This window comes from Phoenix dactylifera, chromosome 3, assembly GCF_051530095.1.
Source record: "Phoenix dactylifera cultivar Ajwa chromosome 3, Ajwa_hap1_PhDact_Kaust_v1.1, whole genome shotgun sequence".
Lineage (NCBI taxonomy): Eukaryota > Viridiplantae > Streptophyta > Magnoliopsida > Arecales > Arecaceae > Phoenix > Phoenix dactylifera.
The window spans coordinates 44,713,619-44,785,707 of NC_143192.1; the positions used below are offsets into that span (position 1 = coordinate 44,713,619).

At 42.2% G+C, this 72,089-nt stretch overlaps 2 protein-coding genes across 5 annotated transcripts; both read right to left on the minus strand.

Moving 5' to 3' along the window:
* Positions 1–6,555: 6,555 nt before the first annotated feature.
* Positions 6,556–38,465, minus strand: AFH14 (Formin Homology 14). Of its 4 annotated transcripts, XM_039121408.3 has the most exons (21): positions 38,163–38,430; positions 31,328–31,567; positions 30,553–31,253; positions 30,244–30,465; positions 29,712–30,141; positions 28,275–29,631; positions 27,672–27,801; positions 25,260–25,331; positions 22,882–22,980; positions 18,608–18,649; positions 18,454–18,534; positions 18,310–18,360; positions 18,148–18,229; positions 17,966–18,060; positions 14,322–14,393; positions 14,106–14,222; positions 12,855–12,923; positions 12,709–12,775; positions 7,920–8,326; positions 7,641–7,842; positions 6,556–7,167 (listed from the first exon to the last, which is right to left on the minus strand). In XM_039121408.3, the coding sequence occupies exons 2-19, from the start codon at positions 31,398–31,400 to the stop codon at positions 8,187–8,189; spliced, it is 3,900 nt and encodes a 1,299-aa protein (XP_038977336.3). In that variant the 5' UTR covers positions 31,401–31,567; positions 38,163–38,430; the 3' UTR covers positions 6,556–7,167; positions 7,641–7,842; positions 7,920–8,186. The 4 variants fall into 4 exon arrangements, with proteins under 4 accessions (XP_038977336.3, XP_038977340.3, XP_026660989.4 ...); XM_039121412.3 differs by lacking the exon at positions 7,641–7,842 and having other exon boundaries at positions 12,855–12,895; positions 38,163–38,465; XM_026805188.4 differs by lacking the exon at positions 7,641–7,842 and having other exon boundaries at positions 38,163–38,429.
* Positions 38,466–60,036: 21,571 nt separating this feature from the next.
* On the minus strand, positions 60,037–65,270 carry LOC103708480 (COBRA-like protein 7). The gene is made up of 6 exons (XM_088719386.2): positions 65,036–65,270; positions 64,560–64,639; positions 62,113–62,563; positions 61,589–61,745; positions 61,223–61,500; positions 60,037–60,717 (listed from the first exon to the last, which is right to left on the minus strand). The coding sequence occupies exons 1-6, from the start codon at positions 65,094–65,096 to the stop codon at positions 60,422–60,424; spliced, it is 1,323 nt and encodes a 440-aa protein (XP_088575512.2). The 5' UTR covers positions 65,097–65,270; the 3' UTR covers positions 60,037–60,421.
* Positions 65,271–72,089: the final 6,819 nt, after the last annotated feature.

A 72,089-nucleotide genomic window follows, 5' to 3' on the forward strand; every position in this document is an offset into this window, starting at 1 on the left:
CAATTATTAGCACTAAACTAAAGTTGTGAAGTATAAATTTACACGATGGCATATTTCATAAATGATAAATAATAGAAATAGAATTAATGATATATCATATTATATTACTAAAACAGTTACATAGTTAATTTCTCTTTTGCATAAACGTCCAGCATCAACAGCCAAGATTTTATTAATATTGCATATAACACCTCTCTTTATGCCTAGACAAATATATTTTTATTTGCAAATCGGCATTTGTGTTAATGTTCCTGTGGTAACTCTGGTCCGAGTCCGAGGTTAACCAAGATAAGGAAGTGACCGAGCAGTCTCAACTGGAGGTCCACGCCACCGGACATGCTCTCTCCTTTTTTTTTTTTTTTGGTAAATGCGGCAATTTATATAGCTCTAACTTGAGTACATCCTGCCAAATCACGAGAAAGCAAAGAGTACAAAGGAGAAGGAATATCTCCTATAGATGTCCATAGAAAATCTCCGGAGTGCCGGACGACGAAAGAGGCGACCCAGTCTGCTGCTCTGTTCGCCTCCCGAAACACATGTGCTGCCTGCAGACCACCCATCTCCTGAACCAGCCTGCGAGAGTCTCTGATGAGAGGATGGCCATCACCATACCTGTCCACGCCTCGGATCCAGTCAATCACCACCGCAGAGTCCCCCTCGAGATACACCCTCTCAACTCCGAGGGACCTCCTCGCATATAACAACCCCTCCCATGCAGCCCGAAGCTCTGCTCCTACAACAGTAATCCCCGGCGTGCGCCGACCCCCGGCTGCTACCAGCCTACCAGAAGAATCTCTGATCACGAATCCAACACCACCAGATGCACCATCCATCGACATACTACCATCGAAGTTCACTTTGAGATGACCAAGGGGTGGGGGTGCCCAAGAAACATAGGCGAACCTGGGCGCTACAACAGCGGAGAGAGTGCCCCAGATGTCCCTGGCCATCTCAATAGAGATCAACGTGGTAACTGCAGTAGCCTCCCTAGCCTGCGCTACAGCTCTATCCGCCACCATCCTCGGCGACAACCTCCTACCCTCAAATATGCCGGCATTCCTGTCCAACCAAATATGATAGGTCAGGTATGCCCTGAGGATCCCCTCCTCCCAAAATCTGGGGCTCTGCATAGAAACTCTCAGCAGATGGATCAAATCCTGTGTCGACTCCATCACCTGGGGTAAGGGTGCAGGTGAACTACTCCAAATCTCCCTCGCCCTAGGACACTGCAGAAGGGCATGATCGATGGTCTCCTCAATCTCCATGCACACCTGACAAAACTGGGTAACCCGTACTCCTCGCCGAGCTAGCACGCTTCTGGTCGGTAGGCACCCCCATGCCACCTTCCAGATGAAAAGCGCCACTCGTAGGTGAACCCGCATCCTCTAGATCCATCCTCCCTCAATCAGTCGGGCTGGCTCCCTATTGCACAAAGAATGAAGATCCCTAGCTCGTACCCGCGTCCGGCCTGATGGCATCCATACTAGCCTGTCAGGCTCCTCCCGAGCTGGTACCGGAAGAGCCAAAACCAACTCTGCCAACTGCTCCCCAAGAACCTCCCGAATCAGCCCAGCCCTCCACTGACCCCCAACAGGGTCCAGCAAGTCACAAACTCTGTATCCACTCAACCTCGCCGAATCCACCATAGTCGGCAAACAACTGATCGGCAACTCAGTCACCCAGCAGTCCTCCAAAACATCAATAGATCGCCCGTCCCCAATGGCCCATCTAATCTCCGGAAGCACCAACATGGCTCTGGCACACATCTCCCTCCAAACCGGTGAATGGTGACTGCCAGCTCGTGTCCCGGGCAGCAATAGACCATACTTGGCCCTCATCAGCGAGGACCACATACTATCGGGCTCTAGCATGAATCTGGCTACGTGACGTGCCGCTAGAGCCTCCCGTCTCACCACCAAAGACTGCAACCCCAAACCCCCCAATCTAGTCGGCTGACGCACAACCTTCCATGCTAATAAGTGAATACCGCCTCTGCCACGACTCCTCCCCCAGATGAAGTTCCTAAAGAGCTGCTCAAGAGTCCTCAGGACCGCCACTGGAATGAAAGAGTTGGAGAGAAAGTAAGTGGGAATCAAAGAGAGAACTGACCGAACCAAGGTGATCCTCCCCATCATCGATAATGTGTGCATCTGCCATCCCTCCAGTCTATGTCTGATACTAAGCTCTAGAGAGGAACAATCCCTGCTACGTAGCCGCCGACCTGAGAGTGGAATCCCCAAGTATCTCAATGTGCCCTCCTGCTCACCCACCCCCAAAATTTCCAGAATAGAATTCTTCACTGCCAAAGTAGTCTTCGGGTTGAAACATATAGCTGACTTAGAGAAATTAATACATTGACCCGACACAGCACAATAGTCCCGGAGAATCCTACTGATGACACCTGCGGCCTGCCGATTCGACCGAGCTAGCAATAAACAATCATCTGCGAAGAGCATGTGAGAAATCGGTGTAGCCCCCTCCACTGGCCTGTAAACCTCTAACTCATGCAGGGATACAGCCTGTCTGAGAGCTCTCAAGAGCGCATCGGCGCAGATGATGAAGAGCAGGGGGGAGAGGGGGCATCCCTGGCGCAGCCCTCTGGAAGACTCAAAGAAACGGGATGGCGTACCATTTACCAAAATGGCAAAAGAGGAGCCCCGAACACAGCCCATAACCCAGCTGATCCACCTCTCGGGAAACCCAAACCCCTGCAAAGACTGCTGTACAAAATCCCATCTCATCCTGTCGTAGGCCCTCTCCATATCAAGCTTGATCCCCATCAAGCTCCTCCTCCTCGAGGCCCTACGAAGGTCAAACATAAACTCCTGAGCAATAAGCACGTTGTCTGTGATACTCCGCCCTCCCACAAACGCCCCCTGCTCTGGACTAATTAACCTCGGGAGAATATTCCTCAACCTAACGGCAAGTATCTTCGTTGTGGCCTTGTACAAAGTCGTGCACAGGCTAATCGGGCGGAAGTGGCTCGGCTCAGTAGCATCCTGCCGCTTCGGTATCAGTGTGATGAACGTCCTCTGCCAATCAGTAGACAATGTAGCTGTACTGAAGAACTGCTGTATGGCTGCTATCACATCCTGTCCCACAATCGTCCAATACCTCCGAAAGAACAACGGAGGAAAACCGTCCGGCCCTGGAGCCTTGTCCCCCTCAAGGGACCAGACTGTCTCCCTAATCTCCCTCTCCGAAACCGGCCTGATCAGTGCTGCAGTCTCCTCCTCCGTCACCCCTACACTAGGCAACCGAATATCCACCGGGCTCACACCCCCTGCCTCCTCAGTCCACCTGGCCCTGAAAAATCTCTCCAAAATCCTCAGAATCATATCCGGATCCTCCGATAACTGTCCATCCTCGCCTCTGATGACTCTAATCCTGTTCTGATATCTCCTGATCAATGTCGCCTGATGGAAGAATCTAGTATTTCGGTCTCCCTCCACAATCCACTATACCCTGGACTTCTCTCTCCTTTCAATGTCAAAGGCGAAACCCACCACCAAGGGTCCATCGTCGAAGATTTGCCTCCCGTGAGAACGAACAGACCAGTGACATCGCAGCCTTTGCCGTCGTCGCCCACCAAGAACCTATGCACCCTGTGATGCTGGTGCCGCTCCTCTCCGCCCACACGTACCGTTGTGTCCTTTTGAGAAAGCTCATGGTTACCATCATCGGCGGGGTTGGGTTGCTTGAGGTCAGGTTAGCGAGCGGAGCTGGCAGTTCCTCTAAAAAGAAGCCAGCAAAAATTGTGGACCCGACGGTAGTTCACGTCAGGCGTGTAAGTAAAGAAGGATTCACCTTCCTTCGTCTCGCGAAGCCACCGCTGGATCATCTACTGTTCGCTTTAAGCCCTGTGCAGATTGATGAATGACGGAGCTCGGATCGCGGTGGGTAATCCAACGGTGGATTCGCGCGAAGGAAGGCGAATCTCTCTGTTGGTCGTTGGGGAAGTTTATAGATGCTTCAGCTCAGGATAGCCTTTACGTGGGACACAATCTCTCTGTTCGTAATATACAAACCCGATCCTGGTGGTTCTTGGGAAAGTTTATGGATGCTTCAGCTCAGGATAGCCTTTACCTGGGGCAATCTCTCTGTTCGTAATATACAAACCCAATCCTGGTGGTTCTTGGGAAAGTTTATGGATGCTTCAGCTCAGGATAGCCTTTACCTGGGGCAATCTCTCTGTTCATTTTCATGGACCAGTTCCCATTCGAAATACCTTCCTCCTTTGCCATTACCCAGCCATCCATATTCCATTCCATTGGCTTCAAAAGAATCCAAGGCGTTTTGGCAGATCACCAATCTTTATAGTGGCACATGGCTGGTTAACTGTTGGACTCTCTGCTGCCTAGATGAGCTGAAGGTTTTCTAAGGCAGTATTAATCTCGGTTGAAATCAGATAGATGGAGGGGCATCTTCTATTGTCGGTGTGCATCATCGATCTTTGGCTTTAGTTTTAAAAGAATATATCTACTGGACGGTGAGATATTATTGCGTACACTGCATGCACCACGTGACTATGCACCCAACCAATAGCAGCCGTCGGTTCCTGTGGGCCTTATTTATCAAACAAGCTTTTTAGTACACTGCCACAAAAACCAGCAGCTGTGATTGGCTGCATGCACGGCCATGCTAGTGCTTGTAGTGTGGAAAATAATTTTTCCCCTATGGTAACTCCTTTGCTCCTTTCTTTTATCCTATAGAGCGAAATAAATTGATTCACGTTCTTCACGTAGGTTCCAACACCCAGCTGTGCAACTGTGTTGGGCCGAGAGTATATCTTAATGCAGTAAAAAGGTGAGTTTCAAGATGAGCGTCCAAATGCATTGAGGCCCTAATCTCAATGCATTTGGACGCCTCAAATGCTATGTATCTTATAGCTATAAATGTATTGAGACCTCTAAATGCATTTATATTGGAAAATATATTTTACCTAAAGAAATTTATTATTTTTTTTTATTTATGTATTAAGCCTTCAAATTTATTTATGCATGGGCCTTTAAGTTCGCCTTAGACCTCCAAAAGCATTGAGATTTATGTTGGGATCTTTGAATTTGCCTTAAGCCTCCAAATGTATTGAGCCGCTCCTGCAGACAAGAGTAATTTCGGAGGCGTTTGGTATGGGGTGATCATCCCAGGATCAAGGATGATATGGGTGGATGTGATGATATCACCGCATTTGATTGCACCACGGTGATCCTATATGGCGGTGATCCTAAATCACCTCTACTGCTCCCATCACCGCCCCAACTCGGTGATGGAATACCCGTCTTTGAGGTCGGGAATCTAAGATCACCCCAAGACAGTGATCTTGGATTAAAAATTAAAGACAAAAATACCTCTCAATATACCGTCAATATATTATGTCAATGTTATATATATATTAGTAATATATTATATTATATTATAATATATTACTAATCATATTATTATCATATTATTATTGAAGGATAATTTTAAATTATAGTAGAAATATATTATTATATTTTATATTTATATAATCAAAATATTTAATATATTATTCCTATTTACCTTTTTTTAATCAAAATAATTATTAGTATTAAAAAATCTATTATAAGTATAAATAAAAATATTAATTCCATAATGATAAATAACATATTTTTATAAGATTAATAATTTATAGGAGTAATAAATATATTTTTATAGAATATATTAATAATTAATATATTGATAAATATATTAATATTTTATTATAATATATTTTATATGTTTAATAAATATATGATAAGAATTACTAAAAGTAGAATATGTGATAAAATTATAACGCTATTATAAAAATTAGCATATTGACTTACATTTTTTATTCATGAGAATTAAAAACATATAATAAAAATCCATCTAAAATATATTACGGATATTTGTAGTATCATGTGATCGGCGATCTTGGATCCCCATACCATACAAAACAAGTTACTCATGGATACCCAGAAATTTTTAATCACTAAACCATTACCTACAAAATACATTGATCTTAAATCACTGAGGATCAAATCACCCCAGCATTCGGATCACCGAGGATCTTATATCACCATGGTGATCCTGTTGGGTTACCAAGCGCCCCCTTTGTGTCTTAATTTACAAAATCCCACCAGATGATCCAGGTTCCACCCACATGCTCATTTAGGGTCAACCCAAACCAAGATCCATTTTGCAAATAAAAATAGGTTCATCTAGCCCGATTTGTAAATAGGCTTCAGGAGAGATATCATGCCCCATACTGATAAAATATTTGGCATGTAATACAAAAAACATAAAATACATCTTACAATATACCTAATGAGATTGGTCCTTATTTTATTATGATTGTTTGTATCTAACCTATCAATATTACAATATTACATTATTCATATAATATTATAAGTCCTCCTGAGATAATCTTATTTCTTTGTATGGAAATTCGATATTTATGGAATCTATATTCTCAAAGTCTGAAAATGAAAACTGAAATATGGTCTAAAACTGATATGAGAAGACATCAGGATGCGCAGATACGAAAAACTGTAATTCCCATTCCGACAAACCAAATACGGCCTAAAAGGCAAACTTCTGCCACATATATTAATATATTATTTTACACTGTTATGCACAACTTGATTTAGACCAACCGCTCCATAAGCTTCATTTTACCATACCACTGGAGTAAGAGGAAGATGACAGGAAAGCATTGCTGCATCATTAGTTCTAGTCTCATATGGACCGCCACTCAATTTAAGATCTGAAAAGAGAACCGGTAATCCACATCACCTGATCCATGTCTATAGACTAGGATTGTCTGGAGCATATACGATTGGCTCTTGTTCTGACTTCAACAGAAGATACCACTTCATACATAGAATAGGGTGACTCATTGAAGCTTAGAACACAGAAAGGGGAGCGGAAATTTTATGGAAGAGTCTGAAGACTGATGACCTGTGAACACGTAAAAATGGCCAGCATCATTGCTGACTACAAGCTGTATGTTGACCTACACAGCGTATGTGCATGCAAACCAACTATTCACATTAAAGATTTTGTCCACATGTAAACGGTTGTTGCAAGAGAGATGCTCCACATGGATCAGCAATGGAGCAGTTTGATGCCACCTATGTGAGATCTACGAAGTATTCCCATGTTCTCTTATATTACAATTGATTCAGTCTGCATGACAAAAAAGGAAGTCATATCAAAGGGAAGCAGATGGCAGTAAAGAGCGTAGAGACTAGGAAGATAAAATGTCTCATTTTGGTGCAGCCTCAAAGATGAATGTCTGTTGTCCATGCAAACTATCATAGTAACAAGTACGATTCTTTAACCTTCAGATAATCATACTACATGAACAACAAAGGCATCTTTAATGCAGATTAGCCTGTGTTTCAAATAATGAGGCATTAGAAAACTGGACACCACCTTTGGAGATCCCTCCCATAATGACTTCACTGGAATGTGCATGAAATGAAATCAAAAGGGATGTAGGTATGTATGTGGCACGTGGGATGTTGATGTGACATGACAAAGTTTTAAGGCTGACCTGTGTGAAGATGTCCGCCTCTTTAACTACTAGCATTATACTATAAAATTACCCATATCACAAAGTAAAAGTAATACACTGCAATTTGTCACAGAGAACATACCAAGTGTGTGCGTGCATGTGGAGGAGTTGGTTTTCTTCACGTTCGGTTTTTTTTCCACTTTTTTTTTTTGTGGGGTGGGGGGTTCATGTGACATGACGAAGTATGAAGTTCAAGGCAAACATGTGCAAAGATGCCTGCCTCCGAATTGCTAGCATGATATGATAGAATTAATCATATGGGCAAAGATGCCCGCTCCTCCTAACTGCAAGCATCATATGATAAAATTAACCATATCACACACAGAAAGTAACACACCGGGACTTGACAGAAAGAACATACCCATTGGGACCTTGAAGCGTTGTGTTCTTGTGGGGCTTTTAACAGGAATGTTAAAGGCCAAAACCTTGCATCTTCTACCAGACAGCTCGACATACCATAGCAACTCCATGGTGAATCTCCTGTCCAGATCCAACAGAATGAGAAGGAATTCAAGCCTCTGTCAATCTGCCACCATTGACATTATGGCCTTTATGCACTGATCAAATGGCCGTGGATCATGTATTGTTTCCACCTTGGGAAATTAAATCTTGGGTTACAGGCATCGGCTCAATTCTTTTTAGCAGACGCATTCACTTTTTCTTTCATGGCCTCCTTTTCCATTTTCTTCTTTTCAGCTTCGACAATCCGAGCATTCTCTTCACGCGCTTTGTTGAACAAATTTACAAAGACAACTAAAATTGATGTCACTGCAAGATGAAAATAAGTACTTCTCAGATACCACATAACAAGAATTGCTAAGATAAGACAAACATCTTTGATGAGGAAAAGAAGAAATTCCTTTTTATTAGTACTTGATTGTAAAAGAGGAAGAGATCACTTTTTTAGCCAGGCATCGAACTAGTATGATGTTAGTGATTTCAGAAAAATCTCTGACAGATCTCTTCCTCACCTTTACGTGACACAAAAGGGTGGAGAAGCAAGCAAAACAAAATTTGCAAGAATCCCACTCAGTGCATATTTGCCTCAAAGTAGAAGTGTCAACCGATAAATTCAATAATCATATAAGCTAATCTATGTCAGTGATCAATGGCATATAAATATACATTGAGAACTAAATGCACTTAATGCTAAAATCTAACATACAAATTCCCACGTCTGCATTCAAAATTGTAATTTGTAAAAAATTTCACAGAATTTCTAGTAATATCGAGAAATAAATTTAGCTGAAATCACATGATTAGGAATGGTAACTAGATGATATAGGTTTAACAGAGCAGTATTATTGGAACAATATTTGAGCAGTTTCCATGCAGAATAACTGGGGGACATCCTCCCATTTCCCCCACTTATTCTGTCAAACCACCAAAATGCACCATGGAATAGAGTTATACCACCGGGTGGGATATAAAGGTTATGTCACAGCATAAATCTATTACAGCCTTGGGCTCAGATAAATTTATGCCACGGAATTGGGTGAAAATCTATTCTCCCCAGTAACTGTTTTGCCCTCAATGCCATGAATGGTCTACACAGAAGGTCAGAAAATGTCTTCACCTTTCCCTTTCTCCTCACTACCTTCCACTCCTCCCATCACTCTTCCCTCTCCTCCTCTCTCTCCCAACATCCATGCCTTGGAGCATCACAAGGCTCACGAGCCACTAAAGGTAGAGATCCTTCATTAGCTACTTGCTTTGAGCTCTTCTGCAGACATCCTCCACCCCTTCACCTCTCGTCTAACCGGCCTCATCTTCCTGCAGAGGAGCGGCACCTCTCGGGCATCCATTGCTTCGGCTCCTCCACCTCACCGGCATCCTATGCTTCCTATCTCATAACAACATCCTTGTGCCCTTTCCAAGCACCTCCCTCATCAACGTCGTCATCTCTTTGCTCTTCTCCAGTATGCATCATCTTCCCCTATTTTTGAGGTGCTGTGATCTCAAGTTTCAATTTTTATCAAGAAATTTTGATTCAATTTCAAGTTTTTAGACATAACGACATGTTCTCAGAAATTAGCAAGATCTCTTATAAGATCTGATTATGGAGGCCCGAATCTGATGAAAGATCTATTGGCTTCTAAGCTGGAGTTGGGACAGTTTTCTGAGCAGAAATCTATGTTTTTTTATTGGTAAACACCTCTTATACTAATATAGTTAATTGTTTCTAATAGAATGCTATCCAATAAAGCTTAATTTGGTATTTGTGATTTATTGTGAAAAAAATGGAACATCTATAATTTTGAGTTTTATTATGTGTTCTGATTCATTTGCAGGAGGATCTGATTTGGTGCATGATAGTTCTAAATCACGGACTAGTGCAGAATCACTCTAGAATTTGGATATTGTTCATGTACATATACATGAAAGATATGCTAAAAAAAAATTGTTGCACATGTGCATATGCTTGGTGAACTATTGCAGGTCTGACATTGAAAAATCTCACAGCATAAATTGGACTAATCTCTGGTACTTGTAATTATGTTCGCATGAGAGTGACCTTTAAGATTCTTACTATTAAGTCAAGAATTATCATTCACTCAGATGTCAAATTTCCAACAAGCACCAAGAAAGGTGGGCGTGCAGGTATGGTTTTAATTCCTCGGGGCTACATGAGGACAGCACCTAATTTAGCTCTCTTCCCCACACACTCCCAATAAAAGAAATTCAGCAACAATAACCAAGAACACCCGAGCTATTTGTGCTGAATTGTATTAAAACTTCTCCCGAATCATCTGACTGACCTAAAATGCATGTCAGACTCTTCTATTATAAACTATAGTTTGATAACATCATCAAGAAGAATAGTATTGTACTAGGTTTAACACAAGCCCCTGCTACCCCTGTTCCTAATGTCGGGTCCTGGGGCAACTTTTGCTGTTGAAGTTAGGATTGAGCTTTCTCTACTTCTGCCCCTTGCGTGATTGGATGATCCACTAGCATTGAAGCTGCCACTGATAACTCAATGATCTATTATCAAAACAACTTATGCTATCACATACTTCCAGACTTCCAGCAGTATTATATGCGTCAAGTCCATACAATTATTCCTTTCTAACTACCAAGTCACTACTAACAAAACAAGAAACAGAGCATTAAGCATGGTTTATATGTTAGGTGAGACTGAATTAATTTCTTGAAGAAATTTCTGGGAAAGAAACTTAAAACTCATAATAACTGAAGTATATAGTATAACTTTTGTCATAATCAAGCATATCTTTGTCCAAAATATCTGCTTATACAAAACCTCCTGACATCATATAAACCTTTTGAAGATTTATAGCCCATTACTTGCACATAAAATATCAATTATGCATGACCCATTACCATTGATTGATGCAACTGTATAGAATGTCTGTTAATTCACAAAGTTTGTTTTGATTGATGCGATTGCATATGAAGACATGGCAGTATGGGACATCTAAATGCACTATCAAGTACCTAGGTGCATGATCAAAATTTTTTATTACTTTAAAACTTTATTTCTTGAAGTAACTGTTTGTAAACTCGAAATATCATAAGGGAAGAGAGGTTTTATACTGGGTCCACTATGGCAGTGACAGAGGGGGACTTGTTCTGTGATAAAAAAATGAAAACAAAAAAGAATCAATGTGTCGATTCCAGTTCTATTTCTTTTTTTTTCTTGTTTGTGAACATTTTAAATCATCGTGACCTGCCAGTTGTCCCTCTGGTAGCCATCGAATTCTGTGGCAATAGGCTTGTTCCTCATCTACGTCACAGTAGTGTGGAGATGTCCAAAAAGCCCCGAAAGAGAAGGCAGCCTATAATAAAAGGTAGTTCGAGTAGGGAAGTCTACGGAAGGAGAGGAATCTTCACTGATGGACGGTTCCTCATTGAGTCTACAGAAGGGTGGTGGTCGAGCACTTATCTATCACCCTGTCCATCTTGTGGCCTGCATCCTCCTGCTTGGGCTTGGTTCTTCACCTTTTCCATGTTCTTGCATGATATTTTGCTTTAAGTATTACCGAACATATCCTATATAAAGTTAGTACTTGTAAAATGTACTACGTCTGCTAGGTCCACACTGCAGATTTTAAAATGGATTGACTCTTGTTTACTTTCTTTTATATGTTAGCTGGTACTCTAGGCTACTTGTACTGTTAACTACTATTTGCCTTGTGCATAGGATGTTGCCATCGGATCATATTACCATGCACGTGCTAACGATCATATCATTGTATGCACCAGTGAAGAACTAATTTGTACAAGGGCGAAGCATGGGAGAGGGTGTGGAGGAGGGGATCTCCATATTTGCTCCACAACATGACATAATGTCTTCATATTTGCTAGTTTACAATACATAAAGAAGGGCAACTTTGGGGCTTAAAAAAATTACATATCACTAATCGAGTCTATGGATGGGGTATGGGAGGGGTAGAGGGGTCAAGCGGTGTGAGAGTTGTGAATCAGGATATGTCGACATTGAATGAGAAAGTCCATCCATACTTAGCCATGTTTCCTTAAACAAGGAATGGTAATACTGTCCTTAGAAAGAAAAGCATCGCTTCAGGCCTGGGGATAGGGCATGGGGGTCCCTAAATTGGGGAGGGAGGTAGGTACGGTGGTTCTTCAAATTTCCACAACAAAAACCTCCGTACTTGGTCATTTTCCAATAACTGATAGAGGGGCAATTTTGTCAAGAAATATCAAATCCCACTTATCCCATCAACTTATTTCTCCAACCAAACACAATCATGATAGGATGTGCCTCCCATTTATTCTTCCAACCAAATGCCACAAATTCCTTATCCCGTTGAACAAGCCATACACTCTACAGTACCTGGATAAGTATTCCTTATCCAGCAAAATTTATTCTGCAACCAAACATTACCTTAATAGCTTTCTGTAGTTCTTTTAATACCCTAAAACCAGCATATGAGAACAGGACATTAGAAAGAAATAAAATACTTTAAAAATTCCCTCATCTTTATAATAATTTAGACAAGACCACTGAACAAATCTATTCGAAAATTGTACGATATGATAAAAATACAAAATTTAACAGACTACAGCACAACCACAACAAGCCACCAATATTTTTCCCAATAAAATATGAAAGGGAAATAATTAACTGAAAACACGAGGTAAAGATATATAGTGAAAATACACCTAACCTTGTTCAAATGGACAGCGAGCGGGATCTTCACCAAAATACTGAGCTAAAGAATCAGCATTTCTTCCCTGCAAAAAGATATATCTAAAGTTGAATTTAAAGAACTTGGAAATGGTGAAGAAACAATTGTGACTGGAGGGAACTCACAACTTCGGAATATAATGATATAAGGGACCTCACATCAGCCTCTGCAGTATCAAGAAAACTTTTCAAGGCCTGGAAGAGGGGCAAAAAGTTTCATGTTCAAATTATTCTTTTCAAAGACAATCATGTTTAGTATGCACTTCAAAGGGGGAAAAAAACAAAAGCAAAGATTAGTTGTATCTTATATTCTTAATATTAAATAAAGTAACAGATGCAAACAAATGTCAAAAGCCAGAGGAAAGTAAACTTTTTGTCCATAAAAAACCAACCATATTCACTAACAAAATGGTTAAATTGAGTGTTATTCGTGCAATAGTTGGTGTCCAACATTCATCGATGTTTACATCATGGAAGACCACATTCAGTGCCTTGAACAAATGAGATGAACTTCAAGTATTACAGATAAGAATGAGAAAATAAAGGTACCATCCTTAAACATCCAATAGTCCAAAGTAATAAAAAAAAGGAAAATTCATTCTCAATAAAACATAGAAGATTATGCAACTTCAAGAACCATCAGGAAAACTAAGGAAAATATAAATCTCAGGAATGACTTACAATAGCAAAGTAAACCAACTAACGATCAGATGTTAATTACTCTATGTACAGGTAAGTTGAAGAGAAGCAATGCAGCATTTGTATCATTAGCAATTGCTTGCAAAAGTTTACTTCTGAACCAAGCAGAATATTCAATGAAATGGCTTAGACCACTCTCTGCAAAGTTTCAAGCATCAAATGTGAAACCGTATTCATCAACCAGCATATGCTCTCCTTATTTTGCTTTTCTTTTTTGATGTTTTTTTCCTGTTATCGGGGGCAGGAAGTGGAGGAGGATGCTCATACATATGGACCTTCTGTAACTTGAAGATGCATGGTATTTACCATAATCAGGAATATATAATTAATATCATTGACAAATGGTACTTTTATCTAGTTAATAAAGTTATAGATTCTTATATAAAAATCATGCAAATCAGACTTGGCTAGCTGGACAGTTAGGCCAAAATGCGGCAATTTGGTAGAATGAGGAATAAATTTTTGCATTTATGACCATATAGTCTAATAACAAAAATCGCAATACATAATGTTAGTAAAATTTATTTAAAAAATATGCTTGATTCAAATATATTCAAGCTTGAAAGCCTCCAATTCAATAGTAACAGATCATTTTATGCAAGAATGACCAGGAATTTGTAACTTCTACTTTAAAATTTATTTTTATTGTGCAGAAGATGTGAAAGTCATGAGAATGACCTTCCGAAAGCCCATGGAAATATCACCATCATTTTCGGAAACTGTAAGTTCTTGCTCAACCTTTTCAAGACCCTTGCTAACTGCTTGCATTTCTTCAGCTACCAACTTTAATTGGATCTAGGAATTTTCAACAAACCAGTTGTTGTAAATGATCAAAGAAATAATAGAGCACAATTCAGTTAGAAAAAAATTTAACACAGGAAAATGTGAAATTACCTTAGAGGCTGCTTCCAAATGAACCAAATCTTTATCAAAATCAAGCAACTCAGGCATTTTCTCAGCAAGAAGCTGTCAAAAGGGGGAAAATGAAAGGAGTAAAAAAAGAAGAAGAATAATTTTATCAACAGTTTCATGTCACTAACTTTGTATAAACCTAAGCAAAAGATTGACATGAGCAAATCCTGTCAAATAGGGTCCTGTACAATTTGCTGCTAATATTGATAACCAAAGCAAACAAGAGAACCAAAATAAATATATCCTCTTTCAGTTGACGACAATATTCCAAGTATGCAGGGCACACACTATTTGAAGAAAATCTAGATAATCAAAACAAAACAAGGCAACCAAAATAAACATAAGTATCCAGTTAAAGTCAATACTTCGAGATTTCACACAGGCAGGTGCACATGCTGATGTTTATGGGCCAGATAAATGGGCTTGTCAACAAAATTTAATCTTCTGTTAGCTCATACTGAAGCATCATTTAGAATATTAACTTTGCCCAATTTTTAACCAGAAAGAGTATAAACCATGAAAAGAATCACATTCTCTTATGAGAATTTTGTCATGTCAGTAAGCAAATTCTCACGGTTCTGAATCCAGATCAATTTCATATTGCCATCAGTCCATCAATGGCCAAACTACTAAACCATATGACAACAAAAAGTCCTCATCATAGCACACCAGTTTCCCAGGAAATGAAATTCCACAGCATGGAAAAGGATAATTATATATTTGTTAGTAATTATCAGGTCAACATTAACATATAAACACCTAACCATGCTCAAATTGGAGTTATATATACTACATGGAGGATCCGACTTTAACTCTTCGACTCATTGAAGTCCCAATTTACCACTTCCAAATTTTGGATCCAAACCCCATAATTAGATAATAATAGTGATGAAGGCCAACCATGGCCAAAAGAACCCAGAAATGATCTGATAGCACTCTTTGCCATTAGAAGGCATCTGATGGTAGGTAGTCTGCCATCAGAAGAAAGCTTACCGTCAGAGCGATCTAACAACAAAGAAAGGCCTTCTAAAAGTCCAAGAGCAAAACCAAGAGCCAGACACAACCACATTTAATGGCACCAAGATCACCATCCAAAGCCATCGAACAAGCAGTTCACCATCCGAAGACTCAGGAACTGACTCCGAGCAGGATACAAGGACAGCAAGATCTGACGGCACCCTGTTCACTGGCAAATCCCATCCGACAGCAAACTAACTTATCCAGACATGTCCGAACACTATGTCCATCATCAAATCCATTTTGCTTCTAGCTCGGCCCATGACAAGATTGCTTAGTTTGGTTGTCTTAGTACTTTGTTTTCTTTATTTTTTCCTCAATCTCTAAGGGTGCCCACACGTCCCTATCACTGTAAGGAGCCCAAAAGTCTATGACTCCCCTAATGTACTCCAGTTTTTTGCAGTTGAATGTAGTTGCTTTCTCTTAACTACACGCTCGCTCATGATTGCTATTAAATTTTCTTTACATGGTGGATCCTGCACAAGCATTGTAGATTGTAGGGGGAGCAGCAACTTGATCAGTTGGTGGAGCCCTTGGCCATGGAGCATTTTGAAGACATCAATTCGTGGGGTCCTTGGTGGGCAACTAGACCCTTCAGTACTAAGGCAGTAAAGAAACTAGTTATCCCTTAGTATTTAGTTTCCCTTAGCCTTTAGATTTTAAAATTATATTTGCTTTCATACTTCTAGAATTAGCTTAATTTTCTGCTTAGTTTTAGACTTTCACTACATAGCTCTAACGCTAGTGCTAGGCCTCATAGCCTGTGTCAGAATGTCAGATTATATAGTTCAATTTACTCGCATGCTAATGATAAACATTCGCCAAGGTCCATTTTCATGGGAAGTGCATGTAGCTGTGAGCAAAGCCATGGAGAGTAAAGGGGGATCTTGTCCCCCTTGAAAATTCTGAAAATTTTAAATTTTTCTTTATGTCACTGTGATTTATAGGATGACCAAATCCAATGAAACTCATCCATTGCCAAGAAAAAGCCGACACCCTTATAGAATTCTTCTTAAGAATGACTTCCCTGAAAGTCCGCAAGTTTTCTCTAAATTGTATCCAAATAAGCATCACCAGACATGCACAGGCTGCATCCACTACAAACACAAACTCATATGAAGAATAAACATGCTATATGTTCTATAAATTCTAGAAGTACACTATCCATCTCTAACATTAAAGATGAAAAAGAGAAAGACACTAGGTTGAAAAACAAAGCATGAAAAATGACAGAGAAACAATGAAATCCAAGAGAAAGAACAAGATGACTAGGGCATAAATTTGTCACACTCGGTCATGCTGCTCATGCACAAGGTCCGCTATACCAACCATACCGACGTATCGATGAATCCGGGGGTCAAGCTAGCAACTAGGTCCATTGGATCAATCGTGAGAGATTAAGGTCTTGCTACGCTATGGTCCGGTGGGTCAGGATCATGTTGGGAGGTCACTCCTCTCGCAGGATTAGGAGGGCAAGTAAAGGGGGTTCGAATATATATTGGTTGTGCCCGAAAGGTTATGAATCGATTGACAAGTCCAATCCCGATATCTTGATTTTGAGCGGCAATGCATCGTAGACCCATATATATATTGTCTGCTAATACACGCCTCCCTGCTCGGAGAAAGATTTCATCCCTTGGTCGTTAAGGTGGGGTGAAAACTGCAACTAATGCTCTTTCTCCGTCGTCGAATACGGGATAGGTACCGGTACCATACCGAATTAAACCGGTACTGTACCGATTCGGCTGGTTCAGGCCAAAAGCCAAAAAACGTTTGAGGTCGGTACGGGCCCAAAAAACGTTTGAGGTCGGTACGGGCCCATACGGGCCGGTACCGACCGGTACGGGCCCATACGGGCCGGTACCGACCGGTACGGATTGCGAATAGTCAGAACAAAAAAATATAGCTATATCGTACCGATTCCGTCTGGTACCGGTACGTACCGGCCCGTACCGACCCGTACCGATCGGAACGGCATACCATGGTCATGCACATGGTCTAGCACATTGTATCTATATTTCCTGTGCACAGGACCTACACACAGGGTCGACTAATGATCACAAGTCGACAGAAGAGGTAGCCCATTTCGACATGCTGACACATTTATTTTGTGTGCGATGTGAATGAAGAGATTCATACGAAGAAGCTAAGAAATAAGTAGTACCAAATATATTTACAAAGGAAGAAACCTGGCTCTAAAAAGTGGCCCTACTCTTGCATAACTAATTTCAAAAGCACATATGTCAGTCTTAGGGCTCAACCACTATATTGTTAGAACTAAAAATGAAGTTCTCTACAGAATGTTGTAGAAAAGTGAGCCACATAGATATAATCATGACAATAATAATCAAATGCCTACTTTTAGCTCAATTCACGCAACATCAAGTCCATCCATAAAATGACTCATAATTTGGAGAGAACCATACATTTTAGCAAAATTTCCAAATTCCAAAAAGCTTTCTAACCATAAGGCTGCCACAATAAGAGCATGACTTCCACTTGGCTTGTTAGATCTAGTTCTCGAACGTTTTTTTTTTATTTACTATAATAGAAAGCTGCATATCAAGTTTTTTGTTAAAAGAAAATGGAACTTCTGCAACCTAATATACCTTGCATAAATAATGCATTAATGTCATTTTGTTATTTCTTGCACGTGTATCTGATAGTTTAAGAAGGCTGTCCAGTCTGAATCCCACAGCAGAACCTGCAAATTAAATAGAAACATAAATTTCATTAACCATTCCTTACATCATAACTTTATGATGATTTTCCATATCCCATGTATCAATACCTCGTGCAGTGCCTTGGTTTATTGCGTTTCCTAATGTAAGAATTGTCTGCATTATTTGTCGCAACTTCAAAGACTCTTTTACCTAATTGAAAAATGAAACATTATAGTCAACTCAATTCAAAAGGCAACATTTTATTTTAATTTTTTGCAGTCCGAAAATACCTCTCTAGATGCATCATTGATTGTATTCAAGTTGGCCCGTAACTCCTTCACCTGTTTAAATTTGAATATTTTGTTGCAATATAAAAATTAAGGCATAATAAGATATATGCCAACAACTTTTTTCCAGCTCATAGAGCAATGTACCTGAGTGGAGAAGGTGATCCTAAAAGAGAAGACCCTCAACTTGGATTCTACTCGAGGAACCTTCATGAGCTCCATGAAAAACTGGCAAAATAATTGACATCAACAATAATAGCAAACAATAATAAATATATGCACTCAGGGATCCCAAAAAGACCTGCTCACATCTCCCAAGCATTTCTTTGTTGCTGGTGTAGTTCTGAGACATTGTAAAGCATAAAAAACAGTCAGAAAAATAACAAATTCGGTAGATCAACCAAGAAATACATAAAACAAAACGCACCACCGAACTGGAATTAATAAACTGAATTCTAAGCCCTCATTATTACAGTACCCAGATAAAGGCCAGGTTTAGAGGATATCATTTTCAAAATCATGTTTTCCTTAATTAGAAAATTGGAATTTTGCATTGAAACCTTTTATATTCCATGTCATTGATTGATTGCAAGTTAGTAGTAGTTAGAAAAAAAGTATTAATGGAAGATGCAGGAGAGAAAAGTCAAAACTGACAATATTATCCTAAGTGCAAGTTTTCTAATTACATGACCTTAGGGATGTTTAGACTTTTCTCAAACCCTTGCAAGTATTCAGAGGATATTTGTAAAGATAACTGCAACTTGTTTTTTTCCAAAAACCATGCAACATCACAAATTTTGGTGATTTTCCGGTACATCCAAATCCAAACAAAATCTTAAAGCATCAGATTTGGAAGTCATATTATCGTTCAACCAGCAAGTTGATTATATGGATGCTGTGATTGTTACAGCAAGTCTGCTCCCACTTTTTCCTCTCTTCTTTTGTGGTGACCAAATTACACAGGCACATACATAATTTTCTTTTATCTAGGATATCGGCATATTATTAGGGATGAAATCTTTGATATGCAAACTTAGTGTCGTAGCATGGGAGAAAGATATGTAAATAATGCGAGATGATCCAAGCAAAAGTGCATGGACATGAATCCGACACATGCAAAGAAGTCTGATACTCAACCCAAAAAAAAATGTTTTTTTTTTCTTCATTATCATCTCCTGTCTTAATGTTCAAATGAATTGAAATCTGTCAAGCATCTGAAATATAGAATATATGACTTTGAACTAAGTACAAGACTAATAATCCACTGCCTCATCATCCTTCAAATACTTAATATTTTATAGCTTCCATTTTTGAACAGGTTAAAGTCAAGTTGCTCTTTTATTCAGCTCAGGGAACCATATTAATGGTTAACATTTGATAGTTTGGGCTACCATTAATCAATATAGATGCAGATTCTGCTGTCCAGAGGGTAGTTATATCTAAAATATAGAAACTTTACACATTAGAAGTTTGGTATATATGTAGAACTACTAATTAAAACAAAATAAGATCAATGCATTCTATCTTTTATGCAATAATAGTATTATATCTTGAATAAAGTAAACTTCGCCTGGATCTTTAACACCTAACTTATCAGAGGATGAGGTAAATATTTGTCTCACAACTTGGATTAGGTATTTTGGTGCTGAGGGTATCCTATATCGACTTAAATGCTTTCTGTTGATGATTTTGGGCCTGAAGACAGGTGCATTCATCTTTAAAGGCTGCAAGATCGGCAGTGATACATGCACAGAGGTCAAACGAAAAAGGAATCAAGGTTCAATATATAAGTTTCGGTTTCAGTCATGCCCATCAAGTTGTAGTAGTTTTGGCAAGTTCCCTCCAAGTTTTGGAGTTTCAATAAAAATAGCTTAAATTAAGAAAAATAAAAAAAGAAAAATAGCACAAGCCACGATATCATATATTGCACGGTTAATCAGTATTTTGAATCACTCAGGAACGTTGTATGTATGATTTTAGTGTACCCAGACTGAAAGTATGGAACTTAAAGAAATCAAAGACCAATGATAATGTTCAATCATCATATCAGACATCAACTTAAACAGCAATATATTGTTTAAATGTTTGATAAAAATCTAATATCTAATACATAATTAAAAATAGTTAAAAAGGCTACGATTTGTATACATTAAACCATATAAGGATTAAAAAAATCATAAAACATTTACCATCATGTCAAGGACCAACTAGCTATTATCACCATATAAATTGTAATGTATAAAATTCACAAAGAGGACAACAATTAGATGAAGTTCATCTGACTGCCTATAAGACATTTTATTCATTCTTATCTTTCTATCTTCTCAACTTTCTCTTCTCCCAGAATTGAACTCCCAATTACTTGCAATTTTTTTTAAAAATTGAAAACGATAATATTAATCTTAAAAGAATGCTTACTAGAAGCTAGATTAACCACCAACAAGCAGGCATAATAGCACCCTCTAGATGATTAATACAGAAAAAACAGGAATTACTATGCAAATATAGAAGACTTCAGGGAATAACTTACAGAAAACTCTTTATTCAAAGACACCTAAAAATGACTGGTGAATAACTGGTTAAACTTGGAAAGTCAGAAAAAATTACTTGAACAATTAATTTACATAAACAGAATGTTACCAGATAAGTTAGAATTCCTTATTAAACTAAAAAGAAAGCCGCAGAATTGACAAAATCTACCTACCTATACTTAGAGAAATGTAGTAGTCCAGAATGACACAATGGAGTTACACATGTAGCATCCATGATCATTTTTTGTTTGTTTTGGCTGGAAGTGGCAGACACCATCAAATTGATCAGTTGTGGCTGACTTGGATTAGCTAAAGACAAGATCAGATGACTGTTGCATCCCCTTTGGACACAATAGAATCTGACTATCTAAAGTTAGAAAAAAAGAAAATTTCCTGTGCAACACTGATGAAATATTACAATGGTTGTCAATCATTGTTTATCGTCTCCTCTAAGTAGAGACGAGTCAACCTGTATACTTAAGGCAATCAAGACTTGTTGCACATGCAAGGATGAGCCCATATAATACTAATAGAGCTAGGTATTTAGCCTCCAGAGCACAAGCAATGAAGGAGTTGTTTGGGTAGGGAAAAAAGCTCATTTGTATTCCAGACAAAAGAGGTCCAACAGTAGATATTTAAGGAGAGCTCCATGTCAGTCTTTGTTTATGGTCTCCACTAAGCGGAGAACATACTGAGTCAGCCTGTATACATAAGCAATCAAGAGTTGTTACACATGCAAGGATGAGCCCATGTAACAGAGTTAGGTCTTTAGCTTCCGAAGCATTATGTGTATTGAGAGGAATTGCTCATGCAAGGAAAAACAAACCCAACTGAATTCCTGATCCAAGGGAGACAACAATCGAAATTCAGAGTAATACAAGCAATAAGCAACCAAGTGACTTGAAGGGGAGGTGAAGAAGTCAATCAAGTAAATCAAAGATGCTGAATTCCTAAGGAGTGAAAAACTTTTATAAACATTTTTGATAAAGAATAACCATTATAATGCTTGAAGAATGAAGAAATTGACAAGTCACGGAAAACCCTAAATTTATAAAGAGTGGAAGGTTTAAATTACTATTGAAGAATGTTTTGGTATCATTGTTATATACTGCTTGGACCTGCATGACTTAAATATGGATATATTTAACTCTCTAAAAAACAGCTACCTCCAATTTAACTATCTAGGTTGGATGTACATTGTGAACAATGACTACAAGAATCATGTAATTTGAATGTAAACAGCAGAACATTGCATTGTCAGGAGACGACTCCCAAGGGAAGTAGATGTAATGGCTGCAAGTTACCATAATGAGGTTTTAAATAATAACAGCTTCTTTAAGATAACTCTTGTGTAAGAAAATTATGATATAAGTTTGGTAAGTTAGGGTATACATACTAAAATTAACAGTTAAAAAAATGCCATATTCCTCAATCTATTATTCTAAGTATATTATGGTTGGAAAAGAGTCAAATCTCTTAAGTTTGATAAAATCTGAATATTTAAAAAACTCTAATGAGATGAGGATCCTGCATTAGTCATGTAGAAATATTACTGCACGCATCACTTCAGACTTCAAAGTTCAAACTGCCTAGAAATTTTTGTAAGCAATAACTAGTTTCCTTTCTTCATTAATAAGCATATGTAAACAAGCATTTCAATGCTACAAGCCTACAATATTAATTTAAACATCTTAAAAACAAAGTTCGCAGCAGAACATCTTCACTCTTAAACTAGAAAATGCATATGGATATGGGTGGAGAGTCGTTAAAATCAGAGCGTCCAATTAAAAGGCTCTTTTCAAATTGCATTTGTTTCAATCATCTATTTCATAAGATTACCACACTTTCGAAGCCAATGAAACCTTCAACCAGAAAATAGCAATAATGTGTTAAAAGAAACAACATGGAAACACATCACAACAATTATTAACAATTCATATTCAGTTCTCATGCATGTAACTCCCCTCCCACCCCCCACCCCCCCACAAAAAAAAAAAGAACAAATATTCACATATACGCACAAATTGTAAAAGCAACAATTTACCTTCAGCATCTCCATTTCTTCTTTTGTTGGGCAAAATTTGATCAGATTTTCCACTTGGTCAATATCCAAAACTGAAGCATCCAGAGCTAAGATTGCATTCTGAGGATCGAGCATAATAAAAGCAAATCATGTGATGACTTTGACAAAATAAATATGTCATTCCATCTTTAAACAAATAGGAAATTATAAACAAAGTGTATATGAAAGGAAATAAGACACAATGTTGTCATGGTTAATAATGATGATGGACTCACTTATACTGCTCCTTGCTTACATGAGCTTAAACTCCGGCCAATAAGGTAGATCTTCAAACCTGCCAACTGGCCAAATAGATCTCATGGCAAGCAGCTCTATTGCCTCAATGAGGCTAGACAAGAACTTGGCACTAATTCTAGAGGGTTATTTTATCACCGAGCCACAACAAGTCAAATCAGCTCAATCCTTCCATTCCCAACTTTTGAGTTGTACACTATAGTTGACCCCATATTTGATAAAAGCCTTGAATGATGACAATGATGGTCTCCATTACATTGATAAGTAATGATAGCCATATGGCAAATAGCATATTCCAACTAGTCATGAAAAAAAACACCTAACCACGTCATGAGAGACAGAAGTGAAGAGAAAATATGGGTGAGGGTGGATTTGAAGGTGAGAATAGGGAACCGCCATCAGAAACAAATAAAGGGAGCTTATGCTACAATAAACATGTACATATGTTTGTCGGACCCAGATCCCTTAAGATTAAAAAACGCATTTATTAACTCTTAAAGATATTTTTAGAACTTGAACTCATAAGGAGCAGGAAAAATAAGAAAAGGAGAGGACAGAGACTTCAGTGGACGAGCAGGTGCCTATAGCACTAAGGAAATATTTAAAATGGTGCAAGTTTGTGGCTGGTTGAACTACACAACTATTACATTTTGAGCAGCAGGGTTTATAGGGAAAATTAATGCAATGAGTGTACCAATCACACCAAAAGGCATGACTTGGTGTTATTTTGTCTTCCAAAGGTAAGCTTCAAGTTGATCTATCGATAACAGACATTAGAAATTGCTCACTTAAACATGTACAATGTACATGTACATTGTACATTCAACACCCTTAAAAGAAACCTTCAACTTGATTTCATAATAAACAACACATGTTACTTCCAAATGCCATGTGTTTATCAAACATGAGTGATATGTTACAATTTAAACAGATGCATACAATCTTACTAGTTCATAGAGATTGTTATAATCTTTTAATCTATTCAAAACCAAAAAACTATAAGCAAAAAGATCTCGGCAAATACATTGTACTCCACAAAATGATGTCTTGCATATATGTTTTCTTGGGGCATATATTTTCTTAAATTTTTCTCATTTTTCTTATATGTATTCTATGTTCCTCCTTTATTTTTCTTCGGCTTTGAACTGAAACTACCAAAAGCAAAAACTTGAACTGAATCATAACCAGGTTACTTCGTTATAGGCTATTGATTGAAAATACTAAACCATACACCCAAACTTCTTTGCTATTAGAGTTGAGAGTGCACTCTCTCTCAAATGTCCTTCTAGATGGATCATAAATGTATATGCAGATAACCATGGTTGGTCCTTTGTACTGCAAAATTCATGGTACATGATCAACCAGAGGCTTTTTGGCTTGTTAGGGGGCACAAAGTTAACAGGATGTTGTTTGTGCATATTACAACTCACATATGTTTAATGTGTTCTCCACATGATTATATAAATTCTTCCAATCTTATGATATCATGTTAGACAAGGATTGTATGCATAGTATATAAATGATTAAATATATGCACACCTTACTTTCTTATAATGGTGTTTGTCTCAAAGACGTAACTTTTGCTAGTTGCATGCAAATAGCTTACAGCTCTAGTAAATTCCAATATCCTGGCTCCTCATGTTTCAAGATCAAGAGAAGGGAAGGACCATGAATGCTGACAGGCTTAGCAGCTAAAAGATCAAGAGATGAATGTCTTCCTAGAATCAATCATTAGTATGACAGAGAGGAATCTTAGAATATACTCTTACAAGAAAAATGGGCTCACGAGACAGGATTGGGAAGACTTCGAAGGGTACCTTCCTAAAGTTAAACAGGTGCTTGATCATTATAATATCGCAATAGAGTTGAATCGATAATTGTGCAAATCAATGGTACGCACATACAAAAGCATGTCACATGACAGGAAAATATCCTTGTCACTGCACTTTTAAGGCAGGACAAAGAGACACATGCTAAAGAAAAAGGAGATTATAGTATAAAAATTAACATAATAAGACAGGAGATCTCATATACCCTGGCAAAGATGAATTGTTGCTCTTCATTCAAAGCATTCTGCTCAAGAAGCAAGGAAAGAGGAAACTTACAATCATGTCTGGAAGAGGCATTTTAATTTTTGTAAGCATGATTTCGCAATTATTTGCTCTGCGCAAGTCAACCTGAGAAAAGTGGATAGGAGAATCATATAAATAATCTGTAACATAGAACAGCCAAAGAAATTCTTTAGAAAGGTCTGAAAGCACAATTTCACAAGCACCCATGAGTTAAAGGTGTCTGGTAACAGAAAGATGTCACAAATAGAAAAAATACTTTAAAAAAATGTGTATTACCGCACACATGCACCCACACATGCATAAAAGAGTTCTCAAACAATAACAGATCAATAAAAAATCATCATGCAGGCACATTCTATCCCACTATACAAGAGAAAGAGATGATGAAAGATGAATGGGGAAAAAAATTGGGAGACACCTTCTGAAAGGTTGGGACCATCAAAGATGATGAATACAGGATATCTAAAGCAGTAAAGTCACCTTCCACAACCAGCAAAACAAAAGCAGTTCACAAAGAAAAAAAGAGGAGAAAAGAAAAGGCCAGTCAAGCTCTGCATGCTTGGACATATTTAAATTCAGATTAAAAAGTCGAGCCTTCCAAGAACTGTTAACCATATGTTTACAGAAAACAACATAATGCGATTTATAAAATGATGGAATCCTGTTGCAGAACCAGGACAAAAATTTAGGTTATTTTTCTCAAAACCTGAAGTAGGCAATAATTTTCAATTTATCACAACACATAACTCAAGGTATTTGATAACATCTATGATTATTCAATTGGAATATATTTTGTGATAATCTTATGAAAAATAAAAAGCAATGCTAGTAATAAGTGATTATTACAAAATGCATAGGTCTAGGCCTTAAGATTGTAACTTGATATAATCATCAGAAGCTTTTGAGCTAGGGACTTGAACCGCGACCATCCCTTTGAAAGGAATAATTAACTTAAATAAATCCTAAAAACCAGTAATACTACTAAATACATAGTCCAAAATTCGCCATACTAGTGCGTACCAGTCTATACTGGGCGTACCGTACCATGCCGATACCGAACCAAGACTCAGTACATGAGACATACCAAGGCCCAATATGGGGGACGTACCGAGTCTTGGTACGCCAATCCAACCCCCATACCAGGTCTATTGACATTGTGCCAACATTGTACCGATACGGAGTCCATTATCGAAACGACGAACCTTGATATAGTCTATGAACCACAGTGATAACGATTGTTTATATTCAAACTTCTGAATGATGCTAAGAAATTAAGTGATCAAAAATGACAAAATTGATTGGTGAACATGTAACATATTCATGCATATTAATATGCATTTCTTGCACACAAGGGTGTGAATGTTGTTATAATTTGAGCCCAAAAACTATTACCATAAGTAAATATCATCGATCAAGCTATGGAGTCAAAATGCACAAGTCATCAAAATTAAGAATCTACATTGTTAATCATGATCTACAAATCTTCAAACTAAAGGTTCAAATCTTGTGTTTATTGGATCTATACAACCTGCTATTTAACATACAGGAAATAAGCCAATGAAATCGGGACCGGTGTGCACCAACAGTGAGCAAATCAGACCCATATCATACCATATCACCTATATCAAGGCATATCAACCTTATATCGCTCGATGCACATTTCTTTTTTCAGATTGTTTTGCTTATTTTGTATCACAACATATCAAGTCATACCACATCCACACTGCCTCCACATCGAGGAATAGATTATGGCCCTCCATCCACATGGTACCAAGTTAGCAACCCTTGAGATTTGAATCCTTGGTTAGGACCCATATCAATTAAAACGTTGTTGAAGTGGATACTTCCAAAGCATCAATCAAAATATCAAATCGTACTGATATATATATTAACTTTCAGATTGTTCCTTTCCAGACCAAATAAATTGTAGGCAGAAAACATCAAATATAATTGGTTTTTGGTTTTTAACCAGATATCACCTAAGTCTTAAGTTATGCAAGCAAAGCTGCCCAAAGACTGAACCTAGGTGAATTGAAACAAAAAATACTACAATAAATATGCATATCAACATGTTTCAGTATGCCTGTCCATGCAGAAAGCACATGAACATGTAGGTATTAGTCTGCATGGGTTGCAATAACACGAACATTCACAGAATTTTGACCAACAAGGTAAATCATAAGATTTGAATGTGGCTTGTATTCAGGGGGGAGAAAAAAACTGCTAATTTCGATTATTTTCAATTATGTTTAAAAAATTATTCAGAAACCTTAAGCAGGATATCAAAACATATAACACGAACAAGAGTATGTCAGCAAAACATGACCTGCTACTGCTCAGCACCTGTAAGATCTAATCCATACCTCACCAAAACATACTAGACAGAATATTCAACTTCAAGTTCAAAATTCTAGAAAAGATCTAAAAGAATATTATATTAAATACCAGCTGAACTATCTCTGGCTTGCTGATGCTAGAACCACGTCGAGTTCCACCCTTATCTTTCCCGCTTCCACCAGTTGCAACATTAGCGGAGAATAAACTTTCCAGCTCAGAAAGATCAATCTCAGGGGCCCTATCCAACACATTTTACTGATGAGAATTTAAATTTAAACAAAAATCATTGGCATGTAAAACCAATACATGTAGAAGGCACTGGCAAGTGATTGTTCAGATATTTAAAAAAGTGGTCTAAAATAACAAACCTATCTGACTTCAATATGGGAATTTTAGGTTTGGAGAATTTGGTGTTAGCTCAGTTTCATCATTCTAGATCATTCAGTTAAGATGTCACTGAAACTACATGCCATTCTTCAAATCTATTGCACATTGGGAGGACCATAGCATATACTGTTACTTTGCATTGTTTCTGGATGGAGAGATTAAAGACAGAAGGTTACAACTGCAGGGCCATGGTCTCCAACGACCAAACAAGACTACAAGACCATTCAGTTCTACTAGACTCCCATAGTATCCTCCCGATAAAGCAAGCCTACAAGCTTATCAGTAAAATATTTGGAAATTTCAAGGTTATAAAAGTGCAGTTACCTTGACTGATTCTCTTGTTTCTGATTATCAGCCCATAGACTTCCTTGCATTGCACGAGTAACTTTCACCCAATGTAATGGCTTTAATGAAGCTTTTTTTGGTGCATTAGCAGGTTGTGTAGATCCACAACCTCTTCCTAAACTTGATATACTAATTTTTCCCCTACCTAAAGTTGGAGGGGATGGTGCTGGTGCATTTGAAACCTTGGATCCAGGAGGCTGTGGTGGACCTGGTATTCCACGACTTCCTCCATGTAAGGGTGGTGGAGGAGGCACAACTCCAGGAGGTTTTGCTGCTTGAGGAGGTGGCAGAGGCATGGTGCCTCTCTTGCTAGGTACCAAGGGAGGAGGAGGTGGGGCTGGAGGGCTTGCTCGTACAGAATTCAAAGGAGGTGGGGGAGGGGGAGGGGGAGGTGGAGGTGGAGCCCCACAAGCAGTACCAAGGACAACCCGACTTGAACTTGGAGGAGGAGGTGGTGGAGGAGGAGGACCCTTTTTAGACACAGCAAGGAGAGGAGGGAGAGGGGGGGGAGGAGGAATCTTATGAGGCATAGTAGGTGGAGGTGGTGGTGGTGGTGGTGGTCGTGGTGGTGGTGGTGGTCGTGGTGGAGTCCCATGACCAGTACCAAGGTCAACGCGAGTTGAACTTAGAGGAGGAGGTGGTGGGGGTGGAGGACCCTTTTTAGACATGGAAGGGGGAGGAGGACCAGGGAGGGGAGGAGGAGGAGGAATCTTATTAGACGTAGTAGGGGGAGGTGGTGGTGGTGGTGGTGGGCTCCTATTTGATATAATAGGAAAAGGAGGTGGAGGTGGAGGCAAAGGGTTAGAACTGGTTTTAGTAGGAAGACTAGGAGGTGGTGGAGGCAGAGGACAACTGGTAGATACATTGACAATAGGCGGTGATGGAGGTGGTAGAGGACCTTTATTAAATGTGTCAGGGAGAGGCGGAGGACGAGGTGGAGGCTCTGTAGCTCTTGTGGTTGAACATGGTGGTGGCGGTGGCGGTGGCGGCGGTGGCCGCAGTGATGATGACAGTGGTATGGATCCACTAAATGAAGTCAACAACGACGACGATGATTGGACTTCTTTAATTGCGAGCCAGGATGGTTCAGAGGGTAGAGATGATGGACACAAAGGCGAAGAAGGGGAAGGATTAGACAAATCATGAGGTAGAGAAGGAGGGGGAGGGGGAGGGGGGTGGGGAGGGTGAGGAGCTTGGGGCAGAGCAGTAAGTGTTTCTGATGGTTCAGATGTAAGACCAACTGCAGAGGAAGGAAATGAAGTTATTGAAGGTGGTGGCAATGAAGGAATACTGTTGTCGCGCATAACAACCATAGAGGAAGTTGACTGTGCAAATCCTGTTGTAAAAAAATATATTATCAGGCATAACTTTTCAATTCCCAAGAAAAAGCACTAGTATATGGAAATGTAACCTCACCTGTCAAATTAGAATCTTGATTTGTATGATCATTAGGTGTGTTTTCTAATTCTGTAGTGATACTTGTACCATGTTGAACCCTTTCATGGTCCACCGAAGAAACAGAATCTGAAGTTACAGAATCTTTTTCTTCATCAGAGTCTAAAGGCGAGAACAGTGGCATCCGTAAACCAACTTTACTTTGCAGCCTTGAAAATTCTTTCCCATCACCTAAAAACAGCTTCTCGATTTTTTCTTGGAGGTCATTTGCCGAGATTTGTTTGAGCAAGCAAAAAGCAGCAGCATCATTGCTTTCAACCCATTCAACACCATTAAAAAGTTCTTGCACCCTTGAAAAGGCTTCTATAGGCAATCCACCTTTTACCTCACCATTTAAAGTTGCAGTTGGAGCTCTGGGAGGAGAGATGTTCTCAATGTCGCCAAAAAGCACCTGAATTCCGAATTTATCACAGGAAACACAGAAGAAGATAGATCAACATTTCTAAATTCATATTGGCATGAAAGACTACCCAGAACACCAAGCTATGCTTACCTCTGCTCTAAAACCTTTTGGATACAGATCCTTTGAATCCCAAAGTATGTCCACATCATCGCAGTTCAGCATCAATATATTCGACCGAATGAAAGCAGTATTGAACATGATGCGGAACATCATAACCTCCCTTTCTGGATCAAAGTCAAGATGAACACATTCCAAGACAACATCACCTTGAACTAAGCATTGGATATCAATTTTAATCACATCACAGTCTTCCTGTATGGACAAATCATCTTCCGCTGCTTCAGATACAGGAACTGGAACAAACTGCAGCATGTTAAGAAGAATAAGAAAACGAAATACCTGTCTGTAGTGTCGCAAGGATTTCTTCTTGGGCATTGAAAAAATCATGTTGGTTGACAGGCCATCTTTGCTATGGAGATTATGGCCAAAAATACGGACTAACGGTCTGCATCCATTCTCAGAATCAAAGCCTGGAAAGGCACGAAGAATGAGGCAATCCAAAGAAAGAGCTCGTTCCATAGGAGGCCACTCTGCAGAAATATTCCTTCTAGCAACATAATGCAAGTAACGGAGCTGGGATGGGAATGGATTCAGTGGTGATAAAAGTTGTAAAAATCCTTTAGGAGCCTCACGATGGATAATTTCTAGAGTTTTCCGTTCTCCACTGTGCAATTTTCTAAAAATCAAAAAACAAGCTAGAAGAAATGCTAAAAGTGGCCAACCCCCTCTCTCACAATGAAGCAATATAATGTTTTGATTATTCCTGAGAGACAGCCAACTTTCACTGACACGAAGGAAGTGCTGAATAAGAGACAAAGGGAGAAGAGGGCAGCCTTCATACTGTCGTGGATAATCGATGACCGTGATATCATATTCGCAAAGAACTTCTGCAAATTGGCTTCTCTTTTCTCCCTCTCTGAAGTTAAATGCAAGAAAGGAAGAATCGGCATATTCTTCATGGAGCTCAGTTACAATTTCACGCAAGTAGATATGGTATATTCCATCAGATAAAACCTCAGTAGAGAAGCATGAATCAAAAACTGCATAAGAAAAAAGAATATCTTATACAGGGAAATATCCAGATGTACCCAATTTAAATAGTTTAAAGACTTACCATAAACTCTATCAAAGAATTCCAGCAAACCATCAGGAGGTCTCCTATAAAAGAACCTGCTAAAGAGAGACATTTACAACAATGTGCAGATTTCCCGCCGAATCAGAAAATAAGTCCTGAACTGCAGGTTCTAGATAAAGTTGGTATGCCAAGCAATGTGAAATTTTGGACACCATGGTAAATGACTCCCAACATCAACATCAGAAGGATGCCTTGATGTAAACATCACCTATATGATCCCTGAAGACAATGAACATAAATAAGAAAACGTAAATTCATGAAATATTGAATTATAAAAGAAATACAATCTCATGTACCTTTGTAGATTTTTTACAGAAAAGTCAAAAAAAAAACTTTAGGTTGACAAATTGATAACAAAATGTTTAGAAAGTAACGCCAAAATTAGAAAAGTAGAGCATCTGAGCACAAATGAGCCTTGAAAGTAGGTGAAGCTTGTAGGGATGGTTTTGAAGAGGTGCAATATGAGAAGTTGGTCTTTTTTTTCCTTTTTATCCCATTAAGTGTTCAGATGACCCACGGGCAGCTCCCCCCCCCCTCCAAATGGAAGTTTGTTACTATAACACAAATACTAAGACATACAAAACTCTACATGAGTAAGACATCGTCGGGCACCCAAATGTCTGCACTAGAGAAAGGAAAACTAAATCCTCAAATCTCAAAGAGCTGAAAGCCCCTCCCAAGAGATTGGAGTAGATTACTCGCTTAGGCCAGACAACACACAAATTCGATAAAATAACTAGAATATCTTTACTGATAAGTTCATATTCATGCAAAATTGCAAATCATGATCTTCATCTAATTAATTTTTAAGAGGAATGTCTCAAGCTATGTCATTTAATTGTTTGTGTGGATTAGCCATGTCTAATCACCCTTAAGAGAACCTAAAAGAGGATCATCCTCTTTCAAAAGTTTCTTTTAAGTTATGATCTTTAATCAACCTAATACTCAAGTGCCCTTAATGTGCAATCCTCCCATTTTATTGTTCCCTTGATCTTCAAGAGAGTTCACCAAATCTTTTAGTGTTTCAGGTGGTAACCAAACAAAAACTGGCTACAGTACATTGAAGCAGGGCCCCACAAGCAGGGTTATGTTTCCAGTATATAATTGTAAAAAGGGCACATAGCAAGCATTTGAGAAGGCAAACAAACAGTTCATCTAACATAAATCAACTTTGAACAACACATTACCAAATATAATGGATCTTGAAATGGCAGAAACCGATTTCAGTACTAGAGACCTGAATATGAATGAACATGGGATGCTCATGAGAGCACTTACTGAGTCAATTTGAGCAAACATAAGTCATTTGCACAGGTATCTTTCCAGGCAAGAGACAAATTTTGGAAGTTTCTCTCGGAAGTTTCATTTATGATATTCAAAGCACGGTTGAAATCTAAATGGAAACAAAAAACCAATATGGCAAATCCTTCCTATTTTGTAGGGGTGGCAAATTTTGAGTGGACCAGCCAACCCAATCTGAGTTACCCAAGTCCAACACGAAATAAATGAGGTTGAGTTTGGGTTTGGGTTTGCGCCCCAGACCTGACAAGTCAACTTGGGCTGGAGAAGCACTTAAAATGTAGCCCTAAAGTCCTAAATTGTGATAGTGTGGTGAGACATGAACTAACTTGGTGCAGGTGATTAGGTAAGTTGTGAGATTAATGGTTAAAACGAACAAAATTTATTGAAGATAAGTAGAGTGGAAAGCATGTACAGAGCATGTACATGATTTCTTCTAGATCATTACATTAATTTCTTCTGACAAGTCTCCTTACTCTATTTTGACACATAACACTGCATCCTCTCTTCTTTGCCCCATCTTCTTTCAATTTTTCTAAAGTATATAATTGAAAAATGAAGCCATGATTGTGTTGGAAGATTGGGTGGACACATATAAAAATTAAAAAGGATCGGGTATGGATACATTATTGTCGGCACAATTATGAATAATTCGGTTGTGTATCGAGGATTTTGATCCAACCTGAACACGATCCAACCCAACCTATTGCCACTCCTACTTGGGTAGAATATCAAATACTTGATACAATAGGATTTCCACTGCAATATACTCTACAAACTGAGGGGCCTAGTAAAGCAAAAGAATAGTTGGCAAATAATGGTAAAAAAAATTGAACTTAAAATGTTTTTCACCACTTTCATGATTTGCGGTTAACTTACAAACTATCATTGGACAATGATCCATGTATGCTTCATAATTGATAAATAGAATTCCTACAAACCTAATTCTAACCCCCACCCAAAAAGAAGAAGAAGAAGAGCATCTGAAATCACACATGTACATGATTGTCAAATACATGGTGCGAAGAGATCATTTAATGAAATACACTTTGGATATTAGGGCCTATCAAGTACTAATATGTCTCAAGTTATTTTAGCCTTGACAAGTCATCTCAAAGGATCTTCAGATAAATCACCCGATATCCACAGTAGTCATGTATCAAGTAGATCTTAAAAAAGGTCAAGTACTTCGCATAATCAGGCTGATAACAACTATTTCTCTACTCGATTTGTGACCATAGTTTGATTCTATCCATTTAAAGCAAGAAGAGGATGTGCCTCCTTTCCTCATGTATCTCATATACCTATGCCTCATGCAAGCTAGACCTTCATTAATGTAATCAAAAATATGTTTGCACGTGTAAGATAAGAACATAAAACCATCAATACCAAATTCATCAAGAAATTATCAACTTGAGGGAAAGAGAGGAGAGGGAGGCCAAAACGTGGAATCACCTTCTTGATCTTGATGCCATATCAAATAAAAGAAAGCTTTTCCATTTCGATGTTTTCGCAAACAACCAAAATACATGAGGAGTCGGCTGCTAGTGGCTTTCAGGGAGCAGGAGATAGATCAGAGACTAGCAACCCCTTTTTCTTAGTAAGTCAAATTGGAATAAGTTTCCTATTTGACATGCATCTAGGCTCTCGCTCTTAATAACACCCCATATGACTACAACTAATAATGCCCAATCTATAACCAAGGGTTCTCAACTTAAACAAACCTTGTGATACTTGCTTACAACTTAGCATTGCCCCCGCTCAGGAGGCAGGTGTTGTATCATAAAAAATTAAAATTAAATTAAAAAAGAAAATCTATGGTTTTTTCCTCCAAAAAATATCTGTTTGAACTCTAACATAATAAATTCACGAGATGGAATAAGATATCTATGGAAATTGAAGCTTTTCAGTGCAGAAAAGGAAAGAATTGAAATGAAAAGGGTGTTATTTGTTAATGCAGAAGTTCAGACAACTGGTTCATTTTTCAAAAGCACGCCTCAACAACACACAACCAAACACACATTTCAGACATGCAAGACTGACTGTATAGAAAGCTTTAAGCTCCAGAACTTTGTTTTGTTGGTCTTATTTAGTTTAAATGTTATGATCCTCAAATATGAGTCATTCTGCTGAAGTCAGGGGGTGATCTGATAAAACCAAAAAATATGCCATAGTTCAACTCCAGAATAAACTGTAACTTATGAAGCTCTGGGCCACTGCTTGCAGACATCAGCAATCGGCCAATAAGATCATCCTTTTAACCAAATCTAGTATTAATTTCAAGAGAAATTATGACTAGATCTTTTTAGCCAGATTAATATCATATATTGTTGTTTTACCTCTTTCTTTATTTGTAAAAGTTCATTTAAGTTTCAGGATTTGCTTTATTAGACCTTTGAGTTCCTTATGACTCTTCTTCAAAAGTTCAGCTAAATAGAGGAAAAACAATCTTGTACAAGAAGTAAGGCCACAATTCACATTTCATAGCGTTGGACATGATGGCCTGGAAATAATTGAGCTAATGGGGATTTTTTCTCTTCTCCTCCCCCACCCCCTATTTCATATATGTCTTTTATATCTTTCTGCTTGTTTTCTCCTATTCTTTACCCTTTTTTATTTCTTCAGAGTTATGATTCGCTGCCTACATACAGTGAAAACAAAGGATAAATCTCAGTTTTAAACCTGATCTAAGAGCCATTTTTTTACCACCAGATTGCTTCAATGTGAAGGCTATTACACTGCTATCCAAAAGACATGTTCTCTGAACCAGCAAAATTGTATATCTGTTTTTAAACTTTGGCTGATCACCATCAACAAGAAGCCCATTGCATCCAAAGACACGTCATCTTTTGAGGAAGCTAACTGTGTAGAATTTTGACTATTAGGATAGATTTTCTTCTTGATGGTACCATGGTAGGCTATACTGGTCAGTACACGTACATACTAAACATACCATACCATATCGGTAGTGAGCCAGTATACGATACATAAAGCCATACAAGTGTTGGTACACCAAACCAACCTCCATACCAGGCATACCAACACTATACCAAGATGGTACTAATATGGAATCCAGTACCAAGACAGTGAACCTTGGTTGGTACCTTATTGGTTGGTGAAATGAATAGTAAACAATTTAGTGGCTTCATAAGGGAAAAGAACAATTATTACAGAACTTTTGAAAATATTACCCGTTTTATAACCTTTCTTTTCTACCTTAATTATTGTGGATTTACTATCTTCAGAATGGAATTGTCCTCTTTTGAGGCTTGATCATAACATGGACTCACCAAGGTCGATATATCACCTTCGTTACTTTAAAACTTAATCAGAGATAAAAAGTAAAGAGACAAGGACAGATCTAATCTAATAACAAGTCGCGATAACAAATGTTCACTTTACTAATTAATTAAGGTTCAACTTATCAGATCATGTAAGTTCGTTGTATAGATATACTGGTCTGGAAAGAGTCAAGTTACATTCCAAATAAATTGCAGCCTACAAGCAGCAGCCTAAGAACAAAGATCCTCTCTCAAACAAATGCTTATTTCATTGAAATATGCATCAACATTTTATATTTCTGCAAGACAAGAGGACAAAGAATAATGTATTCCTACATGAATTAAGTAGGTCAATAATTTCAGCAACAGAATAGGCAAAGCCTTGACAAGTGGAGGATGGGCCATTAGATTGGTCGATGACTGCTTAACCTGTGCTTCTATGACAAGACAAAATAGTGTTGCAGACCAGATTAGCTATGACCAGCATTTAGAATGCCCCTTGTAGGAAGAGGGATTCATTGTCAAGAATGTCAATACAAAAGTACACATTTTGTTACCTTTGAGATAGATGAATGGAGCAAGCATCTATCTGAGTAACAAAACAAAATGATTGACAAGTACTTGATATTCTTTACCTACGGTGAAGAATGGTATAAGAAGAGAACATTTTTCATACCTAGCGAGTATATTTATTTAGGAAGTTTTGAAAGTTTACCAAAGATCAAAATCTATTAATAGGCATCATCCTTAAAAGATATCATGGTTCACTGCACCGGTATGTACCACTCCATACCAAGTGTACCATACTATATTGGTACTGAACCAAAACTCGATATAGGATGGTGTATCGAGTCTTGGTACGCCAAACCTACCCCCGTACCAGGCCATCCGAGATTGTACTAGCATGGTACCAATACTTAATCTGGTATCAAAACGGCGAACTTTACTTAGAACCATAGATAGATTTTCTATATGAAATCACATATGATGTTTTTTTCTAGTCATTACCATGCACTATCAACCATTGGATTAATGAGTAGCAATACAAAGTTGGTATATTAAATTAAATTTAACTTCAACTGGGGAAACTATCGATAGTTTCATATTGAAATATTTATAAATACTTCCCAAATGACATTTAATGTTGGTTCCAACACAGACAATTCCCAAACTATGGTTATCAACAATCTTGAAAGGGAAAAAAGAACACATTGATGAAATGTTTGTAGATAAATGATAAAGATAACATGCTAAGAGTTGCTTCAAAGATCTACCAGCTACACTCAATTCTACAAAACCAATTTTAGGGTCCTAGTTTCAGGCGAAAATATGTCTTGGTAAGTTTGTATGTGCAGATTGTAAGGTCTACAAAATTTGGCAATACAAGTTACAAGCACATTTACAACCCATTATAACAGTAACACAGAAAGGACAACATTCTTTAAAAGAAAGAGCAGACTAGCACTCTAGAAGAAATCAAGAAACAAGAGGATATGGAAGACAAGTGAATATATCTATGGCATATAAATCGAGTAAGATGCCGTGTTTATACAAGCAAAATCTTCCATCACCTCTAAAGTTATTTCATAGACCAGTGAATACGGACGACGTGAAAGAGGCAAATACATTTGCAATTTATCCCTTAAGTTGGAACATAACTCTGGTGCTCCCACATGCACTCTTCACCCACCTTGAATTAACGGAAAAGGTTCAGAGCAAACAGAAACATGTAACGCATACTCGTCAAATTGTTTCTCAAACCTAAGCGAGCCCGCCAGTCAAATGAAGGCAACCAACTTGCATCGCTAATCCTCTATTTTGCTGCAAAGCCTAGGAATTTGCAAGAGCCCTTTCCCCTCTAATTGCAAAACCAGTGTACAGTTAATTTCTTTACCCAAATGAGTAGCTTACGTAACGGAACTTATCCTAGTAGGCTGCTTACGGGATTGAACTATTAACAAAGAAAATGCAGCCAAGAACCACTTTCTGCTCGTCGTATCCGACGCTCTTAATAAAAGACCTCGGCGGCTCGGATCTGCAAAATTAGGGCACAAATTTCTCCCTAAACCACCAAGAAAACATAATTTCCGCTACCCATGGCCATGGTAGCTTTTACGCGAGACAAGAACCCTCTCCAGGAACCAAATCAAGATCCTTTGATATCAAACCCTAGAAGATAACCAGAACCGAGTGCTATACCGCTCTCCAAAGCAGATAAAAACAGAGTTTATTACCTCGGCAAGTGAAAAATCCAGTCCGCGGCCGCGAGGGTTTCCGGATGGTGAAAAGAGACCACCGGTTGAGGGATCGAAACAGCGTTCTGGTTTGAGAAGTAGAGCTGCGACTGAGAGCGAAATTTAGAACCTCAACAGAAAATTTTCTGAACGCCCAAATTCACTGGGAGAGAAAGGAAAAGGAAACGGCACTCTTCTCTTCCCGTTTTCTCCCTCTTCTTTATCGGGACTGAGGAGGGGCTGATGCCGTGGACGGAAGCCGTATATGGCGGAGGGTCGGAGGGGAAGGGATTCGAAATTAACGATCTAGCGAATCTTGATTGTTCGGATTTATGCGGATCCGAATCCGCGTCTTGATAAACTCCGAACGTTGGTTTTGGATGTGAATGGGAAGTTTGACCCGTGCCCGACCCGTCAGTAGGTTGAAAGCCGGCACTGCCCGACTTGTGCGTTGTGAGTTGTGACTTGTGACCCACGATGAAGATATTATATGAATTAAAAAAATATTATTTGAAATTATATAATCTTAAATTTATCACACCCCGAACGTCTCAAATCCATTGCCTGGGGACTTTCCTTTCTCTTTCATTTCTGCGGTGACAGTATAATCCGTATATAAACTCTTAAAAAAAATTATTTGTGCGTACATATTTTCTTAAATATTAAAATTTATATAAATATTTTTTAAAATTAATATGTATATGCATACTTTTATAAAATATTAGTTTTACATGTAAAACTTTTAATTTTTTATTACATATATGTCTATACCATCAAAAATATTATCAGTTTAAAATTAAAAATAATTGAAATATCTTTAATAGGTAGATATGCAAAAAAAAATATTTATAAAGATATATATGCAAATAATATGTTGTGAAAATATTCATGCAATTTTACATATTAAGAAAGGTTTACATGCAAAAAATGTAATTTTATTTTTTTTCTATTCAGCCTATTTTAACACTCGGATTTATTCAGTGCTTGCTCCTCAATGTTTTCTATAAAAATATTGCTTAAAAAAAAAGATTGACTCGACAATTAAATAAAAAAAGAGTTATGAAAGTTTTTTCGCTAATTATGAGATTATTCTACTTTATTCCTCTTCATTTATAACAACCTCTATATCTTATTTCATCAAAATATAACTTATAATATTTATTATTATAGATGTATATATATATATATATGAGAAAATGCATTAGAATATAGAAAAGAATTAGAATCTCACGATGGATTGCAATGATCCAGCTTTCTTCCAATTGTTATGCTCGTGGTCATGGATAGAAGAACAACATCAATCATCCTCCAATAAAATTATTGAAGGACTTTGAACTCTTCAGACTTATTAACAACCTCTATGGTCATGTCGACTCGTAGAACTGTCACTCTAGACAAATCCGAGTGTTAAAATAGACTGAAATAGAAAAAATTAAAACTAAAATTTTTTGCATGTAAACCCTCCTCAATATATGAAATTGCACGAATATACTCGCAACATATTATTTGCATATCTATCTATTAGGAATATTTCAGTTATTTTTAATTTTAAATCGCTAATTTTTTTACGGCGTTAGATGATGTGGGCACATATGCAAGAATATATATATATATATATATATATATATATATATATATATATATATATATATATATATATATATATATATATATATATATATATATATATATATATATACACACACACACAAATTAAGATCAGCAGCACACGCCGACAATACTCACTTCGTAAATCGCTATTCTTGCACATATATGCTGAAGATTATAAGTTACGTGTCAGGCATCCCTTTCTTCAGTGTATTGAGAACACCGATGTGAATTGTATCAATCTTAAACAAAACTATAGAAATCATCCTGTGATTCCAATATCAAATTTGACGAAGATGCCATGACAAAACCATGTTCCAGTAATTGGCTTCATCCAACTTGCAGCTGCTGGTGATTTTTACCAAGCCTATTTGCAAGCGTCTTCATTGTATCTGAATGATTTGAAATTTTGTACTGAAGGTCAGACTGCAAACAAACAAAAGAGCGCATTCGGAATGGAAAATGTTAGGGGGAAAAAACATCGCCGTAGTTCGGTGAGCAGACCCCCCGAGCGGGGGCCGACCGAGCAGACCCCCTTTAGCTTAAAGTTAACTCCTCTCCAGACGATCAAAGGGTTACGTCTTGCGTTTGCCATCAATTAATGCGTATGGGCTGCGCAGACACCTGATTCACTCAACAATTAAAGTGTATGGCCTCCATCACCTACGGACACCGAGCCTCTTACGGCAGATACGCATGCCTTCAAATGATGGCATGACTCTTCGATGGCTTAAGGCTCCGGCCTGATTTCGTACAATAATAGCATTGACTTACATGACCGAGCATTAATGGCCAATTGAGCAAACGTACGACCTGCTCTGTCACAGTCACAGGTAATCCGGCCCTCCCTATAAAAGGAAGACTTCTCCACTCACAGGAACAAGGCTCTCTCCCTCTGGCTCTAATCTCTCTCTCGCTCCCCCCTCCTTCCTCATATAGACTTCTTGCTGACTTAAGCATCGGAGGGCCGGTGCCGGACTGCCCGGCCACCGGCTTCTTGCAGGCCTCTGGGAAGACGCAGCTCGCCGACAAGCCGCCGTTCGCCACTCAGGCAGCGGAGCCTCCCCCTTCCAGCCGACGGTCGCCCTCGGGTCCAATTTCCAGCAACAGTTGGCGCTAGAAGAAGGGACCGAGTCGCGACCATGAAACTGAGAAGCAAGGGAGCTTCCAATGCCTCCCGACGTCCTCCACCAAGCCCTGGACACTCTGTCCAGAACTCGCCGCCTCCGGAAGACCCGGCTCCCCAAGTTCGGCCGGAGCAGTTCGATGCCCTGGTGCAGCAGGTTCAGACTTTGGCCGCCGCTATCCAGGGCCTGCAACCCAGGGGCGTCCCGATGGTGCCGCCCCCTCCGGCCCCAGTTCAACCGGCGCTCCCCGCGAGTGGACCGCCTCTCCCAAGCCAAGATCACCGTGTTCCGGCCTCCCCCTGGGGGGAACACCCGGTGAGGGGTCCTGGAGACTGGCCACAGCCGTCAGAAGCCGAGTCAGTCCCAGGACAACTTGCGCCGGGGCGGACCGCCGTGGCGGTCCCTCCAAGTGGTGAGCTTGACAAGAAAGTCGAGAACCTGGAGCGTCAGATTGAGGCGCTCCGTGGCAGGAAGATGGGACGCGATGGTGACTTTGAGTTCACCACGAGATCCCCCTTCTCCCAGCAAATCGAAGATGAGCCGGTCCCGCCAAGGTTCAAGATGCCCCAAGTGGAGCCCTACAGCGGCAGGACCGACCCTCTCGACCACCTGGAAAGCTATCGGGCCTTAATGGCCCTGCAGGGAGCCTCGGAGGCCCTGCTCTATAAAGCCTTTCCAGCGACACTCCGAGGAGCGGCCCGGCTCTGGTTCACTGGGCTAAGGCCTAGCACCGTCTCCTCCTTCAAACAGCTCGGCATGCAGTTTGCCAGCACCTTTGTTGCCAGCCGACCCCAGCGGCGGACCTCCGACTCCCTCCTCGACATAAAGCAAAAGGAGGGAGAATCTCTCAGGGACTACCTGGACCGTTTCACTGCTGCAACATGGGAGGTCCGGGAACTCGACCAGTCAATCGCCATGTCGGCACTAAAGACTGGGGCCCGATCTTATAGATTCCTCTTCTCCATCGAGAAGAATTTCCCCGCTGACTTCACGGAGATGTTGGTTCGGGCGCGAAAGTACGCAAAAGCCGAGGAAGCGGTGGCTTTTAGGCAGAGCGGGGTCGAGCAGACTTCTAAGAAACAGAAAAGGCGTCGCGAGGACCGCGGCCGCCCCAGAAGCCCGTCCCCACACCGAGCCGAGCGCCCGCCTCGCCTACCCCGGCTGCAAGGACCGCCTCGGCAGAGATCCCCTTCTCGCCCGAGGCCACCACAACGGCCCCGCACACCCAATGGGAGGTACGAAAATTATACTCCCCTCACTGCTCTCCGGACCGAGATCCTCATGGAGATCGAGGGCCGGGACTACTTCCGACCCCCGCCCCCGAGGCGGGATGCCGGGGCCTGGCGGAACCTCCGGAAGTACTGCCGCTTCCACCGGGACCACGGCCATGATACGGAGGAGTGCTTCCAGCTTCGGGACGAGATTGAAGCACTCATTCGCCGAGGAGTGCTTGACCGGTTCGTGCGGAACCGGCCCGCAGGAAGGCCAGTGGAGAATCCCCCACAGTCCGAAGATCCAAATGCCAACAGGCCCATCGCCGGCACCATCAACACCATCCGAGGCAGGGCCTCGGCTGGAGGAGCTCCAGAGGGAACCACCCCAAAACGCTTGTGCGCCTCGGAGGCCATCTCATTCTCAAATGAGGACCTGAAGGGAGTTGAAACTCCCCATGACGATGCTGTGGTCGTCTCCATGGTTGTGAACAAATTTGATGTAAAGCGTGTTTTGATTGATAATGGAAGCTCGGCGAACGTTTTGTATTTTGATGCCTAGTCCAGAATGGGAATGACGGGAAATCAACTGCGGAGGATGAACGCCCCGCTGGTCGGCTTCACTGGGGACTCGGTCCCAGTAGAGGGTGAGGTCAACCTTCTGGTCACGGTCGGACTCGCCCCCCGAGAGAGCACCGTGAAGATGAATTTCCTCGTGGTGCGCCTGCCCTCGGCTTACAATGCCATTCTCGGGCGACCAGGACTCAACGCTCTCCGAGCCATAGTCTCAACCCGCCACTTGCTCATGCGGTTCCCCACCAGCCAAGGGGTCGGCGAAGTTCGTGGAGACCAGATGGTAGCCAGACGGTGCTACATGGCGACCCATGAGGCAAGGCAGCCGGCCGAGGCGTCGGCCACGACGAAAGACGAACTCCTGGCCGAAACCTTAGGGGCGCGGGTCGGCCCGCAGAAGAATCGGGTGGAGCCTGGTGAGCTGCTCATTCGAGTTCCCCTCCAAGAAAATTTTTCCGAGCTAACCGTGCAGGTCGGCTCCGGCCTTGACGCTCGCGAGAGGGATCGCCCCATTAACTTCCTGCGGGGCAACGCGGACGTCTTCGCCTGGTCGCCAGCAGACATGCCGGGGATAGATCCGGAGGTCGCGGTCCACCGACTCCAAGTGAACCCCAGCAAGCCCGTGCGGCAAAAAAAGCGAAGTGCCGCTCCAGAGCGACAACGAGCGATAGCTGAGGAGGTTGACAAACTCCTCGAGGCTGGCTTCATCCGGGAGATATCCTATCCGGAGTGGCTCGCCAACGTGGTCCTCGTCAAAAAGGCCAGCGGGAAATGGCGCATGTGCGTGGACTACACCGACCTGAACAAGGCCTGCCCAAAGGACAGCTTCCCACTCCCTAGCATCGACCGGCTCGTGGACTCCACCTCGGGACACGAGCTGCTGACATTCATGGACGCCTTTTTCGGATACAACCAAATTCGGATGGCGCCGGAGGATGAGGAAAAGACGGCCTTCATCACTGATGGGGGCACTTATTGTTACAAGGTGATGCCCTTCGGCTTAAAGAATGCTGGTGCGACTTATCAGAGGCTGGTCAGTCGAATCTTTAAAGATCAAATAGGTCGAAACATGGAGGTCTATGTAGACGACATGTTAGTAAAGAGCAAAATGGCGCAAGACCATGTGACCGACCTCAGCGAAGCATTCTCCATACTCCGAAGGTACCAAATGAAACTCAATCCGGCCAAATGTGCATTCGGAGTCATCTCGGGCAAGTTCCTTGGCTTCGTGATCTCTCAGCGGAGAATCGAGGCCAACCCCGAGAAAATCCGAGCACTCCAGGAGATGACGCTGCCAAGGACAGTGAAGGAAGTGCAGCGGCTTACGGGCCGGGTCGCAGCCCTCGGAAGATTCGTCTCCCGATCGGCCGAGCGCTGCCTCCCGTTCTTTGCGGCCTTCAAGAGGTCAAAAGACTTCCTATGGTCGGCCCAATGTCAGCAAGCCTTTGAGGAGCTCAAGCATCTCCTCGCCTCTCCTCCCCTGCTCACAAAGCCTCAGCAGGGTGAGCTCCTCTACTTGTACTTAGCTGTTTCCCCTGTAGCAGTGAGCTCGGTCCTGGTCCGAGAAGAGAGCAAGCTCCAGAAGCCGGTATATTATACAAGCCGGGTCTTGAGGGGTGCTGAGACCCGATATTCCAAGCTGGAGAAGACCGCCTACGCCTTGGTCGTCTCAGCCCGGAGGCTCCGGCCCTATTTTCAAGCTCACACGGTGGTCGTGCTGACCGACCAACCGGTGAAGCAGATCCTGCAGCGATCAGATCGAGCCGGACGAGTCACCAAGTGGGCTATCGAGCTTGGGGAGTTCGACCTCGAGTATCGACCTAGGCCGGCGATCAAGGCACAGGCACTCGCCGACTTCATAGTCGAGTGCACCGTGCTGGACGAGCTTTAGCTCGAGCCAGCACCGGCGGAGCAGATTTCGAGCTCGACATGGACCTTGCATGTTGACGGCTCTTCGAACTCGGGGGGTAGCAGAGCAGGCCTCGTCCTCACCAGTCCAGATGGAGTGGTCGCCGAGCAGGCCTTGCGCTTTGAATTCCCCACCTCCAACAATGCAGCAGAGTACGAAGCACTTGTCGCCGGGCTCAAGTTGGCCAAGGAGCTGGGAGTGAAGGACCTAAGGGCCTTCAGTGACTCTCAGTTGGTCGTGAACCAAATCTTGGGTGATTTTGAGGCCAGAGAGCCCACTATGCAGGAATATTTTCGGAAAGTGCGGGATCTCGCTTTCGGCTCTGAACTCCTTCCACATCCAACACATCGCCAGAACGGAGAACTTCAGAGCAGATCAACTATCGAAGCCGGCGTCCTCCCGCATGAGCGAACTTCCGAAGGCAGCAGCGCTGGAGTACCTCCAAAGACCCAGCACGGAGGAGCCCGAGCCGGCCCTTTGCATCGAGGTTGAGCCGAGCTGGATGGATGAGCTCGTCAACTATTTGCGAGATGAAGTCCTCCCCAGCGACGAACGCGAGGCTCGCCGGGTCAAGCGCTTGGCCGCCCGGTACACGTTGTATGAAGGTAAACTCTATCGGAGATCTTTTACCTCTCCCCTCCTCAGGTGCCTCCGCCCGTCCGAGGCGGAATATGCAATGCGCGAAGTCCACGAGGGGATTTGTGGAAGCCATATGGGGGGACGAGCATTGGCGCACAAGATTCTGCGCCAAGGATACTACTGGCCGACGCTCCAGAAGGATACCCTGGGCTTCGTCCAGAGGTGCAACCGGTGTCAGAGGAACGCCAACATCCAACGACGACCCTCGGCCCTGCTAACCTCGATCAGTTCCCCCTGGCCATTTGCCCAGTGGGGAATCGACATCTTGGGACCGTTCCCTTTGGCGACCGGACAAAGAAAGTTTATAGTTGTCGCCATCGACTATTTTACGAAGTGGGTGGAGGCCGAGCCGCTTGCCCGGATCACCGAGCAGAAGATGCGGGACTTCATCTGGAAGTCGATCATTTGCAGGTTCGGGCTCCCCCGCATCCTTATATCAGATAACGGTCGCCAGTTCGACAACGCCCGTTTCAGGGAATTCTGCTTCGAACTTGGCATTGACCACCGCTTCACCTCGGTTGCACATCCACAAACAAATGGAGAAACCGAGGTAACAAATCGAACCATCTTGCAGGGGCTCAAGGCCAGGCTCGATCGGTCCAAAGGACAGTGGGTCGAAGACCTGTACAACGTCCTGTGGGCCTACCGGACCACATTCCGGGTGCCCACCAGCGAAACTCCCTTCAATTTGACGTACGGGACAGAAGCCGTCATTCTCCTGGAGATCGGGCTCCCTTCCTCGAGGGTAGAACATTTTGATGCCAGCTCCAGCTCCTCGCAGCTCAGAAATAATCTTGACTTAGTCGAGGAAGTAAGAGAAGCCGCCCGAGTTCGCATGGCAAAGTACCAGCAAAGGACGGCACAGTACTACAATGCCAGAGTCAAGATCAAATCCTTCAAGGAGGGGGACCTCGTTCTCAGAAAGGCGGAAGCCTCCCAGCCAACCGAGCAAGGGAAGCTGGCCCCGAACTGGGAAGGACCCTACCGGATCGCGCGTGTCCAGCGACCCGGAGCCTACAAGCTAAAATCTCTTGACGGGACTCCCATTCCACGAAGTTGGAGCTCCGAAAACCTTCGGGTGTACTACCAATAATGCCCCGAAGGGTCCTCCGTACCAATTGTAAATCTCATTTGCAATTGTTCTAACTCTACTAAATTTCTCCTGGTGTCTACATACTTCCAGGCGACCCTGCCCAGCTCATATATACACCCCTGCTTGGATGCAAATAGAACCGAGCAAAACCGGGCACCGCAGCAAAATTCGGAACGACGATATCTCCGACCATCGAGCTCGGCTCGATCTCCATCACCTATCGGGCTCGGCTCGATCTCCATCAGACATCGAGCTCGGCTCGATCTCCATCACCTATCAGGCTCGGCTCGATCTCCATCAGACATCAAGCTCGGCTCGATCTCCGTCACCTATCGAGCTCGGCTCGATCTCCGTCAGACATCGAGCTCGGCTCGATCTCCGTCAGACATCGAGCTCGGCTCGATCTCCGTCACCCATCGAGCTCGGCTCGATCTCCGTCACCCATCGAGCTCGGCTCGATCTCCGTCACCCATCGGGCTCGGCTCGATCTCCATCAGACATCGAGCTCGGCTCGATCTCCATCACCTATCGAGCTCGGCTCGATCTCCATCAGACATCGAGCTCGGCTCGATCTCCATCACCCATCGAGCTCGGCTCGATCTCCGTCACCTATCGGGCTCGGCTCGATCTCCATCAGACATCGAGCTCGGCTCGATCTCCGTCACCCATCGGGCTCGGCTCGATCTCCGTCACACATCGGGCTCGGCTCGATCTCCATCAGACATCGAGCTCGGCTCGATCTCCATCACCTATCGAGCTCGGCTCGATCTCCATCAGACATCGAGCTCGGCTCGATCTCCATCACCCATCGAGCTCGGCTCGATCTCCGTCACCCATCGGGCTCGGCTCGATCTCCGTCACCCATCGGGCTCGGCTCGATCTCCGTCACCCATCGAGCTCGGCTCGATCTCCGTCAGACATCGAGCTCGGCTCGATCTCCGTCACCCATCGAGCTCGGCTCGATCTCCATCAGACATCGAGCTCGGCTCGATCTCCATCACCCATCGAGCTCGGCTCGATCTCTGTCACCGATCGGGCTCGGCTCGATCTCCATCAGACATCGAGCTCGGCTCGATCTCCGTCACCCATCGAGCTCGGCTCGATCTCCGTCACCCATCGAGCTCGGCTCGATCTCCGTCACCCATCGAGCTCGGCTCGATCTCCGTCACCCATCGAGCTCGGCTCGATCTCCGTCACCCATCGAGCTCGGCTCGATCTCCGTCACCCATCGAGCTCGGCTCGATCTCCATCACCCATCGAGCTCGGCTCGATCTCCATGACATCGAGCTCGGCTCGATCTCCATCACCTATCGAGCTCGGCTCGATCTCCATCAGACATCGAGCTCGGCTCGATCTCCATCAGACATCGAGCTCGGCTCGATCTCCATCACCCATCGAGCTCGGCTCGATCTCCATCACCCATCGAGCTCGGCTCGATCTCCATCAAACATCGAGCTCGGCTCGATCTCCATCACCTATCAGCTCGTCTCTCTCTCCATTAGCCTTCGGGCTCGGCTCATCCTCGCCGGCTATCAACACTTCGTCCCGATGTCAGGCCCAAGTGATCCATGCATCCTGAATCGTGGTCGCTCCGTGTACGAGCTCGAAAGTTACGACCCCGTGCCTTGGACTAAGCTCGGGGTCGTTCTCCATGGACAAATTCGCGGCACGAGGCATATAGCCCCGAAAAGCCAGAAGTCTGGTCAAACGCGTCTACTTAAACCTTAGCTCGGTTTTGCGGCCGCTCGATAAAGTTTGGTCCCGAGCTCGAGGTCCGATGATTAAAGCAAGACGCTACCTAGCTAGGGCCCCGGGCCCAACGATTGCGAAACTGCATCTAAAATTTAGGCGCTCGGCAAGTCCGAGTCCGATCTAAAACGCCTTGGTGGCTCGGACTAAAACGTCTAAGAAGTCGGAAAAAGTTGGGAAAAGTATTTCATTTAAAGGCCCAGAGGCCAAGTACAAAATTAAGGTTCGGCCGCGCGATAGACGCGGGCCGACCTCTTACAAAATAAGTATAAATTTAAGGGGCGGTTGCCGCGACGTCTTCGACCGGGACCTCCCCGTGCTCGGCTTCGACCTCGGCCCTTTCGGCAGCAGCTCCGGGTTTGCCGACCTCGGTCCCCTCGGACATGGCTTCGGAAGCGCCTCCCCGAGCAGTTTCCTTAGTGGCCTCCAGAGCCCCCCCCCCCCCCCCCCCGTCGCCTCAGCCGACTCCGCCTCAAGGCCCTCGACCCCGGCTCCGGGCTGAAGCAGGTCGAGATCGAAGTCGGGGCAAAGCCGGCGCAGTTGATTCCGGAAGTCGGTGAACCCTTGAACGAGGCTGTTCACAGCTTCCTCCTCGAGCAGCTCTCGGAATTCTTCCGACTCTCGGAAGAGCTGAACAACGCTCCGAGCCCGCTCCTGGGCCTCCTCCTCCTGGGCTCCAAGCCGAGCTTGGAGCTCCTCGGCCTTGAGCTCCGCGCTCCTTATAGCCTGCCCGCGGACGACGAGCAGGGACCGCGCCTCGGCCAGGCGAGCCTCGGCGGCCCGCAGCTCTGATCTAGCCAGAGCATGAGCGGCCTTCTCTTCTTCAAATGCCATCGACAGAAGTTTGACTTCGTCTTCGCCGGCGCCTACTCTGAGCAAGAGCTCCTTCTTATGAAGCTCGAGCTCTGCCACTTTCTTCTCGAGCTCCGCCACCCTCTTCTCGGCCGCCTCCCGCGCTTGCGAACTCCGACGAGCCCGATCTCGGTAGTCCGCGTTGAGGGTGATCAGGGTCTCAGTCTCGTGGAGATGCTGTAAACAAAAAAGTTAGGCCAAGGGAACAAAAAATTGTGCGAAGAAAATACCGAACAAAAACTTACCCGAATTGCGGAGAAGCGGGCCGAGTCCAAGAACTGATTCTGGCTCATGGCCTGAATCCTCGCCCTGTCGGCCGGAAGGAGCACGACGCAGAAAAGTTGCCGCGCCGTTTCAATATTTTCGAGGGCCGAATCGTCCTCGAATAGTGTCCACTCCACGACGTAGGATCGTCGCTCTTGATCCCTCGCCGGGTCGGGAAGACCGGCCCCCGCCGCTTCTGGCTTTGCAGCCCCTTGGCCGCATCCCGGCTCGGACGCCGAGCCCTCGGGTCGGACAGGAGGCCGATCAGGAACTCGGGAGATAGGCGCCGAGCACGGGAGCGCCAGGGTCGCCCCACCCGAGCCTCCGGGCTCGGAGCTCGAACCTCCCCCCTTAGTGGCCTCGGGAGGGTCGACTCGGGGAGCGACCTTCGCCTTCTTTTTGGGCTCGAGCGGCTCCCCTCCGAGCTCGGCCGCCCTCTTCCTGTACCGAGCGTACATAACTTCGCTCTTGGTAACCATTTTTGCGATATCTGCAAAGACAAGCAGGGTGAGACTCGAAGTATCAAAAGATAAAAAAAAAAGAGAGAGAAGATTAAGGCTTCCTACTTTCGCCCTTACCATGAGGACGCGCCGAGCTCAGGCCCACGTTCACCAAAGCGTCCTCGCTTATGAGGCCGTTTAGGAGAATTCCGTCCCCGAGGCTGCGAACGGCGTCAAGGGCTCCCTGCTCGCGCGTGGAAAGCCTAGGGGTTTTGTTAACGGCCCTGAGTCGGCACGGCCTCCACCTGGGGTCGAACCCCCACGTCCGCTCAGAACCCAAGAAGAAAAACTTCTTCTTCCAGTCGTAAATGGACGATGGGGCACCGTGGAAGAGTGGCCGACCCGCCCGGAGGGCGACGCAAAGCCACTCTCCGTCTCCCGGATTCGACTTTAACATGAAAAGCCGCCGGAAAACGTTGACCGAGGTCGGGATTCCGTACGCCAAACATAGCGATAGGAACCCGACGATCGTCCTCCATGCATTCGGAGCGAGCTGCGCCGGGACCAACTCGTACTCCGTGAGCAGCTCATTCAAGAACCCATGGAGGGGGAACCGTAGGCCGGCCCAGAGTGCCTCCCGGTACACTCCGATCCGACCCTCCGGGGGGTTCGATACTCGACCCCCCGGTCCGGCGGGTTCCAAGCGGAACCCCCGCCGAGGAAAAAACCATTCCTCGGCTATCTCAACCTCGACCTCAGTCATGGTGGACCCAAAGTCGTTCGGACTGGACCCCATTGCAAAAGAAAAGAAAGGGAGACGAAGGAGAGACTCCGAACAAATAAAGAAAAAACCTGTCGGAAGTTCGCCGGAGAACGGTTACTTCAGACTAGGAGGAAAATAGGAAGGAGAAAGCAGGAAGAACGACCTGAGGGATATGTATATATATATACCCTCCTCCGACGACCCAGATTTGCGGAGCAGAGCGCTGCTCTCCGCCCAGATCGTGACACACGTCCACCCAGAAATTAAAGAGCCGCACTCAATTCGAACCGACACCTCGAACACAGAAGCGTCTCGTCGGATCGTGTGGTCTCATCATGAGCCCACGACGCGAGGACGCTTCGGAAAGCGGAAGGGTACCCTGATAAAACGTTTTCGGAGAGGGAGAGTCGTCGCCTATTTAAGGCGCCTTGAAACGCGCGATAATTCAAAATTCCCTCACGTATAAACCTAAACTACTTCCGCGCTCGAACTCCCGAGCAGCTCGAGCTCGGAAGTCGGGGGGTAGTGTTAAGGGGAAAAAACATCGCCGTAGTTCGGTGAGCAGACCCCCCGAGCGGGGGCCGACCGAGCAGACCCCCGAGCGGGGGCCGACCGAGCAGACCCCCCGAGCGGGGGCCGACCGAGCAGACCCCCCGAGCGGGGTCCGACCGAGCAGACCCCCGAGCGGGGGCCGACCGAGCAGACCCCCTTTAGCTTAAAGTTAACTCCTCTCCAGACGATCAAAGGGTTACGTCTTGCGTTTGCCATCAATTAATGCGTATAGGCTGCACAGACACCTGATTCACTCAACAATTAAAGTGTATGGCCTCCATCACCTACGGACACCGAGCCTCTTACGGCAGATACGCATGCCTTCAAATGATGGCATGACTCTTCGATGGCTTAAGGCTCCGGCCTGATTTCGTACAATAATAGCATTGACTTACATGACCGAGCATTAATGGCCAATTGAGCAAACGTACGACCTGCTCTGTCACAGTCACAGGTAATCCGGCCCTCCCTATAAAAGGAAGACTTCTCCACTCACAGGAACAAGGCTCTCTCCCTCTGGCTCTAATCTCTCTCTCGCTCTCCCCTCTTTCCTCATATAGACTTCTTGCTGACTTAAGCATCGGAGGGCCGGTGCCGGACTGCCCGGCCACCGGCTTCTTGCAGGCCTCTGGGAAGACGCAGCTCGCCGACAAGCCGCCGTTCGCCACTCAGGCAGCGGAGCCTCCCCCTTCCAGCCGACGGTCGCCCCCGGGTCCAATTTCCAGCAACAAAAAATATGGAGGTTTCAGTAGCCAGTACAGAGCACGCGAGCTACCAATTTGCTGACCATTCACAAAAACTTGCGGTACAGTGTAGCAGCCAACTAAATTTAGAAGAACATTTTGGATTTCTTCCATCATTGAATAAAAATATAATCTTTTTAACGAGAATATAGACTATTAGAATTCACCAATCTTCCATAAGCATTTGTGATATTATGGTCTTTAAACACTAGGGACTCGTTTGGTTCATTAAAAAAAAAAAAGGAAAAAGGGTGGTCCGGCAGAAAACAAAAAAAATATCTTTTATTTTGTTGATGCTTTCAAAGAAGAGGAAGGTAAAAGTAGAATTCTTATGAGAATAAAATTCTCATATTTTATGAAAAAGAAAAGTTCATGGGGATATGAAAAAGCTATTTTTTCATCCTTTGGAAATTAGGGTCTTTTTTTTTCAAAGATACTTTTAAGTCATCAAAATCCATAAATAAGATCTTTTATTTTATTAAAAATATAATAGGTATTTCATACAACTTTTTCAGAAAAGTAAATACTCAACCAAATATAGTCACTCTGAAATATTTCTCTTCCATTATCAACCAAATATACCAAAACTACTTTTCCAGATATCATATTTCCAAAAATCATATTTAAAAAAAATAATCTTTCCGCGAATCAAATGAGTCTTAGGATATGCTCATTTTCCTTTAGTTTAGAAAATGGGCAAAGTTCTATGACATAGGCTCGTAAGATTTCCCTCTGAAATTTAGCGATTGATATAAAGATGCCATGAGGTTCAGGAAAACATATAAAAGAATTTTTAGGGTTTTTCAGAGGACATGAATCCAGAGGCAGACAGAACTACCGATTTCAGTAGAGATAATTGCTCTCTCTCTCTCTCTCTCTCTGTAATAAAAATGGTGACATAGGACGATATATGCCTGCATACTAATCCTCGGCTCCCAACGAAATTCTTGCGATGCTGGTTAAGAGATCATATTTAAGTTTATAAGGAGGGAAGCAAATTCTAACACAAATTAATCCCTCAACTTTTCACGAATTTTAAGAGTTTTGAAAGATAATATCAAGGACTGCGGCTATTCCCCATTTATTCCCATGTTGCATGAGAAAATAGATTACTTTGAAGAACAAGTTTCCCAACAAATGGGATGTCACCCAGTTCATGAAACCAGATAGATTACCTTGAAGGTCAAGTTCCATGATAAATGGCATCTCACATAGTTCATTAAACACAGGTTCAGCACTCAGTGAATACCTAGAAAAAATATATTAAATGATGCTAACAAGCAAAGAGAACCTATTATATAACGTATGAGAAATATATTAAATGATATTAACAAGTGAAGAGAACCTACCATATAACCTGCAGGTTGTGTGGACAGGTGGATATTGTTAATCAAGCAGCAGATGGTAAGCGGAGCTGGCATTGCATTATAGAATAGAATTTACAAATCAAAATCAACATAAACACTATTATATGTTTTTACCTTATTTTGATGTCCATAATGAAAATCAAGTTGGACTCCATCTCAGGAAGGTGCATCTCCAAATTGTATTGATATTAAAAGATTACCAACCTAAACCTCAGCACTAATGTGTCCTATTCCGTTTTCAACGGCATAAAATGTTGGAATATGGAGGTCCATTTCCAACCTATTTTTAAATCCAAAGATTAACAGCAAGACCCCAACTCAAAAGGGTTAGATCTCATACTCCAAAATTAACGGCGAAGAAACCAAGATAAGCTTGTAGATAAGAGGGTGAAGTTTAAAAAATGTTGTAACATGCACATCAGCATTACCAATATAAATTCCAACACAATACAATCATATTTATAACCTACTTTTAGCAGTCCCACCAAATGATAAAATTAAAAGAAAAAAGGCAATTTGGAAGAGGCCACATCAAAAACCTATGAAGAGGTTGACCATGGAACAGAAAAAAAAATGTACATGTTTTGACTGAAGTTTTCCCTTTTTTTTTGATAGAATGTGGAGGAAGTAAGGTAGTTCTCCCACTCAATTCAATTAATTTGAAGTAAGTATATGTACAAAAGAAAAGAAGAGTTGAAGAGCTACAAAAGAAGAGAAAAGAAATTAAGGTGAAGCTAAAGAGGAGATGCAACTCCAAATTTGATGATGTCCTTCAGTCATTTTATCCCGTCTCAGGTGTTCCCAAAGATGAAAAGAGTGGAGGATCCTTTGAAGGATAGAAAAAATAGATGCCCGTCGAGCTAAATATGCCAAAATATAGTCTTCAGCAATTTGTCCCATGCTCTTCTTAAGGCTGGTTGAAGATACTTTTTCTTCCAAAAAAAGTCTATAAAGGCTGGTTGAAAAGTAGTCCAGATACTTTTGGTGAATGGGCATCTAGTGAAAGCAGTCCAAGGCATCTTCTTAAGCACGCATAAATCAACTTTAAGCACGTTGTTTGCATAAATATTACAAATATACATCACATGCTCAAACCGACAATTAATGCACTTGGACATGCTGCACCAAGTTTTCTCCTGCATCTTCAGCGCACAGGCCAAATAAGTGCAAATATCATAAAGCATGCTTAGCTCTTATTATTAACTTTGTTACTTTCTTTATGCAGTATCAAAGAAGAAAATAAATGCAGTATCAAAGAAGAAAAAAAATGATGAGAACGCAAGGGGATGGGGAAAAAAAATTATGAGAATGGAGTGTTGGATTTTGACCCACATGACTAATTGTCGGTGATATAGTCACCACTTTCAGAGAAGATATAGCTCCTTTATCCTTGATGGAAGGATATATGAATGGGTCTCTCCCTTTGCCTATTTGAAAGACATAGAAACCGGTCTTTATCACGGGTGTCATTAACGCAGGGGCCAAGAAGGAGAAACAAGTTTTGATTGTTCAGATTATCCATGGATTCAGGTACGCTATTCTTTTATTATTTGTTTATGACCTTATTTACAGCTAACATGGAGGGGTTTTTTTAAATTATTTTTTTTGATAATAAGGGAGGCTAGCATGGAGGCCACCCAAATCTTATTAAAATAAGGAAAAAGTCAGGATGTCACAAGATTACAAGAGGAGATAAATAGCACAATAGAGCAATGATGATCACATATAGAAACGAATGGAAGGAGAAAACAGAAAGAAGTCAGAAAATTTAAAGAATTCAGCCCAGACAAGGAAGAGAAAGCTCAGTGAAGGAGCGAATGCTCTGCTCCGCAGACACGCGATAGAATCCAGTTCTTCGACTGGGACAAGAGAATGCTCGCAGTCCAGATGCCATGTGGACCGAGGTTTGCATGGAAGATTAATCGTCTGTCAGCAATTCCGGAACCAGAAGCAACCAGAAGTTATAATTCCAAAAGCAACCAGAAGTTTGGGATTGTAGACTGACTAGTCATAAAAAAGATTCAGCGCCTTAGAGGCCACTGAGGATAGAGATGTGATTTTATGAAGGAAGAGTCTTGCATTTCGCTTTTACCAGCACCTCCACCCGATAGCAGCCAACAGCATCAGAATCACCGTCAGAAACCGCTTAGGAAAACTTTGTTGGATCCAGTCAAGGTATAAGACTCTGAAGGATGATTGTAGATGAAGCTTTTTCAAGGAAACACAGACGACTTTTCAAATTGAAGGGAAAAGGCGGCAGCAGGAGAAGAGATGATCCACCGATTCCGGCGTAGAGTTGCAAATAGCGCAGCCTCCCAAAAATTTGTCAAGCTTTCTTCCAAGAGCCTCTTCTATGTTTAATTTGTTCTTTCAGCACAACCTGAGAAAACACCTGACCTTGAGAGGGAAGGGCAGGCTCCGGATGCGAATTTGTGAAGTAGATGCCACTGTAACCATGGTATGTCGTACCATACCATACCGGTATTGGTACGGATGATGTACCGACTCTTGATATGCCAAAAAAACTCTATATCATGCTGTACTGACACTATACTAATATGACACATGTACAGAATTCGGTACCAGTACGATAAACCTTATTGTAATCCGCTAATCGGCTGGATGGACATGCCGGAATATGTCATCCGACGATAAAATTTATGCGTGCTCTATCCCATCCTGCAAGTGCTTAGCATGTGCAAAACATAGCTAATGGCTCCGGCCGATTGACATTTGAACTTGCACGGTAGCTTTAGCCACACGCCTTTATGTCGATCTATAAATACCACTTGCATGGGCGGGCCATCTTAATTTGGAAGTGGAAACAAGAAACGGAAGACAAGGGCAGTGGAACAGATATTTCAATGTTTCGCCACTGGGTTCAATCGAGGCCAGAGCAAAGCTATCGTATCGATCAAGATCACAGCCAAGGAGGTAAGATTTCTATTTTTTTCCTCCGATCGTTTTCTCTTTTTTTATACCGGTTCTTCTCACCGAACGGTCTCTATTTCCGATTATTTGGACACAAGAACTAACCTGAGAAATTGATTTCCATTAGACCTAGGGTATAAGCTCTCAAACATGGAGTTAGGATCTCCTCTTGTTCGGGGTTAGGAACTAAATGGATTCAATTTTTAACCCCGAGTTAGAGAGGTTCAGTTTTTCAATTCATGACTGATCATGTATCATGTGCTTGTCATGATTGAGAGGGCTCCGCATGATATCGTATGGCTCACTGTTGCATACACCTTATGGGTCTCTCTCAATCATAGCCTGTAACAACCCAGGATCTCACCCAAAATGGCTAGCCGGAAGGTATTATTTGGGTTCCTTGATCCTGTATAAGTACCCAAGATCTACCCAACGAATAACCGATGTGGGACTAAACACACGTCCGCACGGGTGCTCACATACTCTCCCCGTTCAAGCCCTGACGTCCTCGTCAGGCTAAGGGTTCAAATCTATTCAAATCTAATCATGAATACCACGATCAGCTCGTGGTTAGCCTTAATGGATCCGTGCTGCAGTGTCCCCTAGTCCACATAGGTTATGGGTCGGGTCTGCTCTGATACCATTTGTAACAACCCAGGACCTCACCCAAAATGGCTAGTCGGAAGGTATTATTTGGGTTCCTTGATCCTGTATAAGTACCCAAGATCTACCCAACGAATAACCGATGTGGGACTAAACTCATGCCCGCACAGGTGCTCACATACTCTCTTCGTTCAAGCCCTGACGTCCTTGTCAGGCTAAGGGTTCAAATCTAATCACGAATATCACGATCGGCTCATGGTTAGCCTTAATGGATCCGTGCTGCAGTGTCCCCTAGTCCACATAGGATATGGGCCGGGTCTGCTCTGATACCATTTGTAACAACCCAGGACCTCACCCAAAATGGCTAGCCGGAAGGTATTATTTGGGTTCCTTGATCCTGTATAAGTACCCAAAATCTACCCAACGAGTAACCAATGTGGGACTAAACACACGCCCGCATGGGTGCGCACATAGCCATTGTGCAATACATGGGTTATCATTGAGGGATTGCACCTCTCTAGTCCAACCCCTAAACCGGAGAGGATCTGAAATCCTAAATCCCTTCTTGAACGCCTGGAATAGTGGATGTATTGCACTAATCCATGAATTACTCAAGGCTTCACTTTCAGTGATTTCGAAGGCAATGTAGGTCATGGTTAATCGAAAGGATGTAAAATGCTAGAGAGAAAGGTGATGTAAATACTCTGCATAAATTTTCTTGTCTCACTTTTTTGGCACCAATCTAGGCCTATTTCAATTTCATTTTTGAAGATACCTAATTGATAAATATAGTCCTAATTAGATTTATGGAATGATACGGGTACATATAATATAAGAAAGGCGGGCATGAATTTATTCTTTTCGACTCAATTATAAATTGACCGGTATTGGTCAAGGGTTCAACATGAATATGCTCTAGTACCATTCTCATTGCCAGCTCATTGCCACCACAATGTATACACAATGGATGTAAGCTTGAACAATTCAATCCACATGAAAATTGCCCCAGCCTCTATGTGGCTGGTTTTCATAGGAACTTCAAAATTCATGGCCATGATCTTGGACCTGAATGACGGTGTGATCGACCAGGGCTTTCTTGAACCTAGCATATAAACATTTTTTTGTTTATTGATTAAGAGGATGTGTAAAATCCCTTGCTATCTCAGTAACTTTTGTAACCCAAATATCATCCAACAATTCCATTTTCCTCTCCCCTTCCAATTTCAATAATCCAATTCATTCAAAAAAAAAAAGTCCACTTATTTTTGTACCTTGTTCGACTCTTTTTGTCCTATTTATATTGAGAAAGTTGAAGAAACATTACCATGGCATGATATCAACGCATGTATTCAAACCATCTTGGTAGATGTATTGACTTCTCTCGTCATGGTTAAACTATTAGGGCTCGTTTGGTTCGCGGAAAGTATTTTCCCTCCTAGGAATATGATTCCTGGGAATCATATTCCTAGGAAGAGGATACCTAGGAAAGTATTTTTAGCATGTTTGGTTAACCATGGGAAAGTGACAAATTTCCAAAGTACTTATGTTTGGTTGACCATCCACTTTCCTAGGAAAATTATGTATAATTCCTATTATGCCCTTAATAAAAATTAGTTCTTTAATGCCTCTTTAATGCTTCTTTAATGTTGAAGGGTCTTTTTGGGAAAAAATAAAAAAGGAGTGATTCCCACCTCATGGAAAAGTAACTTTCCCATGTTTCTCATGGGAAAGACTTTCCCATGAAATGTGGGAATCATATTCCCATGGGAATATAACTTTCCCATCTCTCTCCTTTGAAAACTCCAACCAAACAAGAGGCATTTCATTACTTTCCCGTTGACCACACTTTCCCCCCTCCTTTTCCTGCGAACCAAACGAGCCCTTAATTAAAAATCTTAAAGGCGTAAGTCTAGCCATAGAAGACAAGGACACAATTCAGTACTAAAAACAATAGCACTACGGGCTACAACAAAGCAAGTCTAATGACGAAAGCTCCTCGAGTTGCAAACCCAAAAGCAAGTCTAGGGTCGCCAAAGACCCTTCATTGATGGGTCTCTTTCCAAGTTTGAATCCCTGTGGAAGTCTTGATCGTCGCACCTCCGATCGCGGAGGTGTACCGTCGTCGTGTTGCGTGCCCAATATGGCCGTTGGATACGAAGAAACCCCGCCATACCTGTAATCTGTGCAGCTTTTTGTGGAGGATCTCGACACTTTCAAATTCAGATCCTCTGCTATTTTGCATTACAAAAAATTATTGGTGCGGCTCTTATGACTTATGAGCATGCTCGGCTCTTGAGGATGTCGATCTCATGGAGGAAAGATGTCTTACCCTCTCTACCTTGGATGCATTGGGCTCGTGACAAGGACCAAGAGCTGGCCCCATCCGCCTTGGAAACAGGGTGATCACTATTTTTTTTCTTCTTTTTTTTTTGCTAAAATAGGTAGATCATACATAACGAGTTTGAATATATTTTAAAAAATCAAAAGATAATAAGTTCCAAAATGCACTAGATAGTCCCCTCTCCCCAACCACAAGATCTCTCCAAAGTGGTCAGCCACATGGAGGCTACCCAATTTGTTGTCCCGTTAGCATCTTGATACACATACTTGGCCTGCGGGGTCATCCCATCCCTCACTATCTTCCGAATAGCTATAAGAAGCGGATAGTAATCATCCACCCCTCTCAAACTCTGCTGGATCCAACCAATGACAATAATCGTTGCCCTCAAGCACTAAGATATTGACCTATAAAATGTGCTAGGCATACCTTAGACCGATTCAGGCTACCCTCAACTCCTAGAGCTTTGATTTCTCGAAATGCTTTTGAAGTGCTAATCTAATACGGGCATCCCGAGGTCAAAAATTTATAATCTGGTTTCTATAGCAAGGTCCGTGGACCTGAAGAAATGATTTCCCAAGTGGGGGGGCGCTTGTCAATCTAGCTTTTTTTATTTGCATTTTCTGCAAATTGGTTCCACGATAACCGTATGGGATTGGGAATTGGAATATACAGGGAGAGAGATTCAGAGAGGAGGAAAAAACTTTCTTGGATCCTTCTCGATGATGCTAATTATTTTTCAGCTCTAATTTTCGTGTATCTACATAATAACGGCTTCAGTTATCAAATTAAAACCAAGTCCCCGTTTATTTCTGTTATTACATTTAGGTCTGCTGGTACACGAGGATGGCCGCTCCTGTACGCCGAATGAGTTTTTCTTCTGGAAACCCATCGATAGCTTGTTTGACAGAGTACAACTAGAATAACGGTTTTCTTTTTCTTTTTTCTTTTCTCGAAGGTACATGGGAAAGCATTTAAAATCAGATAGGAAAATGCCTGAGCCACGGATGCCAAATTGGTCGAGCGTCCACCCCAATCAAGTCAGGCTCCCAAGTCAAAATAAGACTCAAGCCAACTTAATTTAGAACTTTATGACAACGAAATTAAAGACCTTTTTTCAGGAAAAATAGAGCAAACTAAAACTCACGTTGTATCTTAAAAAAAAAAAGAAAAACAATATGCCGTTTTTTCATGGTTACTTGTTTATACTTCTAGATGTCACTTGTTCTGAAAGTAACATAATTTTTTGATACCAACACCAACCTCATAAAGAAAATATAACTTCTCGTTGGAACCAAACCAACATGATGATCCAATGGCAAAGATACGCAAGGAATGGGATTGGCGATCGATGCTTGAGAGAACCTTGCATGAAGGCGGCTTGTCCTGAAGGGTGATTCATCTGCTGGATATCTCAAAACTCGGACTGTAGATAAGCATCCTTTGCCGTAAGGATTGATTGATCTAAATCGCCCTGCCAATAAGGCCAACTGCTATCTATACGAACAGAAACAAACCAAACAATAGCAAAGGCGACAGGCCCAGGCAGAGATGGAGAAGCAAAGCTGGTGCAGCTGGGCTGCTGTTGGGCAGCGATGGGAACATGTCCGGGGGCGGCATGACGCACTCGTGCCCATTGAATGCTATTTTCCTTGGAAAAGCCCAGCCTCCCTTGAAAGTAAAATCGCCGGGGTCCTTGCGCAGTAGCATCTCGGTCTGCACGTTGCCATCTACTCCATATTGCAGCAGCATCTCATTGTAGTTCTTGATGCCCCAGAACATCCCCGTGTCATCTGAAGCAAGATATTACGATATCAGATAACTTCCCAAGGAATGCGACTTTGTTTCCAGAAATGCATACGGTAAAAGTTTGCATTGCCTCAAGGGAGAAGCAAGAAGGAAGGATGCATGTTGGTGTACAATCAAAATTCTAATTTTTTTTAGTTGTTTTTACTCAATCCAATGAATTAGATGGATTGTCAAAGAATGGATGGAGCTAGTAATTTCCAAATTGCAATACTTCAGCAAAAAATCGCCTCATATGCGCTGTGTATTTTTATTCAAGCCTCTTGGGTCCATTAAATCATATGATAATGAAAATCTGAGGTGGTTAATATCCTGAGAGCAGCTTTCCACGTCTTTGGAAATCGCAGAGATCTGTGAGTTTTAAATGGTTGCAAGGAAGGAATGAGACAAAAGGAACACTCATGCGACAGCACAAAAGGAACAAAAAAGAAAGAAATTTTAGCATAGAAATTGAAATATGACTATACTCATGCGACAGAAAAGAAGACTCACTGATATCACCATATTGAATCAGAGGATTGTAGTTGAAGCTGAACACTTGTGTTATGCTCCGAAGGTTTGGATGCTGTATCACCAAATTCCAATCGGTGTAGTTCTTCAGTATGTTGAAGTTGGTGATCGTCACCTTAACCCTCCAATACTCCTTGTAACTCACTTTCAAGTGCCAGTGCACTCGAATTGGGCACATATGCTGCGTGCACAGCACAAAAGGCGGTGTTCCCTCGTCATCACCATTCGGTAACTGTAGCAGATCAGGTTGCTGACCATCTCTGCAACAAGATGATCAGCAAAAACGATATGGCTTTCAAATAAATTTTGATATTATAACTGAAAGAAAAGAGTTCAGAAGAAGCTCGCCTGAAACATTCTGAAGTTGCTGGTGAATTTTGGCAGCCACAGCTACAAAGAGGACATGAGACCACAGTACTGTTATAAAAGGCAGACAGAGAAACACAACAACCAGGTGTAGCTGATTCCCTGAACTGGGAATAAGAACAGGTCACTTCCCAAGTCACTGCAAAATTTTGCCCCATAGGAGAATTTAATAGGACTGTAATGGTATAGCATTAATAAGAGAACATAAGAAAGCAGAAATGTTCTAAACTGGAGTTCACCGAAAAAAATTAGTTTTGAAGTGTTCTAGTCCCCATTATGATATTTTTGCACGAAAGCGAATGAGGTTAATTTTTCTAGTAGCAAACAGGTAGCAAGCAAGTAAAAAAAGAATTGAACAAAGTGGTCCTTATTTCTCAATAATTATCTAATCTTATTGCCAGAACACCTGAAGTTAAGCCTCTCAACTTGAAGATTTTTACATGGAATCTGCAGAAGAAAGAAGAGAAAAAAACCAACATCTGCAGGTAGACCTCTTTTTCACTTACTTAGATATTGGATGCTCCGTTGGCCATCGACTTGGACCTTGCTTGGTGCAACAACAGTAGCATTGCTGCATGTATATCCGGGAAGGCCAACACTGAAATTTGATGGGATCGCCTTCGTAGCGCTGTCAAGAACAAAGACACCCCCCACGCTCATTTGGAAGGAGGACATAGTTTTAGTTGGATCCTGAGTAGTGGATGACAGGACACCTCCCCGGCAGCAGTTCTTGTATTGCATGTTGTATGGAGCTCCAAGAGCCAAGTCGACGATGACCGGAGTTTTATCACAGCAGTGTGGAAGAGATCCCTTGAATCTAGAGCAGTTCCCTTGCTCAGTGGCCTCTGCACCCCTCAGGTCCCAGATCACCTCATCTTTGGGCCACGTCCAGCTCATCCTCCAACCAGGACTCTCAACATGGCGATAGAGCTGGTAATTGTATATACTCACAATGACCTGTAACATTGCAAGGAATGTGAATCTTGCATCGAAGGAGCACGCCTGACGACTGAGAAGGTAATCGGAATTCACAGAACTAAAATATAGAAATCAAACATCTTATATGAGCATATGACAAAGCTCATGAAGCCATTAGGAATGAAAACCAGTTGGCACTGAAGAGAGGATTATACTGCATCAAGTTTAACTTATAAAATCTACATAAGTTGGCAATGTTCTAATTTTATAATAGAGATTTTGGCTTGAGAGGAACATTAGTTCGAATTTTTATGAGGATGAACTTTGTATAGTGTAACAGAAATTGAATGGATTTTTTACATCAATATTTTAGCATTCAATATTGAAAGAATCAACCCACAAAAATGGCATGGTTCGTCCTTTTTTGCTTCATTTTCTGAATGAAAGTGATTAGGCTGCTACCTAATGTTTAGGTTTCTCAAAAAAATAAAAAAGGAGAGAAAAAAAGACGGCATAACTCATTATCAAATAATTATGGCATTCTATAGTCTGATCATACCCACTACCACTCAGCAGCATTGGTGCAAGACTTGCCCTTCAGACTTTTCTGCTGATATACAAACATACCAGCAATCTAACTTATTCAATCTTGGTTTTTATGAGATTGCAGGGAAAACTCAACTCAAATCCTCAGTGCTTCGGGCAAAATTGGGATCTCCTGAAAGGGCATGATAGATCTCTTTTATAGCACAAGTAGAGCTAGGAAAACAGGCAAGATAGATTCCTTGGAAGGATTGACAAATTGAGAAACAACTCCCAAAAATCCTGCCAATCCAGCAAGCTGACAGAAGAAGCATTTGAAAAATGTTCAGGAAGATCTCAATTACAGAACGGAACTTCCCTTAAAAGAGGTGAGGTGATAGTCATAATGATCTACTCCAGATCACAAGGACAGAAACCAACTATAAGACGATTTATAGTCAGCTAATCAAACTTTGCTAGCATGTTATGTTTAGTTTTGTGCATTCCTTCTTGTAGAATCTCGCAACGGAACCAGCAAGCTAGCTGTTATTTTGCAGAGACTCATGGTAAAAGAGTCCATTAACAGAACACGTTTTATTAAGATGGTACCAGATGAGCTGATTCTGTTCTGCATCAGTCAAGCTTAAACTTTTGCTATGGAAAAGCAGAAGCCTAAAGTTTAGCCACTAAAGCAGGCTATGACCAGTAGTTGGACCGTAAGCTTGATTTCCCTAAGCTCCTGGCTCGATGACAAATTTCTGTTCTATTGCCAGCGTACTTGAAAATTAGGGTCTGCATATATAGGATGTGAAATTAAAATCAGAATGAATATTACAAGTTGAATCAAATCTCTCACTCCGAGGGCACACAACGAGTCTCGATTCAGATTTCCAAATTTGCAAGGGACACTTTCTTGCATAATGTAAACTCTTTCAAAAGGTAGCCCCAAGATCCTTGTAACTCCTAATCTACATCTACTAATACTTTGCTGGAACCTACTCGAAGTATGTAATATACCATATTTAAGCATGACTATTGGGATCAGTGATGAAGACTGCATGCATCTGTCACAAGAAATGAGCTAAATAATGATATGTGAAGCTTAAGAGATGGGATACAGTTCCTAGCATTCCATTGAACCATTTATGATAATATTTAACTTAACACTACACGTTTGAAAAATATCAAAGTATTATATGCCCTTTGGCACAAAGCTACTCAATCTTGCTTATTGCCAGCGCACTTAATATAATAACAATATCATGGTAACCTCTCATATGGCTGAAGAGTTGCAGGACAGAGTATGATGGTGAGAGAAGGGTCATCTGATATCCATACAAGCCATATCAAATTGGAGTTCCAATGCAATTCTAGTAACATATCAACTTTCAAGACTATCTAATCCATGTTCATCTTGTGTGGCTTTCAAGACTTCCATTGTTCAGCTAGAGAGAGGGGGAGAGAGCGATGGTTAATTAAAAGAAAAAAGGATGGTAAAAGGATGATCACATACATTATACGTTGCATCCTCGATTGAGTTGATGTCCCACTTGATCGTGATGTTGCCATTGGGGTCCATCGGATCATATGCATCTATGAACAACATAAGCACAGCACATCAAAATAAATGGAAATCCTAAAGAGAAGGAGCAACCAAAAAACGTGAACATAGAAGAAAGAACTGTAAGAAATAAATCTATTTAGTTACTTTTCAGTACTTATCTAACAAATTAAATCAATAAATAAGTAAATAACACGCAAGTTTGATAAATAAAGGAAAAGATCTACGTTTGCATATCACGTCCTTCGAGTAGTTCAAGCCTCTTGTGATGCCCTGCAACTTGAAATACTCTACGGACAGTGCGTGCCTCCATGACAGATCACTTCTAAATCCATTCTTTAATTAATCTATTTCACCTTTTTAATATTAAAAACTAAAATTTATAAAACTCTTAAATTTGATTAATTTTTAGAATAAGAGGTGCCGACCTGAAAGACAGAGGAGGAGCAGGAGGAAGCATAACGCCGGAAATTGGCCATTGGACTTCATTTCCGTTCAAGTCTTTGGAGCGCTTACCTATCCTATCCTGCGTTGCATGCACAGAGGAAAGGTTATGGAGGTGATGGGGGTGGGGGGGGTGGGGGGAAGAAAGAGAGAGAGATTATAAGGAGGAGAGGTTTTGTCTTGCTCTCTTGCTCTCTGTTTTAGTTGGGGAAGGCAGTTGGAGAAGAAGAAGGGGGAGGAGGAAAGGCCGAGGTATTACCAAAGAAGGCGCTGCATGCATTGAAGCCGCATTAACGCCAGATATAGATTTAATTTCCCTGATTTTTTTTTTTTACGCCGTGTCCCTGCCTCGAATTAGCTTTGGTCCCATTGGAAACAAGTAAAGCCAGCGAGACGGTCAATCTCTCCCTGCTTTTGTTTCCGTTTTTGGAGGGAGGGAAGGGTGTAGCAGCCACGTGGCAGAAGGAGATACGTGTTGAATGACAGGCAAGCGACGGCAGAGTAGGTGTTGCTCGGGGAAGGGGGAAGAGCGAAGCGGACCAAAGCCAGTGCGCCTTCGTTTGGTATGGTCTAAAACCTCGGTCACGGTGTTTTCTATTCACCATCACTGACCCTGGTTTTCTTTAAGATTCTGATGGCTATTGCCTGCCGTTCTTGATTTGCCAGTTGGATTGCGTTTGCAATTTACTTCGGATTTGCGTTCATATGTGATAATGCTCTGCCAAAAGTTGAATCAGGAGCCATCCATGGTTAACTTGAGATTGAACGAATTGAAAGGGAAAAGGAAGCTTAGTAGCGAAGGTATTCAAGGAGATTTCATTAGATTTCTGGGACGCTTCTACTGCTCCCTTCTTCGTTGGGACTGCATAGGCTGTGGAATTAAGTAGTAATAACAGGGTTGGATGTTAGGCTATTAGCCATGCCATATTTTAAATGTGTTTTTTTTTCATAAATATTTTTATAAAAATTTAAATTTGTGAGATACCTCTTAAAATTTATATTTATTTTGTATCCTCATAAAATACTGTTTTTACACAAATGATCCTAATATAGCGGTTCTTCTAACACCATTAATAAAAACTATATTTATTTTAATTTAAAAATAAAATAAAATTTTGAAATTATTTTTTGTTCTCTATCATGATTGTCTTATAAGAGTTTCTTTTTGCATATCTATCCATTAAAAATATTTTAATCATTTTAATCTAGAAACGTTAATTTTGGAAGAGAGTACAATAGCAAAACAAGAATAAAAAAAGAAATAGAATAGCAAAACAAGTATTTTACGAGGATGTGTGTGTGTATATATATATATATAAATAAATTTGGAAAGAATATTTATGCAAAATTTGATATTTAGAAAAATATTTTATGCAAAAAAAAGCCTATTCTAATATGAGATTATGCTATTTGTCCGCCCACCAAGACCGTTTCCACCGGCACAGTGGCGCATGGGCTCCATCCCATGCGGACTCTTCATGGTAGTGAAAACTGAGAAAGCATAGGCGTCAATGGGCTGTGCTGGGCCGAGTGAAACCAAGATTGGCCTAAACCTGGGTTTAGCTTTTAAGCCGAAAGCCGGTAGCACAAAAGTTTCACAGCATCTGCTCCAAACCCAAGTCGATCCGTGTCTATGTATATCATTATATTGCATATAATTACACACTCACGTTTACTTGTCCATGATTTAGGCCCTGTTTGGGGGAGCTGTTGGCAGTAGAGCTGTTGGAAGTAGAGCTGTTGGAAGTAGAGCTGTCTGAAGTAGAGCTGTTATAAAAAGCTGTTTGCTGTTTGGTAACTACATTCGTAAAGTGCTGTGGTACTTTGTTTTGTGTTTGGTAAACAAACTGAGAAAGTACTTTTGTATGACAAAATTACCATAAAGGACATTGCATAGTATTATACAACAGAACATAATAAAACATAACATAAATTAATACATAAATATACGATATAGTATAATATTATTGTAATATAAAATAATGTTATGTTAATATAGCATAATAGTAATATAATTATTAGAGTAAATTAATATTTGGTAATATAACATAATATTAAATTATTTAACATAACATATTAATGTATTATGATATAATGTAATATATATTATATTTATAGTATAATACAATAATAAAAGTATAAAATATTATAATTATTAGTATAAATTAATTTCTCATAATATAACATAATATTAAATTATTTAAAATAACATATTAATGTATTATAATGTAATGTAAGATATAATATAATATTTATAGTATAATACAATAATAAAGGTATAAAATATTATAATTATTAGTATTAATTAATTTTCCATAATATAACATAATATTAAATTATTTAAAATAATATATTAATGTATTATAATGTAATGTAATATAATATAATATTTATAGTATAATACAATAATAAAGGTATAAAATATTATAATTATTAGTATTAATTAATTTTCCATAATATAACATAATATTAAATTATTTAAAATAATATATTAATGTATTATAATGTAATGTAATATAATATAATATTTATAGTATAATACAATAATAAAAGTATAAAATATTATAATTATTAGTATAAATTAATTTCTCATAATATAACATAATATTAAATTATTTAAAATAACATATTAATGTATTATAATGTAATGTAATATAATATAATATTTATAGTATAATACAATAATAAAGGTATAAAATATTATAATTATTAGTATAAATTAATTTTTCATAATATAACATAATATTAAATTATTTAAAATAACATATTAATGTATTATAATGTAATGTAATATAATATAATATTTATAGTATAATACAATAATAAAGGTATAAAATATTATAATTATTAGTATAAATTAATTTTCCATAATATAACATAATATTAAATTATTTAAAATAACATATTAATGTATTATAATGTAATATAATATAATATAATATTATAGTATAATACAATAATAAAGGTATAAAATATTATAATTATTAGTATAAATTAATTTTTCATAATATAACATAATATTAAATTATTTAACATAACATATTAATGTATTATGATATAACGTATTATAATATTATATTTATAGTAGGTGATAACTGTTGGTGGTGGTCCAAACCGAGAACGATTGGCACTGCGGTGTGAACGGGGTTCCGTCTGAGTTGTCTTGGTTGGTGTTGGCTGCGCTCCACCTTCCGCCAAGAAACCTGCAAACAAGCCTTGCACCACCACCAGGGTGGTGATGGCCCTCCGACGGTCAAGTCAGAGGAGATTGGAGGAGGAGGAGAGGTGATAATCGCAAGTAAGAGAGTGCTCTGGGAGATATTGCTCACCTCCCCCCCTTTCTCCCTCCAGCCGCATATATACCTGGCTGGGGGGTCTCTCAGGGGGGGTTCGTTATCGTGGGGCACGATGGTGTGGCCACTGACATGGCCGTTATAGGGCGTCGTGGAGCAGCACCGGGTACGGCCACGTCAGGGCATAGTGGGGCTCCGCTTTGTACGGCTGATGCAGGAGATCGTGGAGCAGCATCGGATACAGCCGTTGCAGGGAGTAGTGGAGCAGGAGGCCGCGGCGTGCCTCTGGGGAATAGCCTGTCGTTATCAAGAGATCTCCGACTCGGGGTCGGAGCGCTGGATCAAGGGGCAGCCGACTCGGGGTCGGGCTGCGGAGCCGAGGATATCCGACTCGGGGTCGGATTGCTGGATCAAAGGGCAGCCGACTCGGGGTCGGGCTGCGGAGCCGAGGACGTCCGACTTGGGGTCGGAGCGCTGGATCAAAGGGCAGCCGACTCGGGGTCGGGCTGCGGAGCCGAGGATATCCGACTCGGGGTCGGATTGCTGGATCAAAGGGCAGCCGTAGTCTTCCTGGGCGCGCGTGCCGGTCACGTGGGGCATGGCGGCTTATTTTCCCCGTAACAGTAGCCCCCCACTTCCGAGCCTGGAACCAGAAGGGGAACAGGTAAAGGGAGTGATGTTTCGGGATTGCCGCCGTTCCTCGGAGAGGCGCGCGCGCTTCGAGCTCCCCGCCCTTTTTATGGCGTATGGCGGTTATTGCTGACCTGGCAGTCTGAGGATTTCGGCGGACATCCTTCCTTAATGGTGTCGATTCGCCTTTGGGGCGCGAGCGACCCTTCGGCAGCCAGGCGTCCTCTGGCGTCATCGAGGCGTCACTTGCCTTTCCGCCTATTTAATCGGGGGCCTTTCCCCGTCCGTCTTCTTCTTTACAGATATTTTCAAGTTTTCCCTTTGCGCAGCTGTTGCTGCCGTCGGACTGTTCACTTGTTTCTCCTTTGGCGCTCTCGGAGCCGTTCTTACCTCTTTTCCGGTGAGTTTTCCCCATTCTTCTACTTAGGGCTCTCCATACTTTCCCCTCTTATACTAGTGTACTCCAGTCGCTCCGGTATCTCCCCCCTTCCTGTCCCCGTCCTGACCGTAGGTTTATTGGCCATTAGGAATGGGCGAAGTGAGAGCAGACCAAATTAAGTCGGAGCTGGTCGCCACAGACTTAGACAGACTCGTGGCTCCGTACCACCTTCCCGAGGCCTGCAACGCCACGCTCCCGGGGCCTGAGGAGAGGATGTCCCATCCTCCTCCAGGGAAGATCGCCATCAATGAGGGCATTCTCCAGGCCGGGTTCCACTTTCCCCCTTCGGACTTGGTCATGCAGGTGCTACGGGGTTTAAGAGTGGCACCGACGCAACTGGTGCCGAACTCGTGGCGGGCCCTGACGGTCTTCCAGGTTCTCTGCCGTATGCACGAGATCCCCGCCACCCTGAATGTTTTTTGGGAGTTCTACAGCCTGAGCGGCCACCCCCAGGACAAAGGGTGGTGGTGCTTCGCAGCGCGGCGAGGATGCGGCCTTGTCAAGGAGGCTCCTACCTCCATTCACAAATGGAAGGAGCGCTTCTTTTTTGTTGATGCAGATCCCTCTTGGGAAATCAGGGCGACCTGGGAGACCCCGATGAAGTCTCCGATCGGCCTATCGAGACTGTCAAGGGAGGAGTCCGATGGCTTGGCCGCCTTGAAGGGGTTGGTTGCCGAGGGCCAGCTCCCCCCGGTGGCCCGCCTTATTTCCGAGGATACCTCCATTCCACTCGTTGGTCGGCCAAGGCTGGCGCAAGCCGAGGCGACCGGTCGGGGCTTCCGGCTAGTCTGCTCCCGGGATGATCATCGGGCTAGCCAGGCATCCGAGGGCCGAGCCTCGGAAAATTCCGCTCGCTGGTCGTGCGCTTGTCGCTCGCTGCCCGACGGGGTTTCTCCGTGGCCAGCCGCGATCATGTTTCTCCTTTTCTCTAAGCGTTGCCTGGGGGAACACGAGAAGGGCATTAAACGCTAATTAATGCGTTACCTGGGAAATCGAATCGCCAGCTGCTGCTTGCGAGGAGTGTTAGTTGAGCGGCCGCGATACGCGGGTTCTTCGAGGAGGATACGGCCTGGGCACGAGCGGAGATATGTGGACCTAGGGGTACATGACACCCGGATTGTCCTGCACAAAGAATGCGGTTTAAGGAGAATGACGCTTAGGAAATCGCGGGGAGATACGCCTCGGGAGCCGGAACGGCTCCGGTTTCAATGCGCCTGCATTTATTGGAGCCACCCGCATCGGAACGACCAGGGGGCCGCAGTTTGGCTATAAATACAGGTGCAGGTACGATGGAGTTTGCCAAGCCGGAGCTGTTCAGGTTGCCATGGATCGCGGACCTCCTCCTTGGCATATGACTGAGAGACTCCTGTTGAAGGAAAGGGGAGGCGCTCCCCTTGCAACTTCAGCCAACTAGCCGTTTCATCTGGGATCAACAAGGAGGGTCTTCCCGGCGGAACTCCGCTCTAGGCGTTTCATCCGGGATCACATCTCCCCTCCTTGAAGTTCAGCCTCCCGATCGAGCTCTGCACCAGACGCTCAGTCCGGGACCGCGCCTCCGTATGCTCTTCCCCCTCGAATTCCTTCTCTTTCCTACCACTGGGGAGGATGGGAATATCCTTTGGAGGCGGCGTTCCCCTGGGGGCAGCGGGAGCTTCTTCTGCGGCGGCTCCTCGTCTTTTTGGTGAGGTGCTGGATGGCGCCTCCGGTTAGAAGCACCCACTTCCGGTGGAATTGCAGCTGCTTTGGGTTGAGGGTTTGGGATCCTCGGTCCTCAGCTCCACGGATTCTCCACCTCTTCTTTGCTTTCTTTACTCCCTAATTCCCCTCTGGGAATTCCTTGTAATCACACGAGCACGCCATTGTAACCAGAAATTATTGAAATGAAAAGTGTTGCGCCTTTTCAAATTGTCTTTCTGGCCTTGTTGTTCTACTGGTAATACATCCGCAGGTTAGCGGAATTCCAGCCCCTTGGAATTTCTCGGCCATCTAGGGCTTCCAACTGGTAGGAGCCAGGTCGGTTTACCCAACGAACTTTATACGGGCCTTCCCAATTCGGCGCTAGCTTCCCACCTTCCGTAGGTTGAGATGCCTTAGCTCGCCTCAGCACCAGATCTCCAATTCTGAAAAGCTTCGGTCGGACTTTGGAGTTGTAATATCGGGCCACCCTCCGCTGATACATTGCCATCCGAACCTGCGCCATTTCCCTTGCTTCTTCCAAGAGATCCAGGTTCCCTCGGAGTTGCTCCGAGTTGGCCTCGGGTCGGTGTGCGGCTACCCGAGGTGAGGGAAGTCCGAGCTCTACGGGGACAACGGCTTCCGTGCCATAGGTTAGGCTGAAAGGCGTTTCCCCGGTAGGAGTCCGATGGGTGGTCCGATACGCCCAAAGGACATTCTCGAGTTCCTCGACCCAAGCTTGCCCCGTCCGTCCGATCCGCGCTTTGATACCTTGGAGGATTGTCCGATTTGTGACCTCGGCCTCGCCGTTGGTTTGGGGATGCGACACGGACGTGAACCGATGTTCGATCCCGAACTCCTCGCAGAAGTCTCGGAAATGCTTGTTATCAAACTGTCGACCGTTATCCGAGATGAGGACCCGAGGTACCCCAAATCGGACAATGATGTTCTTCTTTACGAACTTCCGGACTTGCGCCTCCGTGATGGTGGCCAGTGGCTCTG

Coding starts and splice junctions, on each gene's coding strand:
- LOC103708480 (XM_088719386.2), bottom strand. CDS start 65,096: ATGAAGTCCAATGGCCAATTTCCGGCGTTATGCTTCCTCCTGCTCCTC. Junction 64,640..65,035: donor GCTCCTCCTCTGTCTTTCAG/GTCGGCACCTCT, acceptor TGTTGTTCATAG/ATGCATATGATCCGATGGAC. Junction 62,564..64,559: donor TCGAGGATGCAACGTATAAT/GTATGTGATCAT, acceptor GCAATGTTACAG/GTCATTGTGAGTATATACAA.
- AFH14 (XM_039121408.3), bottom strand. CDS start 31,400: ATGTCTCTCTTTAGCAGGTTCTTTTATAGGAGACCTCCTGATGGTTTG. Junction 29,632..29,711: donor TCAAGATTCTAATTTGACAG/GTGAGGTTACAT, acceptor TTTTTACAACAG/GATTTGCACAGTCAACTTCC. Junction 14,394..17,965: donor TAATGCATTATTTATGCAAG/GTATATTAGGTT, acceptor CCCTTTTGACAG/CTTCTTGCTGAGAAAATGCC.